Source organism: Triticum dicoccoides, chromosome 5A, assembly GCF_002162155.2.
Source record: "Triticum dicoccoides isolate Atlit2015 ecotype Zavitan chromosome 5A, WEW_v2.0, whole genome shotgun sequence".
In the NCBI taxonomy this organism is placed as follows: domain Eukaryota; kingdom Viridiplantae; phylum Streptophyta; class Magnoliopsida; order Poales; family Poaceae; genus Triticum; species Triticum dicoccoides.
Window position 1 is genome coordinate 536339117 of NC_041388.1, and position 72089 is coordinate 536411205.

General features: G+C 45.4%; 1 pseudogene; it reads left to right on the top strand.

Moving 5' to 3' along the window:
* Window positions 1-46634: 46634 nt before the first annotated feature.
* LOC119299905 lies at window positions 46635-58332 on the top strand (annotated as a pseudogene).
* Window positions 58333-72089: the final 13757 nt, after the last annotated feature.

Below are 72089 nucleotides of genomic sequence, written 5' to 3' on the forward strand. Positions count from 1 at the left end.
TCAAAAGGAGTGAAAATCTTGATGATGCTGTTTACAGACCTGAAATTATGCTATACTTAAATATTGCTATGAGAATTATGAATATAATGCTGATATTGATGATTTTATGGAGAAAGTCTCCGCTGTCCAAGAAGAGACTAATATTTTGCAGGAATCTATGGAAGAAGAAATAGATGACACTGTGAGCTCATTAGATGAAAAAGATGATGAGGAGAGCGAAGAACAAAAGGAGGAAGAGTGGATTAGCTACCCATGCCCAACTTCTAATGAGAGTAACACTTCAACTCATACATGTCTCCCTTCATGCTTACTGAAGGATGAAAGCTATGATAATTGCTATGCTCCCTTCGATTCGTTGGAAATATCCCTTTTTGATGAACTTGATGCTTGCTATGCTTGTGGCCAAGATGCCAATATGAATTATGCTTATGGAGATGAACTTGTTATAGTTCCTTATGTTATGAAAGAAATTGTTGCTATTGCACCCATACATGATAGTCCTATTATCTTTTTCAGTTCTCCCAACTACACTATATTGGAGAAGTTTGCGCTTATTAAGGATTCTATTGATGGGTTGCGTTTTACTACTACACATGATGATTTTGGTAGATACAATATGCATGTGCTTGCTGCTCCTACTTGCAATTATTATGAGAGAGGAACTACATCTCCGCCTCTCTATGTTTTCAATACGATAAAATTGCAAGAAACTGCTTATGCTATGTATTGGCCTTTACTTGGTGTGCATGAGTAGTTCTTTTATGACATGCCGATGCATAGGAAGAGAGTTAGACTTCGTCATTGCATGGTATATGTTACTTGTGCTCACTACTAAATTACAAATCATTGCTAGTGAAAATTGGCTTTGATATGCCTTGGGATCTGGGTGGATCCATTACTTGAGCACGTTATGCCTAGCTTAATGGCTTTAAAGAAAGCGCTGCCAGAGAGACAACCCGGAAGTTTTAGAGAGTCATTTTATTCTGTTGTATGCTTTAAAAAATTTAAAAACAAAAAAATATAGAGGGGAACTTAATTTTTTTTCAAAAATAAAAGCGAAAGTGAGAAAGACGAGCATTGTTAAAGTCGGAGCTAGCCTTGAACTTTGTTCATGCCCATGGAAACTTTGTGAACCTTGATTACATAAACTTTCAACAAACATAATTATCCCCTTGTACAAATCCTTTGTATTATAAAATTAATGTGCCAAGGTTTTCCTTTAGGATGATTAGATTGCTTGTTTGATATGTATAGTGGAAAACAGAAACTTTGGTTGTAGCGCGTGAATTTACATTTTTTACTAGAATGTCAAAAGTTTCTAAAATTTTTACACAGTACTGCTATACAAATTCTTTATTTTTTCCTATTTTTTCAGAATTTGTCGAGTTACATAATTACGGTAGATGTTCAGATTGGTACAGACTGTCCTGTTTAAGACAGGTTCTGATTTTTATGCATTGTTTTGTTTGTTTTGATGAAACTACTGATTGTATCGGTGGTATAAGCTATAGAGAAGTTATAATACAGTAGCTACAATGCAAAAATAAAATATGAATGGGTTTGCAACAGTACTTGAAGTGGTGATTTGCTTTATTATACTAATGGATCTCACGAGGGTTTTGTTAAGTTTTGTGTGATTGAAGTTTTCAAGTTTTGGGTGAGATCGCGATGGATGAAGGAATAAGGAGTGACAAGAGCCTAAGCTTGGGGATGCCTGAGGCACCCCAAGGTAATATTCAAGGACTCCCAAGCAACTAAGCTTGGGGATGCCCCGGAAGGCATCCCCTCTTTCTTCTAACGATCATCGGTAATTTTACTTGGAGCTATATTTTTATTCGTCACATGATATGCGTAAATCTTGGAGCATCATGTGCTTTTTTATTTTTATTTTCATAATCCACCATGCTCGTATGAGAATCTCCTTGGTTGATTTATATAATGCTCTTTGCAGTTCACTTATATCTTTTGAGTATGGCTTTATAGAATGCTTCATGTGCTTCACTTATATCATTTGAAGGTTGGATTGTATGTTTCTCTACACATAAAAAACCGGCATTTGTAGAATGCTCTTTTGCTTCACTTATATTTGTTAGAGCGTGGGCATATCTTTTGTAGAAATAATTAAACTATCATGCTTCACTTTTATCTATTTAGAGAGTTGACAGGAATTGTCCATTCACATAGTTAGTCACTAAATCCTATATAAAACTTGTAGATCACTAAATATGATATGTTTGATTCCTTGCAATAGTTTTTGCAATATGAAGATGGTGATATTAGAGTCATGCTAGTGAGTAATTGTGGATTGGTAGAAATACCTGTGTTAAGGTTTGTGATTCCCGAAGCATGCACGTATGCTGAACCGTTATGTGATGAAGTAGGAGCATGATTTATTTTTTGATTGTCTTCCTTATGAGTGGCGGTCGTCTTTTCCTACCAATCTATCCCCCCAGGGGCATGCGTATTAGTACTTTGCTTCGATGGCTAATAAATTTTGGCAATAAGTATGTGAGTTCTTTATGACTAATGTTGAGTCCATGGATTATACGCACTCTCACCCTTCCACCATTGCTAGCCTCTCTAGCACCGCGCAACTTTCGCCGGTGCGTTAAACCCACCATATTCCCTTCCTCAAAACAGCCACCATACCTACCTATTATGGCATTTCCATGGCCATTCCGAGATATATTGCCATGCAACTTCCACCATTCCGTTTATTATGACACGCATCATCATTGTCATATTGCTTTGCATGATCGTAAGATAGCTAGCATGATGTTTTCAAGGCTTGTCCGTTTTTTGATGTCATTGTTATGCTAGATCATTGCACATCCCAGTACATCGCCGGAGGAATTCATATAGAGTCATATATTTGTTCTAGTATTGACTTGTAATTCTTGAGTTGTAAGTAAATAAAAGTGTGATGATCATCATTATTAGAACATTGTCCCATGTGAGGAAAGGATGATGGAAGCTATGATTCCCTCACAAGTTGGGATGTGTCTTCGGACTTTAAAAAATAAAAGAGGCCAAAGAAGCCCAGATAAAAAAAGAGGCCAAAGAGCCCAAAGAGCCCAAAACAAAACAAAAAATAAAAAAGATGAGAGAAAAAGAGAGAAGGGGCAATGCTACTATCCTTTACCACACTTGTGCTCTAGAGTAGCACCATGTTTTTTGAAAGTGCGTTATATCGACTAGAGGTGGGGTGAATAGGCGATTTTTATGAATTCTTCACTGAGGAATTTGCTAGTGAGGAAATTCCTTAGCGAAGAACTACGTGCAGCGGAATAAGTACTCAGAAGTAAACATAACAGAAGACAAGCATAGTCATCATGATGAAATGAAGACAAGCACAGAGTACAGAAAGCGTAATCACAGGATAACACAAGATGAAGACAAACAGACTGAAGAAATTGAACTGAGGAAATTGAGAAAGTCTTTAGTCAAAGTCTTCGAACATAGATATGACAAGAAAACAACACAATACTGAGGAAATGGAAAAGTTGAGGAAATAGAACCAATTGGCTTGGTGAAGACAATGATTTGGTAGACCAGTTCCAACTGCTGTCTCAGTTGTACATCTGGTTGGAGCGGCTAGGTATTTAAACCTGAGGACACACAGTCCTCACCGTATTCTCCTTGAACTAAGGTTACACAGACCTCGTCCAATCACTCGTGGTAAGTCTTCAGGTGACTTTTGAACCTTCACCAACTTGGTCACTCGGCGATCCACAATTCCTCTTGGATGCTCTAGACCATGACGCCTAACTGTCTAGAAGAAGCACAGTCTTCAAAGGTAACAAGAATCAGATCCATGCAGGATCAATTTCTTCAGTGATGCTCAATCACTTTGGATTTGTAGGTGTTTGGGTTTGGGTTTTGGATTTTCCCCACTTGATGATTTTCGCTCAAAGTCCTCGGAGGATGGGATGCTCTCAAATGACAAGTGTCAGTTTCTCGCGGAGCAGCCAACCAGCTGGTAGTTGTAGGGGGCGGCTATTTATAGCCTAGGGAGCAGCCCGACATGATAAGACATAAATTCCCTTCAATGATATGACCGTTAAGTGGATAAGATATTTTGGGACAGCTGGCGCATAGCACACCAACGGTCAGAAATTTGAGGTTCAAATTCCTCAGGGCTATCATGTTCCTCACTGTGTAGGCAATCCGCACTGGCGAATTCCTAACTCCTTAGTCAGAACAAATTCCTCAGCGACCAGAAGAACTTCGTCTCTGTCACTGAAGAAATTGACTGAACTGTATGAGATTTCCAATGGCTTCACTCGAAGGGATTGGTATGTGTAGGATTTTGAGTTGAGCATCACATGGAAATTTTTCCTTAGTATTTCCTTGACCCCCTTTAACAGTACGGTGTTTCCTATGACTCAAGAAAGAGAAAATGAAACTACGAAAACAAAAGTCTTCACGCTTCATGTTCCTCGAATGGAAACCAAGTCTTCAAGGTCACACCAATTTCTTCACTTTCAAAGTCTTCAGTTGAAGAACTTCATTTTTAGGGGTCGACTTTCTCTATAAATATCAAACTCCTCATAGACTTATAGACCTGTGTACACTCATAAACGCATTAGATCCTTAACCTATAAGACTTCAATACACCAAAATCACTAAGGGGCACTAGATGCACTTACAATCTCCCCCTTTTTGGTGATTGATGACAATATAGGTTAAGTTTTCAACGGGGATAAACATATGAAGTGTAAATACTGATATTGAGGAATTGGATTGCAAGATATAGAAGAACTCCCCCTGAAGATGTGCATAGTGAGGAATTTGCTTTTGAAGCAATGCACACTTGAAGAGTTGAATCATGGAGATCTCCCCCTATATCTTGTAATTCATACACGCATTTGACATATAATATGAAGAATTTAAAATGCATGATGAAATATGGTGACTGATGTAATTCAGCATGCATGCAATAATATTAACGAGAAATAAGCATGCAGAATAACGTAGCAGAAGTATCAGACCACCATCGGGTTTAAGTTTACAACTCGATCCAATAAAAGTTTCAGAATAACGAGAGTTGTAACTTAGCAAAAAACTCCCATATAGTAAACCCACTTGAAGACTAACTCAAATTTATCCCCCTTTGTCATCGAATGACCAAAAGGATCGAAACTGAGGACTAATGGCCGTGAAGATAATCAAGTTGATGAAGGAGCGCCAGCGTTGTCGGGGTCGGTTGTTGTAGTAGGGCCTGCCGCTGTGTCGTCCAAGTCTTCATGTTCATCAGTGTCACGCGATGAAGAATAGGAGCTGGCCACTAAAGAAGGAACCTTGACCTTCTTGTATTTCTTCGGAGGAGGTGCAGACCAGTCAAATTCTTCCTTGAGACCCATTTTCTTCAGATCTTCAGCGCTGTAGACATGAGACAGAACAGCCCTGGTACGGTTGAGGGTTTCATGGAGGTAGTAGTGGTTTTTCTTCACTGCATTGTGTGTTGAGGTCATGTTGTGAAGAATTGAACCAAACTGACGCTTGACCCATCTATGATTGCGATCAACCTTCTGATGAAGACTGAGGAGTAACTCACGATCAGTCATCACCCTGGGTGATGTGGCTTGAGGATTTTGCTTGGCAGAGTTGTTGGCAGCAGAGTCATCTGTGGCAGTGTCATCATTGGTGGAATATGATGCAGCCTTGCAAAATTGACCATCCAATGGAAGAATGCCTTCATCTATCATAGCAGCTGCCTTGCCTTTGTCATCAGCTAAGGAAAATGTTCGTTTGAGGACTTCAATCAGAGGCAAGTAGCTGCAGTGGTTCAAAGTGTCAGCTTTGTAGTTGAGTGAAGACCTTGTCCTGATGAATCTCATAATCCACGGCGCATAAGGCTTCAGCTCAAATGGTGACATAGCAATATTGGCCAGAGTCCTCATGAAGAAATCATGAAAGTTGACGGGAACGCCATGAATGATGTTGAAAAGCAGATTCTTCATGATGCCAACGACTTCTTCATCATTTGAGTCGTGGCCTTTGATAGGACTCATTGTCTTCGACAGAATGCGATAGACAGTCCGAGGCACATGCAGTAATTCCTTGACAAGGAAATTGGTTCGAGGGGCCTGCCCTGGCTTCAAAGGCTTCATCAAAACTTGCATGTAGTGATTTGTAAGCTCAGGTTCACTATAGAAACAACGTGCACCTTCAAGGGGAGGACTGAGTGGTAGGGCACGAAGCAATTCAGAAGCTGGTGCCTTGTAATGAGTATTTTCTGTCATCCAGTCCAGCACCCAAGAGTTCACATCTTCAGAATCTCCTGTGATGTGCAATGTTGCATAGAACTGAAGAATGAGTTCTTCATTCCAATCGCAGATGTCAGTGCAGAAGTTTAGCAGCCCAGCATCGTGAAGAACACTAAGGACTGGCTCGAAGCACGACAGAGACTCCATGTCCACGTGAGGAATATGTGCATGATCGAAGACTTTGTCTTTGTTGAACAGCACTGAGGAATAGAAATTGGCTTGACTAGCATTCCAGAAACTCCTCTTCCTTATGCAAGCAGAGTCATATGGGTTGTAATCAGTGAAGAATACATGCTCGCCAAAGAATTCTTCAGCCTTGAACTTTTGCTTCCTTGAGAACGGATCCTTTGGCTTTGGCAGAGGAGTGTTAGTGAGTTGCATCACGACCTCAGGAATCGTAATCTCAGGTTCATCAGTCTGAGGAATTTCTGGTTCCTCTTCAGTTGCAGTCTGCGTTGTCATATGATCAGCAGCAGCAGTTTCTTCCGCACTAGTGGCTGGAATATCTTCACGCACAGACGAGGTGGGATGAGTTTCTTCAGAGCCCATTTGAACTGTTGGTGCAGGGGACTGAGGAATTTGTTGTAGCGGGGTGAAGAGTGAGAATTGGGATGCTGACTTTCCCAAAAGTCATCATTCATTACTAGCGTTGTACTTCCAATATCCATGTCTTCATCTTCCAATTCTTCAACACCAGCCTCTTCAGCTGTGAACTGAGGCATCCACTTCAATTTCTTCATCAATCTGCTCTGACGAAGCAGCAGATTGAGTTTCTTCATCAGATCCTTTTGGGATCTCATAGTCTTCACCAAAAGGAACAAGGTCCTTTGATGGCATGGTTGAAATTGGAACAGCATCAATCGGATTTTCAAACGAGCTGGTCATAGGCTTCATCTTCTTTGGAGCTGAAGATTCTGAAGCACCTGATGCTTTCCTTTTCTTCACTGCAACTCTCTCTGCAGCCTTGGTCTTCTTCACATCTGATGCAGATGGGAGGATAGGAGTTGGTGTAGGCGCGGGAGGAGCTGAGGAATCTGTTTGAATTTCTTCGGGCGCAACTGATGCAGTTGCCCTGATATCTTTAGTTTCTTCAGGCGCGCCACTAGTGGGTGCCCTAGCAATTTCTTCAGCGGCTGAAATGGAGTCATCAGCCCTGGAACTAGCATTTTCTTCAGCAGCCTGAAAGTCATCAACGGTGCTGGCATGTTCTTTAGTGGGCTGAGCAGAAGCTTCATCTTGAGGAACTTCTTGTTGCGATGGGGCTGCAACATTGGTGAACTTCTTAGTCAGTTTCACAAACCTGACTTTGGCTCCTTGCCAATCAGCATAGTAGGCGTTGAAGTTGTCGCTGAGGGTTTTGATTTCAGACTGAATCTTGATGAGTTCATCAGTTGTCATTTTGACAACGTTGGTCTTCAGATACTTTTCCTTCTTGTACTGGGCCTTCTTGATCTGCCTGGCCTGCTCATATTTCCATTTCTCCTCTGGGATGAAATGAGTCAGCATGTGACTTTGGCCAGGAGTCAACTTGAAATCTGGCATAGGAGTATTTGGGTCCTTGTGCCAGAGATCAATGTAATCGAGGATCGCCTTTGGATCCAAAAGCAGTGGCACAGGTGTGCCTTTGGCTATAGCGGCCCTTTCTTGTCTGTCTCTGATGATACCAGCAAGTTCTTCATCATCAGCTTCGTCTTCTTCAGATGGCACATGGAAGGCGACTTGCTTCTTCTTAGGACTTGGCCGAGGACCTCGTCCAGCAGTTGCCTTGGTCTTCAGTAGAGTGGGGCCCGATGAAGAATTTGGTGCAGCTGAGGACTTTGGCATGAGGCCAGATCCGCAGGTGCTGAGGACTTTGTCAGAACAGCTGAGGACTTTGGAGGAGCTGAGGATTTTGGAGGAGCAGCAGCAGCATGAGGAATTGGTCTTGAGGACTTTGAAGATTCTGGCTGTGAGGGCGCAGCTGAGGAACTTGGCCGTGAGGGCACTATTGGTGAAGCACTTGGCTTGCGCGCAGGCTTCTTTGCCATAGATTTCCTAGGCTTGACAGAGGCCTCAGTGGCAGCGGCAGCAGCAGAGTCTTCATTGAATTTCCTCACTGATTCTTTGGCTTGCTTGGCCAACTTGGCTTGGCGCTTGGCCCATTCTTCAGGAAAGTCCTCACCGCGTTTGATGCTAGTGGGATCTGCCTCTTGCTAGGTGCCAATGGGGCTCTTGGGCATGGAGGATTTAGTGCGAATTTCTTCATATACTTTGGGGTTACATATCTGTATTCAAGGTTGTCAGAATCGTGATTTTGAATCGGATCAGAGCTTCGATGGTAGGATCGCAAATCGTAGAATCTTCACTATCAGGATCGTAGAAACGTAGATTCTAAGAACTAAAGTCGTAGAATCATAGGGGTTAGTTTGGATCGTAAAGTCGTAGAATCGTCTAATAGAATCGCGATTCTAACAACCTTGTCTGTATTCCCTCCATTCGCGTGCCCATCTCCGTTCAATCCTCTGTATCCGCACCTTGCGCTGATTTTTGTTTTCTTTGCCAAACTTGGCCTCATTAGGTGTGCAGTATTCTTTGTAAATGTCCTCAGGGATTTCAAAAGCAGTCATGACCTCAAGCCTCTTTGCTCCTTTCTGCGGCTTCTTTCCGTCTGCCATATTCTTTAGATGAGGAATTTGAACTATCGAATTCTCTGAAGAAGTATGCAATTTTTCTTCGAGGAACACTGCAAATGAGTTAAGTTGATGAGAACCTAGTGATTCAGCAGCGGACATGTGTACCTGTGAACAGAGTATAGTTGCGAGGAATTTCAAGAGGTCATATGCGTTCTCAGAAGGTTTTTCAAAAAGAACAAGTTTGAGAATTTGACCAGATGAGTCTTGAAGATATTCACTAAGCGTGCTTTGTCTTAGGTTCCAGAGTTGTATAGATCGAAGATCCACACAATTGAGGAATCTTGAAGAAAATGATGCTTAGAGAAATGAATCAAGAACAGATGACTTGTGAGGTGTTTTGTGTGTGAGGATTTGAGGAATAAAAACACCTTTGAAGATTTTGTAGAAACTTTTCAAATCAAAGAGGGCAGTAAAAGTAACTTTTAATTACCCTGAATGAAGAACACAACGAACACAGAGGTGGAGAAGTGAGGTTCGTCGGTGTAGATCTTCCACGCCCTAACTCGGCGGAGGAAGACGGCTACGGTGGCGGCGGAGGTGAAGATTTCCGCCGCCGGCGCGAGAATGACGACGACGAGGTTGAGGCAGTGAAGCTCTTCCTCACCGTCGATGATGGAGTAGCGGCGGCGCTAGGGTTTGGGAAGCTCGAGCTGGAGAGAGAGTTCGAGCAGAGTAAAAGAAGTGAGGAAGGGGCGGGGGTATTTATAGCCATGGTGAAAAATTGTTCGCCCAAAGATTTTGGGACGAACGTGCCCCTGACCCTTCTCCTTCGCATGACATGTGTCACCCACGTATAGAGAGGTGGAGATCGTGTAAGATCGTGGGTGAATAGAAAAATGCATCGTGGGATGCGGAATGGTTTGATCGGCAAAACCGAAAATTTGGATAAGATTAGTTTTAACGTTCCGTTCGCAAATTCTTCAGCTGACAAGGACACAGTGAAGATTTCGAACGAGTTTCAAATAGAACACACATAAAGAATTTGTGAATAGATTGGGTTGAGTATAGCATAGAGGGGGAAGGGTCCGATCACATTCACTTAGCAGAAAAACCAATCTTGAAGAAATAGCCATAAGTGAATGCTGTAGAGGACAAAAACTCATATATAGACAATGAAGAAAAATGACGGAACAAGTGAAGATTTTGAAAAGTTGAAGAATTTGAACAACTGAGGAATTTCAAAAATTGAGGAAAAACCCAAATTGAAGATTTTCAACTTTTGTGGTGGCGTGACCCACCGTATAAGAATGATGATTTCAGGCACCGCGTACAATTGTCATAGGGTTCTAAGAATCAAATTCTTCATTAATTTCTTCACACTTAGAGTGTTATTCTTCATTGATTGAAGAAAAACGTTTCTTCATGTATTGCACATCTAAGTCATCAATTTTGCATAAGTGTTAGGATGAGTGCCTTTTCAAAGTACATTCGAAGACTCTAAGATATTTAGCTCACACCGCAACTTGCTAAATCTCTTCTCATCCAAGGGCTTTGTGAAGATATCAGCTAGCTGTTCTTCAGTCTTCACATGCTTAATAGAAATGTCGACCTTCAACACATGATCACGAAGAAAATGATGACGAATCTGAATGTGCTTTGTCTTCGAGTGCTGAACTGGGTTGTGAGCAATCTTGATGGCACTCTCATTGTCACAGAGGAGAGGTACATTCTTCATGTTGACGCCATAGTCCTTGAGAGTTTGCTTCATCCATAGCAGTTGAGCACACCAAGAACCAGCAGCAATGTACTCAGCTTCAGCAGTAGATAGTGATACGCAGTTCTGTTTCTTCGAGGACCAACAGACCAAAGATCGTCCGAGGAAATGACATGTACCAGATGTTGACTTGCGGTCCACACGAGCACCAGCATAGTCAGAGTCAGAATATCCAATGAGATCAAAATCCGAGCCCTTGGGATACCATAATCCTAGTGTTGGTGTGTGAGCTAGATATCGAAGAATATGCTTCACAGCCTTATGGTGTCATTCCTTCGGTGCAGCTTGAAATCGGGCACACATGCAAACACTAAGCATTATATCTGGCCTAGATGCACATAAGTACAATAAAGAACCAATCATGGAGCGGTATACCTTATGATCGAAGTCAATACCATTTTCATCAGTGCACAGATGACCATTTGTGGGCATAGGAATTTTGATGCCTTTGCAATCTTGCATGCCGAATTTCCTCAGTACATCCTTGAGGTATTTCTCCTGAGATATGAATATGCCATTGTGTTGTTGACGAATTTGAAGACCTAAGAAGAATTTCAACTCTCCCATCATAGACATTTGATATTCTTCACTCATCATATAAGCAAATTCATCACTATAACGTCGGTCAGTACAGCCAAAGATAATATCATCAACATATATTTGGCACACAAACAGTTCATCATCATAAGATTTAGTAAAGAGAGTAGGATTGAGTGAACCGGGTGTGAAGCCATTCTTCATGAGGAATTCCTTCAAAGTATCATACCACGCCCGAGGGGCCTGCTTGAGGCCATAGAGGGCCTTATTGAGTCTGAAGACTTTGTCAGGATTCTTTGGATCTTCAAAACCTGGGGGTTGAGCAACATATACTTCTTCCGCAAGCTTACCATTGAGGAATGCACTTTTCACATCCATTTGATATAATATGATATCATGATGGTTAGCATAAGCAAGTAATATGCGAATAGCCTCAAGTCTCGCAACAGGTGCAAAAGTTTCATCGAAATCAATTCCTTCAACCTGTGTGTAGCCTTGAGCTACTAGTCATGCCTTATTCCTCACCACAAGGCCTTTTTCATCTTGCTTGTTGCGGTAGATCCACTTTGTGCCAATGATATTATGCTTGCGAGGATCTGGATGTTTGACTAGTTTCCAGACATTGTTGAGCTTGAATTGATGTAGTTCTTCTTGCATGGCCTAAATCCACTCAGGCTCCAAAAATGCTTCATCTACCTTGGCGGGCTCTGTGATAGAGGCAAAATCATAGTGCCCACAAAAGTTAGATAGATGTGAAGCTTTTGAGCGGGTGGGAGGACCTGGTGCTCTAATGTCATCAATGATCTTCTCCACTTGCACTTATTTTGCAACGCGAGGGTGAGCTGGTTGTCGTTGAGGAATTTGATCAACATTTTCTTCAGCATCAATTTATTCAACATTTTCCTCAGGTGCATCAGCTCGACGTTCTTCATGTTCTGGAATGAATTCTTCAGCAGATTCTTCAATAGGAATGACATCCTCAGTAGCCTTGAACTTGATAGAATCCTCAGGTGCTGGTTCATCTATCACAGAAGGTAGGTGCTCTCTTTGCAAGCCATTAGTTTTATCGAACTGCACATCTACAGTTTCAACAACCTTGTGAAGAATGTTGTTGAAGACTCTGTAGGTGTGCGAGTCCTATCCGTAACCAAGCATAAAACCTTCATGTGCTTTCGGTGCAAATTTTGAGTTATGGTGAGGATTTCTAATCCAGCATTTAGCACCAAAGACTTTGAAAGAACTCACATTGGGTTTCTTGTCAGTGATGAGTTCATAGGCAGTCTTCTTGAAGAATTTGTGAAGATATACTCTGTTGATGATGTGGCACGCAGTATCAATTGCATCAACCGAGAAACAACGAGGCATTTTGTACTCATCGAGCATAGTGCGAGCCATCTCAGCAAGAGTCCTGTTCTTGCGCTCCATGACGCCATTCTGTTGAGGAGTATAAGGAGCAGATAACTGATGAGTAATACCAAGTTCATCAAGATAGTCATCGAGACCAGAATTCTTGAACTTGGTGCCATTGTCACTTCTGATGTGCTTGATCTTCACACCAAAGTTGGTTGAAGCCCTCGAGGAAAATCATTTGAAGACTTCCTGCACTTCATGTTTGTAAGTAACAAGGTGTGCCCATGTGTAACAAGAGTAATCATCAACAATAACAAATCCATATTGAGATGCTTCATTTGAAATGGCAGAATAATGATTAGGACTGAAGAGATCCATGTGAAGCAATTCAAATGGACGAGTAGTGGTCATGATGGTCTTAGCTGGATGCTTAGCCTTGGTCATCTTTCCAGCTTCATAGGCACCGCATAAGTGATCCTTGAGGAATTTGACATTCTCAATGCCAATGACATGCTTCTTCTTTGCAAGCGTGTGCAAATGACTCATGCCTGCATGACCAAGTCATCGATGCCATAGCCATCCTTCTGAAGCTTTTGCAAGTAGGCACACGGCTGGTTGTGAACTTGCAGAGAAATCAACAATATACAAGTCTCCTCTCCTAAAGCCTTCGAAGACTGACTTTTTCTTTTGTCAGCGAAGATGATATGCTTTGTTTGGGAATGTAGCAGAAATTCAAAATTTTCCTACGTGTCACCAAGGAAGGGTGCGGCTAGGGAGGAGTCCCTCCTCCCCAAGGCCCCTCAGAGGTGCCTTCCCCTTTTAGGACTCTTCCTTTCCTTATCCCTTTAGCGAATGGGCCTCTTGGGGCTGGTGCCCTTGGCCCATATAGGCCAAGGCGCACCCCCTACAGCCCATGTGGCCCCCCGGGGCAGGTGGCCCCACCCGGTGGACCCCCGGGACCCTTCCGGTGGTCCCGGTACAATACCGGTGACCCCGAAACTTGTCCGGTGACCAAAACAGGACTTCCCATATATAAATCTTTACCTTCGGACCATTCTGGAACTCCCTGTGACATCCGGGATCTCATCCGGGACTCCGAAAAACATTCGGTAACCACATACAAACTTCCTTTATAACCCTAGTGTCATCGAACCTTAAGTGTGTAGACCCTACGGGTTCGGGAACCATGCAGACATGACCGAGACGTTCTCCGGTCAATAACCAACAGCGGGATCTGGATACCCATGTTGGCTCCCACATGTTCCATGATGATCTCATCGGATGAACCACGATGTCAAGGACTTAATCAATCCCGTATACAATTCCCTTTGTCTATCGGTACGATACTTGCCCGAGATTCGATCGTCGGTATCCTGATACCTTGTTCAATCTCGTTACCGGCAAGTCTCTTTACTCGTTCCGTAACACATCATCCCGTGATCAACTCCTTGATCACATTGTGCACATTATGATGATGTCCTATCGAGTGGGCCCAGAGATACCTCTCCGTCACACGGAGTGACAAATCCCAGTCTCGATTCGTGCCAACCCAACAGACACTTTCGGAGATACCCGTAGTGTACCTTTATAGCCACCCAGTTACGTTGTGACGTTTGGCACACCCAAAGCACTCCTACGGTATTCGAGAGTTGCACAATCTCATGGTCTAAGGAAATGATACTTGACATTAGAAAAGCTTTAGCATACGAACTACATGATCTAGTGCTATGCTTAGGATTGGGTCTTGTCCATCACATCATTCTCCTAATGATGTGATCCCGTTATCAACGACATCCAATGTCCATGGTCAGGAAACCGTAACCATCTATTGATCAACGAGCTAGTCAACTAGAGGCTTACTAGGGACATGGTGTTGTCTATGTATCCACACATGTATCTGAGTTTCCTATCAATACAATTCTAGCATGGATAATAAACGATTATCATGAATAAGGAAATATAATAATAATCAATTTATTATTGCCTCTAGGGCATATTTCCAATAGTCTCCCACTTGCACTAGAGTCAATAATCTAGTTCACATCGCCATGTGATTAACACTCATAGGTCACATCGCCATGTGACCAACATCCAAAGAGTTTACTAGAGTCAATAATCTAGTTCACATCACTATGTGATTAACACTCAATGAGTTCTGGGTTTGATCATGTTGCTTGTGAGAGAGGTTTTAGTCAACGGGTCTGAACCTTTCAGATCCGTGTGTGCTTTACAAATCTCTATGTCATCTCCTAGATGTAGCTACCACGTTCTATTTGGAGCTATTCCAAATAACTGTTCTACTTGGAGCTATTCTAAATTGTTGCTCCATTATATGTATCCGGTATCTCTACTCAGAGCTATCCGGATAGGTGTCAAGCTTGCATCGACGTAACCCTTTACGACGAACTCTTTTACCACCTCCATAATCGAGAAAATTCCTTAGTCCACTAGTTACTAAGGATAACTTTGACCGCTGTCCTGTGATCCATTCTTGGATCACTCTTGTACCCCTTGACTGACTCATGGCAAGGCACATTTCAGGTGCGGTACACAGCATAGCATACTGTAGAGCCTATGTCTTAAGCATAGGGGACGACCTTCGTCCTTTCTCTCTATTCTGCCATGGTCGAGCTTTAAGTCTTAACTTCATACCTTACAACTCAGGCAAGAACTCCTTCTTTGACTGACCCAACTTGAACACCTTCAAGATCATGTCAAGGTATGTGCTCATTTGAAAGTACCATTAAGCGTTTTGATCTATCCTTATAGATCTTGATGCTCAATGTTCAAGTAGCTTAATCTAGGCTTTCCATTGAAAAATCACTTTCCAAATAACCCTATATGCTTTCCAGAAATTCTACGTCATTTCTGATCCATAATATGTCAACAACATATACTCATCAGAAATTCTATAGTGCTCCCACTCACTTCTTTGGAAATACAAGTTTCTCATAAACTTTGTATAAACCCAAAATCTTTGATCATCTCATCAAATCATACATTCCAACTCCGAGATGCTTACTCCAGTCCTTAGAAGGATTGCTGGAGCTTTGCATACTTATTAGCATCTTTCAGGATTGACAAAACCTTCCGGTTGTATCACATACAACCTTTCCTCAAGAAAATCGTCGAGGAAACAATGTTTTGACATCCTATCTGCAAGATTTCATAAATAATGCAGTAACTGCTAACATAATTCCAACGGACTTTTAGCATCGCTACGTGTGAGAAAGTCTCATCGTAGTCAACTCCTTGAACTTGTCAGGAAACATCTTAACGACAAGTCGAGCTTTCTTAATGGTGGCATTTACCATCATCGTCCGTCTTCCTTTTAAAATCCATATGTACCTAACGGCCTTACGACCATCAAGTAGTTCTTCCAAAGTCTACACTTCGTTTTCATACATGGATCCTCTCTCGGATTTTATGGCCTTGAGCCATTTATCGGAATCCGGGCCCACCATCGCTTCTTCATAGCTCGTAGGTTCATTGTTGTCTAGCAACATGACTTCCAAGATAGGATTACGTACCACTCTGAAGTAGTACGCATCCTTGTCATCCCACGAGGTTTGGTAGTGACTTGATCTGAAGTTTCATGATCACTATCACAAGCTTCCACTTCAATTGGTGTAGGTGCCACAGGAACAACTCCCTGTGCCCTGTCACACACTAGTTGAAGAGACGGTTCAATAACCTCATCAAGTTTCCACCATCCTCCCACTCCATTCTTTCGAGAGAAACTTTTCCTCGAGAAAGGACCCGATTCTAGAAACAATCCCTTATTGCTTTCGAATCTGAGACAGGAGGTATACCCAACTGTTTTGGGTGTCCTATGAAGATGTATTTGGGTTCGAGCTTATCGGCCTGAAACTTTTTCACATAAATGTCGCAGCCCCAAACTTTTAAGAAATGATAGCTTAGGTTTCTCTAAACCATAGTTCATACAGTGTCATCTCATCGGAATTACATGGTGCCCCTTTTAAAGAGAATGTGGTTGTCTCTAATGCCTACCCCATAAACTATCGCGGTAATTCGATAAGAAACATCATGGTATGCATCATATCCAGTAGGATGCATTTATGATGTTCGGACACACCATCACACTATGGTGTTCCAGGCTGTATTAGTTGTGAAACAATTTCCACAATGTCTTAATTATGTGCCAAACTCGTAATTTAGATATTCATCTCTATGATCATATCATAGATATTTTATCCTCTTGTCACGACGATCTTTCAACTTCACCCTGAAATTACTTGAACCTTTCAATAATTCAGACTCGTGATTCATCAAGTAAATATACTCAACATCTACTCAAATCATCTGTGAAGTAGGAACATAACGATATCAACAACAGGCCTCAACACTCATTGGACTGCACACATCAAAATGTATTACTTCCAGCAAGTTGCTTTCTGGTTCCATTTTACTGAAACCGAGGCTTTCAGTCATCTTGCCCATGTGGTATGATTTGCAAGTCTCAAGTGATTCAAAATCAAGTGAGTCCAAACGGTCCATTTGCATGGAGTTTCTTCATGCATATACACCAATAGACATGGTTCACATGTCTCAAACTTTTCAAAAATGAGTGAGTCCAAAGATCCATCAACATGGAGCTTCTTCATGCGTTTTGTACCGATATGACTTACGTGGCAGTGCCACAATTAGGTGGTACTATCTTATATCTTTTGGCATGAACATGTGTATCACTACGATCGAGATTCAATAAACCATTCATTTTAGGTGTAAGACCATTGAAGGTATTATTCAAATAAACAGAATAACCATTATTCTCCTTAAATGAATAACCGTATTGCGATAGACATAATCCAATCATGTCTATGCTCAACGCAAACACCAAATAACAATTATTTAGGTTTAACACCAATCTTGATGGTAGAGGGAGCGTACGATATTTGATCAACCTTGGAAATACTTCCAACACATATCGTCATCTCACCTTTTAGCTAGTCTCCTTTTACTCCGTAGCTTTTATTTCGAGTTACTAACACTTAGCAACCGAACCGGTATCTAATACCCTGGTGCTACTAGGAGTACTAGTAAAGTACACATTAACATAATGTATATCCAATATACTTCTATCGACCTTGCCAGCCTTCGTATCTACCAAGTATCTAGGGTAATTCTGCTCCAGTGGTTGTTCCCCTTATTATAGAAGCACTTAGTCTCGGGTTTGGGTTCAACCTTGGGTCTCTTCACTAGAGCAGCAGCTGAATTGCCGTTTCATGAAGTATCCCTTCTTGCCCTTGCCCTTCTTGAAATTAGTGGTTTTACTAACCATCAACGATTGATGCTCCCTTTTGATTTCTACTTTCACGGAGTCAAGCATTGCGAATATCTCAAGGATCATCATATATGTCCCCGATACATTATAGTTCATCACGAAGCTCTAGCAGCTTGGTGGCAATGACTTTGGAGAAACATCACTATCTCATCTGGAAGATCAACTCCCACTTGATTCAAGTGATTGTTGTACTCAGACAATCTGAGCACAAGCTCAACAATTCAGCTTTTCTCCCTTAGTTTGCAGGCTAAGAAAATCGTCGGAGGTCTTATACCTCTTGACGTGGGCACGGGCCTGAAATCCCAATTTCAGCCCTCGAAACATCTCATATGTTTCGCGACGTTTCAAAACGTCTTCGGTGCCTCAACTCTAAACCGTTTTAACTGAACTATCACGTAGTTATCAAAATGTGTATGTCAGATGTTCGCAACATCCACAGACAACGTTCGAGGTTCAGCACACTGAGCGGTGCATTAAGGACATAAGCCTTCTATGAAGCAATGAGGACAATCCTCAGTTTACGGACCTGGTTCGCATAATTGCTACTATCAACTTTCAACTAAATTTTCTCTAGGAACATATCTAAACAGTAGAACTAAAGCGCGAGCTACGACATAATTTGCGAAGACCTTTTGACTATGTTCAGGATAATTTAGTTCATCTTATGAACTCCCACTTAGATAGACATCCCTCTAGTCATCTAAGTGATTACATGATCCGAGTCAACTAGGCCGTGTCCGATCATCACGTGAGACGGACTAGTCAACATCGGTGAACATCTTCATGCTGATCGTATCTACCATACGACTCATGACCGACCTTTCGGTCTTCTGTGTTCCGAGGCCATGTTTGTACACATGCTAGGCTCGTCAACTCAACCTAAGTGTTTTGCGTGTGTAAATCTGTCTTACACCCGTTGTATGTGAACGTAAGAATCTATCACACCCGATCATCACGTGGTGCTTCGAAACTACGAACTTTCAGCAACGGTGCACAGTTAGGGGGAACACTTTCTTGAAATTTTAATGAGGGATCATCTTATTTACTACCATCGTTCTAAGCAAATAAGATGTATAAACATGATAAATATCACATGCAATCAAATAATAGTGACATGATATGGCCAATATCATATAGCTCCTTTGATCTCCATCTTGGGGCTCCATGATCATCTTGTCACCGGCATGACACCATGATCTCCATCATCATGATCTCCATCATCGTGTCTCCATGAAGTTGCTCGCCAACTATTACTTCTGCTACTATGGCTACCGGTTAGCAATAAAGTAAAGTAATTACATGGCGTTGTTCAATGACACGCAGGTCATACAATTAATAAAGACAACTCCTATGGCTCCTGCCAGTTGTCATACTCATCGACATGCAAGTCGTGATTCCTATTACAAGAACATGATCAATCTCATACATCACATATATCATTCATCACATCCTTTGGTCATATCACATCACATAGCATACCCTCCAAAAACAAGTTCGACGTCCTCTAATTGTTGTTTGCATGTTTTACGTGGCTGCTATGGGTTTCTAGCAAGAACGTTTCTTACCTACGCAAAGACCACAACATGATATGCCAATTGCTATTTACCCTTCATAAGGACCCTGTTCATCGAATCCGATCCGACTAAAGTGGGAGAGACAGGCACCCGCTAGCCACCTTATGCAACTAGTGCATGTCAGTTGGTGCAACCAGTCTCACCTAAGAGTACGTGTAAGGTCGATCCGGGCCGCTTCTTCCCACGATGCCGCCGAATCAAGATTGGACTAGTAACGGTAAGCATATTGAACAAAATCAACGCTCACAACTACTTTGTGTTCTACTCGTGCATAGAATCTACGCAATAGACCTAGCTCATGATGCCACTGTTGGGGAACGTAGCAGAAATTCAAAATTTTCCTACGTGTCACCAAGATCTATCTATGGAGAGACCAGCAACGAGGGGAAGGAGAGTGCATCTACATGCCCTTGTAGATCGCTAAGCGGAAGCGTTCAAGTGAACGGGGTTGATGGAGTCGTACTCGTCGTGATTCAAATCACCGATGATCCTAGTGCCGAACGGACGGCACCTCCGCGTTCAACACACTTACAGCCCGGTGACGTCTCCCATGCCTTGATCCAGCAAGGAGAGAGGGAGAGGTTGAGGAAGACTCCATCCAGCAGCAGCACAACGGCGTGGTGGTGGTGGAGGAGCGTGGCAATCCTGCAGGGCTTCGCCAAGCACCACGGGAGAGGAGAAGGACTTGGGAGAGGGGGAGGGCTGCACCAAAGGCAAAGGTAAGAAGTCCTCCATCTCCCCCACTATATATAGGAGCAAGGGAGAGGGGGGGAGGCACGGCCTTGGCCCTTCCTACAAGGAAGGGTGCGGCTAAGGAGGAGTCCCTCCTCCCCAAGGCACCTCGGAGGTGCCTTCCCCTTTTAGGACTCTTCCTTTCCTTATCCCTTTGGCGCATGGGCCTCTTGGGGTTGGCGCCCTTGGCTAATATAGGCCAAGGTGCACCCCCTACAGCCCATGTGCCCCCCCGGGGCAGGTGGCCCCACCCGGTGGACCCCCAGGACCCTTCCGGTGGTCCCGATACAATACCGGTGACCCCGAAACTTGTCCGGTGACCAAAACAGGACTTCCCATATATAAATCTTTACCTCTGGACCATTCCGGAACTCCTCGTGACGTCCGGGATCTCATCCGGGACTCCGAACAACATTCGGTAACCACATACAAACTTCCTTTATAACCCTAGCATCATCGAACCTTAAGTGTGTAGACCCTACGGGTTCAGGAACCATGCAGACATGACCGAGACATTCTCCGGTCAATAACCAACAGCGGGATCTGGATACCCATGTTGGCTCCCACATGTTCCGCAATGATCTCATCGGATGAACCACGATGTCAAGGACTTAATCAATCCTGTATACAATTCCCTTTGTCTATCGGTACTATACTTGCCCGAGATTCGATCGTCGGTATCCCGATACCTTGTTCAATCTCGTTACCGGCAAGTCTCTTTACTCGTTCCGTAACACATCATCCCATGATAAACTCCTTGATCACATTGTGCACATTATGATGATGTCCTACCGAGTGGGCCCAGAGATACCTCTCCGTCACATGGAGTGACAAATCCCAGTCTCGATTCGTGCCAACCCAACAGACACTTTCGGAGATACCCGTAGTGTACCTTTATAGCCACCCAGTTACGTTGTGACGTTTGGCACACCCAAAGCACTCCTACGGTATCCGGGAGTTGCACAATCTCATGGTCTAAGGAAATGATACTTGACATTAGAAAAGCTTTAGCATACGAACTACACGATCTAGTGCTATGCTTAGGATTGGGTCTTGTCCATCACATCATTCTCCTAATGATGTGATCCCGTTATCAACGACATCCAATGTCCATGGTCAGGAAACCGTAACCATCTGTTGATCAACGAGCTAGTCAACTAGAGGCTTACTAGGGACATGGTGTTGTCTATGTATCCACACATGTATCTGAGTTTCCTATCAATACAATTCTAGCATGGATAATAAACGATTATCATGAACAAGGAAATATAATAATAATCAATTTATTATTGCCTCTAGGGCATATTTCCAACATGCTTCAGATGCGATGATGATAAGGGAGCATCCATCAATAGATTCTTGTCACCAGTCATGTGATTTGTGCATCCACTATCGAGGACCCACTCAGTGGCTTTGGGTTGATCATCCTGCATATGAATTAGTGCAGCTTACGAACTTCATATACTTCATCAGTGAAGAATATGATATCACAATTCATCATATCAATTTCATCAAGCAGTAAGACAAATAAAGCAGTAGGAGGAAGAGTGAACTGAAAGTTCATTTATTCATGATTAGCCTGCGTCCTTTCAGGCATTTTGTTAGGTCCCCAGCAAATTCTTCAGACGTTTGAGCACATCTGGAGACCTGACCCTGCAGAAGAGTTTAGTTCTTTTTCTTCACCACCCACATCTGAAGGGGTGGCAAAGAGTCTATCACTCTGCGAGCTCCATATGAGAATGGTGGCATAGAGGCCAAACCATTTCGTTTCACATAAGAGGGGTTAGGGTAAGCATATGAATAAGCAGAGAAATTCTTCGAGGACTTATGAACATAATGATTAGAAGAATAATGCTCATATTCATAGCCCTTGGCTCTTCCCTGCGAAACAGAGTTGTTAGCACGATGATGTTCATATGAGGACTTTGATCCTTTTGAGGAATTTGATCCACGTGAGGAATTTGGTCCGTATGAGGACTTGGATCCATATGAAGAATTTGATCTGGGGTTCCTATTCTTCACAGGTGGTGTCATGAGGACATTCACCTGAAGACTTTCAAGGAACCTTTTGGGAACCCAGATTTTCTTCATAGGGGATCCGTTCCTGCAGTTAGTGCCAACATATCTAGCAAATACTCACCATTCTGATTTTTGAACAATTTATAGTTGGAGTCAAATGACTCATCAGAAGAATGAGAAGATTCACATGTATAACCAGATAAATTAGATGGATCAACTGGAGGTCCCTTTGCAGCAACCCATGAGGTTTTGGGGTACTGCTCAGGCTTCCAATATGTACCATCAGCATTGAGTTTCCTCTCAAAGGCAATACCCTCTTTCCTAGGGTTCCTGTTGAGGATCTGCTTTTTAAGCACATCGTAAAGAGTCTGATGCCCTTTGAGGCTTTTGTACATGCCTGTCATGTACAATTCCTTCAGCCCTGCATCATCAGTGATACTAGCAATGTCCTCAGATGAGGAATTAGTGATAGCAGAGGCAGGTGAAGAATTTGTAACATTAGAAGCATTTGAACATTCAGGTGAAGAATTAGCATATTCACGTTCAATGCATTTCAAACATGGAGGAACAAATTCTTCCTGAGCAGCGCTGATTTGTTGAGCAAGTAATGAATCGCGCTCCTTCTGAAGATCTTCATAACTCACTCTTAGCTTCTCAAGATCTTGCTTTGTTTGAAGAAATTCATAAGAAAGCTTCTCATGATCGGATAAGAGAGTGTTATGTTGATCTTCAAGGGAGTCATACTTAGAGTGAAGTCTCTGAAGACTTTCAGCCAAAGCTTTTGACTGATCCATTTCTTCACCCAACATATCATCGCTCTTACTAAGCATGTTGTGAACCTTTTCCAAAGCTCTTTGTTGTTTAGCAGGAAGAGAAGCAAGTTTGACATAACTGGGCCCAAATTCATCACCAGGTTCATCATCACTGGATTCGGACAGATAGCATTCAGTTACCTTTTCACCATCTGCCATAAGACATGGTGAGGAGGATGATGATTCTGGTTCAAATGGCATTGACTTGAGAGATTCCTTGAAGTCCTCAAACCAGGGATCATGACAGGTTCGATGACCTTCATAGACATCAGAGAGACGGTCCCAGATGAGCTTCGCATGATCAAGATGCATGACGTTCCTGAACTGATTTCGAGACAGACAGGAGCAGATGACGTCCTTCGCCGTGAGGTTGAGAAGGGTGTACTTGCGAATGTCATCAACTTCCGCCATCTTGCACAGATCGGTCAGACCAATCTCAGTGACGGTCCACAGCTCGCTGTTCATCGCCATGAGGTGCTTCTTCATCATGGCCTTCCACTTGGGATACTCATGACCATCAAAGATAGGGCATGTCACTTTCTTCATACCTGCGGTCGACATAACTAAAACTCCAGGCGGTTAAACCAAAATCACACAGAACAAGGGAGTACCTTGCTCTGATACCAATTAAAAGTGCGTTATATCAACTAGAGGGGGTAAATAGGCGATTTTTATGAATTCTTCACTGAGGAATTTGCTAGTGAGGAAATTCCTTAGCGAAGAACTACTTGCGGTGAAATAAGTACTCAGAAGTAAACATAACAGAAGACAAGCATAGTCATCATGATGAAATGAAGACAACACAGAGTATAGAAAGCGTAATCACAGGATAGTACAAGATGAAGATAAACAGACTGAAGAAATTGAACTAAGGAAATTGAGAAAGTCTTCATTCAAAGTCTTCGAACACAGATATGACAAGCAAACACCACAATACTGAGGAAGTGGAAGAGTTGAGGAAATAGAACCAGTTGGCTTGGTAAAGACAATGATTTGGTAGACCAGTTCCAACTGTTGTCTCAGTTGTACATCTGATTGGAGCGGCTAGGTATTTAAACCTGAGGACACACAGTCCTCACCGTATTCTACTTGACCTAAGGTCACACAGACCTCGTCCAATCACTCGTGGTAAGTCTTCAGATGACTTCCGAACCTTCGCAAAGTCGGTCACTCGGCGATCCACAATTCCTCTTGGATGCTCTAGACCATGACGCCTAACCGTCTGGAAGAAGCACAGTCTTCAAAGGTAACAAGCGTCGGATCCACACAGGATCAATCTCTTCAGTGATGCTCAATCACTTTGCGTTTGTAGGTGTTTGGGTTTTGGTTTTGGATTTTCCTCACTTGATGATTTTTCCTCAAAGTCCTCGGAGGATGGGATGCTCTCAAATGACAAGTGTCAGTTTCTCGCGGAGCAGCCAACCAGCTAGTGGTTGTAGGGGGAGGCTATTTATAGCCTAGGGAGAAGCCCGACATGATAAGACATAAATGCCCTTCAATGATATGACCGTTAGGTGGATAAGATATTTTGGGACAGCTGGCGCATAGCACAGCAACGGTCAGAAATTTGAGGTTCAAATTCCTCAGGGCTATCATGTTCCTCACTGTGTAGGCAATCTGCACTAGCGAATTCCTAACTCCTTAGTCAGAACAAATTCCTCAGCGACCAGAAGAACTTTGTCTCTGTCACTGAAGAAATTGACTAAACTGTATGAGATTTCTAATGGCTTCACTCGAAGGGATTGGTATGTGTAGGATTTTGAGTTGAGCATCACATGGAAATTTTTCCTTTGTATTTCCTCGACCCCCTTTAACAGTACAGTGTTTCCTATGACTCAAGAAAGAGAAAATGAAACTACAAAAACAAAAGTCTTCACGCTTCATGTTCCTCGAATGGAAACCAAGTCTTCAAGGTCACACCAATTTCTTCACTTTCAAAGTCTTCAGAAAGTCTTCAGAGTATCGAAGTCTTCAGTCGAAGAACTTCATTTTTAGGGGTCAACTTTCTCTGTAAATATCAAACTCCTCATAGACTTATAGACCTGTGTACACTCATAAACGCATTAGATCCTTAACCTATAAGACTTCAATACACCAAAATCACTAAGGGGCACTAGATGCACTTACAATTTTCATACAGATAGCCTCCTATGTTGTCACTTTCATATACTAGTGGGAATTTTTCATTATAGAACTTGACTTGTATATTCCAATGATGGGCTTCCTCAAATTGCCCTAGGTCTTCGTGAGCAAGCAAGTTGGATGCACACCCACTTAGTTTTATTTTGAGTTTTCATACACTTATAGCTCTAGTGCATCCGTTGCATGGCAATCCCCACTCACTTGCATCGATATCGATCGATGAGCATCTCCATAGCCCATTAATTTTACTAGTTGATATGAGACTTTCTCCCTTTAGTATTCTCCTCACAACCACCATATTCTATTCCACCTATAGTGCTATATCCATGGCTCATGCTCATGTATTGCGTGAAAGTTGAAAAGGATTGAGAACATTAAAAGTATGAAATAATTGCTTGGCTTGTCATCAGGGATGTGCACGATGAAATACTTTGTGTGATGAAGATGGAGCATAGCCAAACTATATGATTTTGTAGGGATAACTTTGTTTAGCCATGATATTTTGAGAAGACATGATTGCTTTATTAGTATGCTTGAAGTATTATTGTCTTTGTGCCAAATGATAGACTATTGCTTTGAATCACTCGTGTCTTAATATTTATGCCATGATTAGATTATATGATCAAGATTATGCTAGGTAGCATTCCACATCAAAAATTATTTTTTTTTATCATTTACCTACTCGAGGACGAGTAGCAATTAAGCTTGGGGATGCTGATATGTCTCTGTCGTATCTATAATTTTTATTGTTCCATGCCAATATTCTACAGCTTTTACATACTTTTGGCAACAATTTATACGACTTTTTTGGCCAAACATCAACGACGATGACTTAAGGAGTAAAGAACATTTGACGCAGTTCCTCCTAACAAAGTTGCACAAGAGATTCAAGTTCCCCGACCGGGATGATAACATAGAACAACCGTGGGATGATCCGAAGATGAAAAAGATTAACAATCACGCCATGGGCATGTTTAGCAATGATTTGGCCTCCTGGAAAGGGAGGGTGAAACGGTCTATTGAGGCTGAGGAACCCCTGTCCAAGATTCTGGAGGAAAATCCGACACTTACGGAAGAGGAGTTCGAAAAAGTTCAAGGACACTTGCACTACCGAGGCAGCCAAGGCTAAGGCTGCGAAATTCAAGAGCCTTCAGCAAAGGAACACGGGGAAGGATCGCCTCGGAAGCCGTGGCTACCTCGGTAAAAGGCCCATATGGGATAAGGAGGACGCGGAACGTGAAGCCGCGGGTCTCCCAGACCCCTTCGCGAAGTTCACCAACCCCTTGGAGCATGACTTCATCAGGGCCCGCTAGAAGTGGGACAAGGAGAAAAAGGTTTTTTACATGGACCAGATCACAAGGAAATTGATTAGACTACTGGAGAAGCAACACCAGCTTGCAGCCGAAAGCCCTACTTCTCCGATGAGGCCCAAGTGGGACACCCCTCTCAACCGGGCCTTGAACGAACTTAAGGGACTCCCTTTGGGCCAGCGGCCGCAATATGGTCGTGTGCACGGCGCTGGAGACGGCGCCACGTGGAAGGTGTTTTACAACAAGGGCCTGGAGGCCAAGAAGCAGAAAAAGAAGTTTAGTCAGGAGGACATCTACGTGAAGGTGAAGCTTGTGGTCGAGAAAAAAGCAGCTGAGGACGCGAAAAAAGCAGCCGAGGACAAATATGAGTTGCTACAGCAGGCAGTCAATGCAGCTGTAACTGCCTACAGAAATGATTTTGCTACTAACTTGGTTCCAGTTATCATCAACTGGACGAAGGAAAATCTAGACAAGACGGTACATGATTTCCCGTTGCCCAGTTTCATCGGGAGCAACTCCATTAACAACAACACCATCGCACCATCACTTGCTCACGCAACCGAGCCTCCTCTCGCAGCCGCTCCCGCTCATAGTAGCCCGTCCTCAGTCTTTGGCGTGCTAGGTGGGCCTTCGTCTTTGGCTGACCTCGACGCCGTCACGGAAATTACATGTCGCACCAATATATATATATATATATATATATATATATATATATATATATATATATATATATATATATATATATATATATATATATAATATTCCATTTTGTTGCCTTTCGGATGTTTTACGCCACAGACATATGTGTTTGCAGGCGAAAGAAACCCCGTGCACCATACTCTACTTGATCAAAGGCCAGAAGGTGGACGTGGGAAAGGGGATGATAATGGACCCCTTGCAACCCACGTTCCACAACCAGCCGATCCCCGCTGGGCACTTCAGGGTTAGCTTGTCTAGTGTGAAATCGGGGGATGAGGATTTGCCTCCTCCAGTACAACATGTGGGAGCGGACGATGAGACCCCACCGCGGATTGGAAGCTACAAGGGTTGGGTGCTGCTATGGCCGAAGAATCTTATTCGTTTGGAGCCGGCCGAGAGCACACCAATAACCACACATCAACAAGCATGTGCGGAGACCACCACCTCGCCTACGCAATTACCAGCTCCTGTAGTGCCGGGTGAGAGCGGCGGACGACATGATGAAGGGGGTGCAATAGTACTGGCTGATGTAATTTGTCCTATAGAACAGAGAATGGATGATGAGACGGAGGTCGACCCTATGGATTTCCTCAATACAAACGCGTATGACTGTGACATAGATATGATGAGTCAACCATATGATGAATCGGGCTATCAGCTTGCTATTGAGGATATGGATGATATGCCCGGGCAGGAAGGTCGTAGCAGGGATTGCAAAAAGCTCTTCATGAAATCCTCATAGGACATGCCTGAAGATGCCGCCTCAACACAGGCTCAACTAGCCGGGCGCGAGGGTCGTACAGTACTTAGCCCGGGAACACTGGGTAGGGGTTAAGGAAGGGTCTGGAAGGCGTGCCCAAGAAAAAGGAGAGGAAGAGATCGGGGAAGATAGCTACCTCCAAACAAGCCAGAGCACATAGCAGCCAGACGATGCATTCTGAAGAGCGTGTAGCCGTGAAAGGTGCGGCCATGTTCCATCTCACGGGCGAGCCGATTCTACCGCCAAAACCGCTGGAGGCACTATTAGGGGATCTCAGGGGACTGCACGACCATGTGATGTCGACTAAGAAAAGCCTACTGGCCTCAAAGGATCCAGGATATCCGACATATGCAGCTCGTGTGCCTGAGGGGAAGTGCTACGTCGAGACATGGCCCGTGGAGGTGTTCTTCTTGCGGTTTGACCATATCTTTGAGATGTTTCTAACAAGGCGGCTCGATTTTACAATCGTCCGCCTTTTTGCGCTACATATGAGCTCCGTCATGAAGAGTGAAGAAGTCTCGCAAATCTGTGTGGCAGATCCGTACTACATGCACGAGTCTTTCTTGAGTCTTGGCGACTTTGAGCGTGAAACTGCTGGGGAGTACCTCCAAAACTTCATGGTACAGAATAAGGACCGGGAAATTGTCCTCGTGCCTTATCATCCAAAGTAAGTCAGTTCCGGACAACCCTTTCGTACATTTCAATCATTCCTTCTCTCTCTATGGGGAATAATTTGAGGTGTCTTTTCCCCGCAGCAACGGGCGCGCCGTCCTTATCGTTCTTTACCCGCAAGTCTCCCACGACGTGTATTTTGACCCTTCCAGAGACTACGGGAAAAAAGACTACACCCACATAATGAATATTCTAGATGATGCTCTCCAAGGCTTCAGCATTAGAGGTGGCCACATGCAGATCAGGAAACAAAGGAACAAGAAGATGGGTTTCGTGCATAAAACTAACTTCTCCTGCATCCATGTCCCAAAACCAAGCAAGAAGGATGGATTCTACATCGTCCATCTCATGATTCAGTTCAACATGGATCACCAAAAGCTTCGCATGAGAAGCAGAAATGATGATCATATCCACAAGTGGCTAGAATCTCATGGAGAAGCGAATTATAAACTTAGAGATGATTTATTTCGCATCCAAAGGGACATCGCGACGATCATCATGAAAGAAGTCATCGATGAGAAGGGGATGTTCCACCACGGCCCTATATCGCGAGCTGACGTCCGAACTCGCATAGGCATGCAACGTCTAGACCTTCACGCCGTTCAAGAAGCTAGGGTCCATCCTCGATGATATGGAAGGATGGAACTTCTAGTGATTTATGATGCCTATGATGATGATATGTGTCGGTTGAACTTGTATACTTTTTTTAGCGATGAAACTTTGTGGTGTCCACGGTCCCTACCGAACTTGCATAACGCTACTTTGTTAGTTTGTGTACGATGACCTGCGTACCTCTAGTTAATTAGTTTGCGTATTGTATGTTGCATCTAGTTGCTAATCCTTTCTTTTTCGATGTTGCTCTAGTATATTTTTTTGCATATATATGATTGTACATCCTCTTCATGAACATGCATCTCTAACAGGTACCTAGTTTCTTGATGGCGAGATGGAAGTGCTATGTCGTGTACAAAGGGAAGGTTCCGGGGGTGTACAACGAGTGGCATGAGTGTCAGGTGCAAGTGAATGGGTTCTTGGGCGCCAGCCATAAAGGCTTCAAAAGAAGACAAGAAGGAGAAGCTAGTTACTTGAGGTTCACGCTAGCGCGAGAGAGGACTCGTAACCGCCACCTCATGTACTGCATAGTTCCGCTCTCACTCATAGTGATAGCTCTTCTCGCGTATACCTTTGTTTAGATGGATGACGTTGTAGTTGCAAGTATTCGAGACTTGCATGTATCGCTATTTTCGAGATGATGACAAGATACCACTTTGTGTTGGATGATGATTATGATGAGACTATTTGTATGTATATGCTATGATTACATTTGTGTTCTCGCAGGCATTTGTATGTGTATCATGATGACATTTGTATGTACTAAAGATTCTTCTATAAAGCCTGTTCAAATACAAAACAAATATGCCAAAAAAACAAAAAACTACTAAAATTAACAGTAGCGAGTGGATAAAAGTTAGCAGCAGCGCCAAGATAGCAGTAGCGCGTCCAGGCAAAGCGCGCTAGAGCTACTAGCAGTAGCGAGCTTCCACTAAGCGCGATGCTGCTACACTTGTGTAGCAGTAGCGCTGGTGAGCACGCGCTACTGCTACGTGTTAGCTGTAGCGCCTTATTAGTAGCGCCAGTCCCCGCGCTACTGATACACCTAAAACCCGCGCTGCTGCTAGCCTTTCCACTAGTAGTGTCCATGTATGAGAACGAAGTGTGGACTTTGGTTGACTTGCCCGATGACCGGCAGGCCATCGAGAATAAATGGATCTTCAAAAAGACTGACGCTAACGGTAATGTTACTGTCTACAAAGCTAGACTTGTCGAAAAAGGTTTTGACAAAGTTCAAGGTGTTGACTACGATGAGATTTTTTCACTCGTAACGATGCTTAAGTCTGTCCGAATCATGTTAGCAATTGTCGCATTTTATGAAATCTAGCAAATGGATAAACAAAACTGCATTCCTTAATGGATTTATTAAAGAAGAGTTGTATATGATGCAACCAGAAGGTTTTGTCAATCCTAAAGGTGCTAATAAAATACGAAAGCTCCAGCGATCCATCTATGGGCTGGTGCAAGCATCTCGGAGTTGGAATATAAGCTTTGATGAGTTGATCAAAGCTTATACTTTTATACAGACTTGCGGTGAAGCCTATATTTACAAGAATGTGAGTGGGAGCACTACAACATTTCTGATAAATATATGTGAATGACATATTGTTGATCAAAAATAATGTAGAATTTTCTGGAAAGCATAAAAAAGTATTTGAAAGGAGTTTTTTTCAAAGAAAGACCTCGGTGAAGCTGCTTACATATTGAGCATCAAGATCTATAGAGATAGATCAAGACGCTTGATAAGTTTTTCCAATGAGTACATACCTTGACAAGATTTTGAAGTAGTTCAAAATGGAACAGTCAAAGAAAGAGTTCTTGCCTGTGTTACAAGGTGTGAAATTGAGCAAGACTCAAAGCCTGACCACGGCAGAAAATAGAAAGAGAATGAAAGTCATTCCCTATGCCTCAATCATAGGTTCTATAAAGTATGCCATACTGTGTACCAGATCTATTGTATACCCTACACTGAGTTTGGCAAGGGAGTACAATAGTGATCTAGGAGTAGATCACTGAACAGCGGTCAAAGTTATCCTTAATGGAATAAGAATATGTTTCTCGATTATGGAGGTGACAAAAGGTTCGTCGTAAAGGGTTACATCGATGCAAGTTTTGACACTGATCCAGATGACTCTAAATCTCAATCTGGATACATATTGAAAGTGGGGGCAATTAGCTAAAGTAGCTCCGTCCAGAGCATTGTAGACATAGAAATTTACAAAATACATACGGATCTGAATGTTGCAGACCCATAGACTAAAATTTCTCTCACAGGCAAAACATGATCACATGGCGATGTGAACTATGGGTGTTAATCACATGGTGATGTGGACTATTGGTGTTAAATCACGTGGCAATGTGAACTAGATTATTGACTCTAGTGCAAGTGGGAGACTGAAGGAAATATGCCCTAGAGGCAATAAAAAAGTTATTATTTATTTCCTTATTTCGTGATAAATGTTTATTATTCATGCTAGAATTGTATTAACCAGAAACTTAGTACATGTGTGAATACATAGACAAACAGAGTGTCACTAGTATGTCTCTACTTGACTAGCTCGTTGAATCAAAGATGGTTAAGTTTCCTAGCCATAGACATGAGCTGTCATTTGATTAACGGGATCACATCATTAGAGAATGATGTGATTGACTTGACCCATTCCGTTAGCTTAGCACTTGATCGTTTAGTATGTTGCTATTGCTTTCTTCATGACTTATACATGTTCCTATGACTATGAGATTATGCAACTCCCGTACACCGGAGGAACACCTTGTGTGCTATCAAACGTCACAACGTAACTGGGTGATTATAAAGATGCTCTACAGGTGTCTCCGAAGGTGTTTGTTGGGTTGGCATAGATTGAGATTAGGATTTGTCACTCCGATTGTCGGAGAGGTATCTCTGGGCCCTCTCGGTAATGCACATCACTATAAGCCCTGCACGCAATGTAACTAATGAGTTAGTTGCGGGATGATGCATTACGGGACGAGTAAAGAGACTTCCCAGTAACGAGATTAAACTAGGTATTGAGATACCAACGATCGAATCTCGAGAAAGTAACATACCGATGATAAAGGGAACAACGTATGTTGTTATGCGGTTTGACCGATAAAGATCTTCGTAGAATATGTATGAGCCAATATGAGCATCCATGTTCCGCTATTGGTTATTGACCGGAGACGTGTCTCGGTCATGTCTACATAGTTCTCGAACCCGTAGGGTCCGCACGCTTAACGTTTGGTGACGATCAGTATTATGAGTTTATGTGATTTGATGTACCGAATGTTGTTCAGAGTCCCGGATGAGATCGAGGACATGACGAGGAGTCTCGAAATGGTCGAGACGTAAAGATCGATATATTGAACGACTATATTCAGACATCGGAAAGGTTCCGAGTGATTCAGGTATTTTTCGGAGTACCGGAGAGTTACGGGAATTCGTATTGGGCCTTAATGGGCCATACGGGAAAGGAGAAAAGGCCTCAAGGGTGGCCGCGCCCCTTCCCCATGGACTGGTCCGAATTGGACTAGGGAAAGGGGCGCCCCCTTCCTTCCTTCTTCTTCTCCCTTCCCCTTTTCCAATTCCATGTGGGGGTGGAATCCTACTAGGACTAGGGGGTCCTAGTAGGACCCAACACTTTTGGCGTGCCCTATGAGGGCAGGCCTCCTCCTCCCTCCATCCTTTATATATGTGGCCAGGGGGCACCCCATATACACACAAGTTGATCATTGATCTTTCAGCCATGTGCACTGCCCCCATCCACCATAATCCACCTCGGGCATATCGTAGCGGTGCTTAGGCGAAGCCCTGCGTCGGTAGCATCATCATCACCGTCATCACGCCGTCGTGCTGACAGAACTCCCCCGTGAAGCTCTGCGGGGTCGTGAGTTCGTGGGACGTCACCGAGCTGAGCGTGTGCTGAACTCGGAGGTGCCGTGCGTTTTGTACTTGGATCGATCGGATCGTGAAGACGTACGACTACATCAACCGCGTTCTCATAACACTTCTGCTTACGGTCTACGAGGGTACGTGGACGACACTCTCCCCTCTCGTTGCTATGCATCACCATGATCTTGTGTGTGCGTAGGAATTTTTTTTAAATTACTACGTTCCCCAACAGCCAGATCCATCGTTGTCTGCCCCTGGGAGTTCGAGATCTGTTGGAGGAGGTGCTGGAGACAGATGGGAGGCGGCGGCACGGGCGATGGGAGGAGGATCCAAGGAGTGGGAAACCAAGAAGACGGCGGCGTCCAAGGAAGTGGTGCCGCCTCCTGCTGCTGATCCGATTACGACTCCGGCCACCAAGAGCTCTGAAGATCGGTGCCTCAACTGAAACAATCCAGGTCATTTTGCTCCTCGCTGTCCTACCATTCGTTGCGAGAAATGCAACAAACTTGGTCGTATGGCTCAGTTGTGTCAATCATTGAGGCCATGAGAGTGTGTTCCTTTGCTGTGTGGATTTCAGTCCCCTGGATAGCGTTTCTTTTACATCCCTGATCTATATGTTGCTAAACAAAACTCTGAAAAAACTAACAAGGTGGTAATCACCATCATTGAAGGGGCTACTACTGTGAAAGAGATTGAACATGAATTCAATGTTTTTTTACTCATAAGCCTTGTAAAAAAAGTGGCGATGTACTACTCGCTCCATTAGCCCTACTCAATTTGTTATGAGGTTTCCTAATGCTAGTGAGATAGAAAGAGCCTGCTGTTACAGCAAGCGTCTCCCCCTGAAAGATGGCTCAGTTATTGCTTGCATAACTCCATGGTCTGCTTCTGTGGGGCTAAAGAAAATATGGAAAAAAGCATGGGTTAGAGTTAGAAATGTTCCCTTGGAAAAGAGGTGTACTGAACATGTTACATATGTTGGGGGACTTGTGGGCATAACTTTGGAAGTTGATGAAGCCACTCTACATAAGCCTGTATACCAGAATTTTACTTGGGTGCAGAGAGGTAATATAAATTCCTCCGTCTGCTGAAGGGATGCTGGGTGAACAATTCTATGATTTATTTTATGAGGTTGAGAAATCGTGTCTGTTGGGGGGGATAAAAACCAATCCTCGGTCGTTGTGGGCAGCAGTGCATCCCCCTCGTTCCCTAAGAAATCTAGGGTGGACTCATACCCTTCTTCTTCTACTGAACAAGGGGATACTAATGCATCTATGGTGGGGAATCATTCGTCTCAGAGCTATGATAAAAGCTCGCAACATTTAGCCGCTGTTGTTGAAATTGATGAAGAGGAGGACAGTGATGAGGGGAACCATACTGAGCTACTGATTGAATCCATGGCTAGAGAGCATGATAATGAAAAAATACCCCATTATGATTCTCCTGTGAACAACAACTCCTTTGAACACAATGATGATGAGGTGAAGAGTGATAGTGGGGGTATGTCTCCTATCCCTACTATCAACTATAAAAAAGGTGCTTGGGAAATTATACAGATCCCCATCCCTCTTTCTCCTATATTTCTTCAACACTGCGATAATCCTCATGGAGTTGTATTTCCTCCTTTGTCAGATTATGTGATATGGCCCTCTTTGCCTCATATTGTCCCTCTTGAAGAAGGTTCAGCGGAAGGGGGAGAAATGCAGTACATACATAGTTGAGTCACCTTCTGGATTGCCCATGCACGATTCTGTGGTGCCTGGGGACATGGCGGCACGCAGACAATTCCAGAAGCTGGAGAGGGTGGAAGATAGGGTTGCCAACAGACTGAAAAAATGTGATGCTGAAGGTAAAAAAAATTCCCAACACTAATAATCTGTTTTCGGTCCTATCTAATATTGATATTGTGTTGTGTGCATCCCTTATGGGAGTACAAATACATGATGATAACTTTGCCACTATTGATGTCATTCGTGAACTAGAAACATCTAGAAATTTACTTCGTGACAAGAAAAATGAGAAAGAATCCCACAACATAACTATTAATGATGGTTTGGGTAATAACATTCCATTATCTTTGACCTGGGATGAGGATTATAAAGAAGAAGAGGAACCTTTTACTCTTGTTCAGTCAAGACAAAAAAAAGAGGAAAAAATCAGCTAAGAAGAACAGTGGTCATTTCGTCTCCTAATGACTCTGTTAGGCCTATGACTAGAAGTCAAAGAAAAGGGAGGATGGTAGGGATGCTATGAATCCTGGCAGACCTACCAGGGTGAGAGATAAACTGGAGCGATATAAATGATAGGTATATTTTGGAATTGTAGGGGGGCAGGTAAGAAAGGCATGTCTAGCTGTCTCACTGACATGATTAGTGCCAATGGGGTAGATTTCCTTGGGTTGCAAGAAACTATGAAAAGCAACTACACTCCTTCCTTTTTTAGGAAGCTAGATCCATATCAAAAGTTTCATTGGGAATGGAACCCTTCTAGGGGAAAATCTGGAGGCATCCTTTGTGGTGTGAATAAAAATAAGTTTGATACCCTAGGAGTGAAACATGGGAAATTTATTTTACAAATTGACCTTTTTGACGAAAGCAAAAAGAGTAAGTGGGCCTTGATGGTTGCATATGGTGTTGCTCATGATGAGTAGAAACTTGAGTTTATGGCAAAAATGTCCTCTATGTGCCATAATACTCGCATCCCTTATTTGATGGGAGGGGATTTCAATATTTTGCGTCATAGCGGGGAGAAAAACAAAAAAACATGTCCCATTTTTATGATGTGTTCAATTCTGTCATTCACCTGTTAGGGCTAAGAGAGATCAGTATGTCAGGAGGCTGTTACACTTGGTCTAACAAACAAGAGAATCCTACCCTGCAAAAATTGGATAGGGTGATGATGTCATCTGACTGGGAGGATTTATATCCTCTCGTTTCTGTTCATAAAATGGTCAATGACAATTCTGATCATAACCCACTTCTCTTGGATGGGGGGTGGCACCATCTAGGGCACCAGGGAATAGGTGCTTTAAGTTTGATAATGCCTGGTTGAATAACCCAGACTTTCTCCCTATTGTGGCCGAGATCTGGTCCAGGCCAGTTTATACTAATGATCCTATTGATATTTTAAATATCAAATTGAAGAGGTTTAAGAAATTTTTCAAAGGTTGGGGCTCGAATATTTTTGGGCATAATAAAATCAGGAAGAACCTTATTAAACTCGAGTTGCAAGAATTAGAAACACTTGAGGAGACTGTTGGTCTCTGTGGGGAGGCTTATACCAGAAAGTTGGGCATCCTAGTTGAGCTTAATAATATATATGTAGAAGAACAACTTCATTGGCATCAATTCTCTAACGAGAGGTGGCTCCTAAAAGGGGATAACAATACTGATTTTTTTTCCATAAAGTGGTCAATGGGCGACGTAGAAAAAACTCTATGATCTCGCTCGAGTATGGTTCAGTGATTGTAGAAGGGACCAAAAACTTATTGTCCCATGGTACTGCATATTATAGAGATTTGTTTGCACCAGCCCCTGACAATATTTGTCACATAGATGCTTCCCTCTAGTCCCAGGATGAAAAAATTTCACCTGAGGATAATGAGGACTTGACACGACCTTTTTCCCTTGAAGAAATCAAAAAGGCTTTATTTGAGATGATATCTAATCGAGCCCCTGGTCCGGACAATATCCCTGTTGAATTTTACCAGATATGGTGAGTGGGGACCTTTTCAGCTTGTTTGAGTGGTTCTATGAAGGCAAGATGGATGTACAACGTTTAAACTATGGTATCATCACGTTGCTTCCTAAAAGTACAGATGCCAAAAAGATCCAGCAGTATAGGCCCATATGTCTGTTACATTGCCCCTATAAATTGATCACTAAAGTCATGGATCTTAGGTCCGACAAGGTTGCTAACAAAATGTTTAGCATTCAACAAAATGCATTCATCAAGGGGAGGCATATTGTGGATGGTATCTTATCTTTACATGAAGTGCTACACTATACCCATGTTAAAAAGCAAGTGGGAGAAGTCCTTAAGATCGATTTCGAGAAGGCCTATGACAAAGTGAACTGGGAGTTCCTACTTGATTGTCATGTTAAACGTGGATTTAATGCCAAGTGGTGCAGGTGGGTTTCGCAAATCCTTAAAAATGGGACAGTAAGTGTGAAGATCAATGATGAGGTGGGACCGTATATTCAAAGTGCCAAGGGGGTACTCCAAGGCGACCCACATTCTCCTTTCTTGTTTAACCTTACAGCTGAGTGCTTGACTAAGATGGTATTTGCTGCTCAAAAAAATGATCTCATCAAAGGGTTAGCCTCTGACCTGATTGAGGGAGGGGTGGGTATCCTCCAATACGCTGATGATACAGTCCTATGTTTCGAGCATGACATAGACAAGGCTGTCAATGTCAAATTGTTGTTGTATCTGTTCGAGCTTATGTCAGGGTTAAAAATTAACTTTGAAAAAAGTGAAGTATTCGTTATTGGTGGGGATAATGATACTGACCTGGCGTATGCAGAGATGTTTGGTTGTCGGGTGGGCACTTTACCTATGAGATACCTAGGGGTCCCATTCACCTATTCCACTCTTAAGAACATTGAGTTGGACTTCCTGGATATTAAGATGATCAAAATACTGGATGCGTGGGTGGCCTATGCAGCGTCCTCTGGGGATAGGCTAACACTATTGGACTCTAGTCTTGATGGAATCCCATCATATTTGATGTCCATGTTTCTCTTTAACAAAACCTTTATTGAAAAAATGAATAAACATCATAGGCGTTTCTTTTGGAGGAGGAAGAATAAGAAACGTGCCTATCATATGGTCAAATGGACCAGGATTTGCCGATCTAAAAATATTGGAGGCTTGGGTATAAAGGACCTCCATAAACAAAACATTAGCCTCCTGGTGAAATGGTGGTGGAAGCTTGAAACTAGTGATGAATTGTGGCAACGTATTATCCGTGCTAGATATTTTAGAAACAAAACTGTTGCAAACATCCGCAGCCGTTTCTCCGATTCTCCTTGTTGGAAATCCATCATGAAAGTCAAGGAAACATATATAGCTGGGAGGAAAATCAATATTAATTGTGGGGATCTGGCCAGGGTTTGGCACGACCCATGGCTAGGTGATGGTATTCTTCGAGAGTGCTTCCTTGTTCTATTTGACATTTCTCAGAACCAAGATTGCACTATTGCTTCTTTTGTAGCAAACAACTATGATCTTACCTTTCGGCGTAGGCTCTTTGGTGAGCTGGAGGATCAATGGAAGTGGATGGTAGATGAGGCAAGGAAAAAAAACCTGAATGACGAACCAGACTCAGTTTTCTGGTCTTTGAATAGTAAAGGGAAATTTACCACAAAATCTGTAAATGAATGATTGGAGAGAGATCTATCTGGTCCCAATTACAAATGGGTGTGGAAAGCCACTATCCCCTTAAAAATTAAGATTTTTTTGTGGCAGATACCTTTGAAAAATATGATGCTCGCACTCCTTTGAAGGCTGTTTTCACCGCTTGTTCGTTTATGCTATATTGGGCAGGGCTACTTAAGGAGGAGGACAAGACGAAGTTCCAGGCTGGTGTGAAGAGGCTGGCTCATGCGGCGGCTGCTCTGGCGGACAGATCATACTCGAGAGGCGGGCTTCTTCTGGGAGATGGTGATGGCATCCAGACCGACTAGCTTTTCATCTTATTCTAGCTTAGCCTTCATCCACAGGGGTTTGATGCCCGCTGGATTATTGTTGTTGTCTTTTGGCCCCTCATCTGCGGAGTCTTGTCTCTTAGACGGTCGTTTATCTGGACGCTGGTTTGTTGGTCATCATGCGGTGGGTTTCCTGGCAATGCACCAACTCGCTCCTCCCCTTTCTGTCCCCTTTTGCTGGTAGTGGCTCTATTTGGTTCAATGCCTAGTTAGTGCGTGGTGTTGAACTGATGATATAAATAGACTGATGTATTTCCGTTGATTGCAAAATTAATGAAAATGGGTGTGATCCCGGTTGGGATGTGCAACAACATGGCCACGCCTTGCACATCACAAAATCATTGCGAATAGATCATCCCTTGATAAACGTACTCTGCACCAGAAGCAAGGATGATCTTCATGACAAGATTAGCAGAGAAAGATATTAAGCTGATGGGGCGATAGTATTTTGCTTCTTCCGCATTTGGACTCTTGGAAATAAGTATCATTGTAGCCTCGTTCAGCACTGCCAAATGCCTAGCATCTAGCCCTTCAATAGCCCCTTGATAGCATTCATGACATCAGACTTAATAGTGTCCCAGCAAGATTGAAAAAATAGCCCGGTGTAGTCCTCCGGCCCGGGTGCCTTCCTTGGCTTCATATCCATTAGCATAACCTTAACCTCGCCAACGAGAACTGCGCATCAAGATCAACAAGCTTCCTCTGGACGATGGCAAGCTCCGAGCGAGAAGTTCAGCCTGCAGGTTCTCTACTGCCGCATACCAATACTTACATTGAACTACTACCACAGCGCCTCAATTTTCTCATCTTGCCCTGAAATGTACTGCACATTGTGCTTTAGCGAAAGAACCATTGTATATTCTTCTATGGGCAGTGGTTTTGGAGTGAAAAAAGTTGTATTGGCATCGCCGTCTCTAAGCCAATCAATCCTCGATTGCTGCCTCCAGTGTGATCGTTACAGTGAAGCAACACCTAACAAGTTCATATTTAACATACCCCTCAAGTTGCGCTCCCTTGATTTTTGCCCGGTTATCCGAAATTAACTGGCCAACTCTCTTCTTTTTAATTAATCGATGAGGCAAAACTTTTGCTTTCGTTTTTTTTAAAGTTGTTCTCTCTGGCCGTCAGGTCACGCTCATCCATGGCCGAGGCCAGCCTACCAAATCAGTTCACTCGAAATGGCCGCACGCAACTTCAAGAAATCTGAATTTTGTCTGAATTCAAGAAATCTGAATTTTGTCTCCATCAGCTTGCGGTCCATACACCGAAATCAATCTGAAGCTTAACAAAGTTGGAGTATGCAGCACCGCAACCCTGAGCCACCACTTGAACATCAAGAATTTCCGAACTTTTATTCTTGCAAACATGCATAAAATTGCAGGCCTATGAGATCCAACGACACTTGTGACCACACCAGGTTCCACATCAATCAATACGCAAAAGAATGACTTGCCATGAAAACAAAATCGACAGGCAGGCAGGCATACAAAAACCAACATGCACGATCAGAGTCAGACGCACGCGGCGGCCCTTGCGCCCTCCCATGACACTTGCAGCCTTCGCCAGAGCTTGATTCTGCAGCTCGGTGAGTGGCTTCAGCCCATAGCGCTCCAGAGGCTCATCTCTCCACCCCTGGCTCCGCGATGGAGGAATTTTTGACAAAAAGGACCCCTTGACCAGTGAAAATGTCAAAAAAGACCACCCATGGACAAAAATGTCAAAAAAGACCACCTACACCGTGGCGGCAGGTGCGCCAGCCGACACGTGGCACCTGCCGCCACGGGATCCGGCGGCAGCACCTGCCGCCACCGGCTTAGGCGGCAGCCTCAGCTGCACAGAATTTTGACCGACGACGCATGCGAAAACGGAACGGGCTGGCGACATGGCACCTGCCGCCCCGCTCTCTGGCAGCAGCCTGTGCTGCTTTTCTGTTGGGCCATAGGTGGCAGACGCTTTGCTAGTCGAGATGCACTGGCCAGATGCCTTTTCTGTTGATTGAGTTAGACTAAACACCTCAGTCGGTCAGTCCTGTATTTAGGATTAATCCAGATGACTCCACATAGCACAGGGCAACGAGAGAGAGATGGGTGCACAGAAAACAAAACGGCATAGGCACCACGGCCAGCAATGCGTCTGCCACACTAAGAACCAACGGACGTGCCGTTTGGCGTGAAAAGCAGCACAGGCTGCCGCCAGGGAGCGTGGCGGCAGGTGCCACATCGCCAGCCCGTTCCGTTCTTGTGTGTGCCATCGACCGAAATTCTGTGCAGCTGAGGCTGCCGGTCGAGCCAGTTGCGGCAGGTGCTGCCGCCAGATCCCGTGGCGGCAGGTGCCACGTGTCGGCTGGCGCACCTGCCGCCACGGTGCAGGTGGTCCTTTTTGACATTTTCGCTCGTTGGTGGTCTTTTTTGACAATTTCATTGGGCAGGTGGTTCTTTTTGACGAAAAATCGCGATGGAGAGGCCCGTCTTGCTCATGACGCGAGTCAGCCTTCACAGTGGTGGGTCCTAGGGGTGGCAGCGTCGGGATCCGGTCGGTCCATGGATGGGGTTCACTGTGCAGCATGTGATTGGGCTGCTGTGTTGGCCAGATGATCTCAAAAAGAAAAAGAAAAATAAGCTGTGTTGGTCAGAGCGATGAGATGAGGGCAACTCCAACGCATGACCCGAACGGACATTCGTTTGGTCCCGATTCGGTTCGTTTGGGGCGGCAAAATGGATGCCCATGTTCGATTTGGATCGTGTTCGTGGCTCGGTGCACCCAACGCGCGAACATTGTCCGTGTTAGACTTAAAAAAACACCCAAAAAGGCATTAGAAAATATTTTAAAATATAAATATATAACAAACTTAATTAAACAGTCCACCATAGTCACGTCCCACACACAGTACTTAAGATGAAATTTTAAAAAAACATGAAAAAGGTAGTTCAGCCGCCCCGCGTGCCATTGATGCCGTCGTCGTCTTCACGTGCCACCATCCTCGTGTCGCTGGTCAGGTCAATGTAGGTGGGGGCGTCCAGAGGTGCGGCGGACGAGTGTTGTGCAGGCTGCGATGGTGGTGGTGGTGGTGGTGGTGAAAACGACGTCCATGCACGCTCCTCTGTGGCCTCCTCCTTCACCTCCTGCTTCACGTCCAGCTCTGGCAAGTAGACGTCTCTGGAGGTCAACGGCTCCAACATCTCCTGCAGCCCCTCCCATTCCTCCTCCTGGGGACGCATGTACTCCCGCTCGGAGTCCTCCATGACAGCCTGCACGAGCCGCTCTTCCTCCTCGTCTGTCATGGCGGGATATTGCAGGGGCGGCGGTGACGGGGAGGGAGAGGGTGTCGGCGTTGGGCCACGCACCCGCGTGCGGCCGCACGCTCTAGGCGGGCTTAGTGCGCGCACACGAGGCACACGAGGCGGGCTACGAGCACGACCGGCAAAAAAAGTTTGCCGACGCATGTCGTGCTCGTCCTGGAACCACGTGTCCCAGAGGCGCGAGTCGACGTCGTACCTGCGGTCGGCAAGGTACTAGCGTGGAATCCGGGCGCGACGGCGGGCGATCTCCTGGTGGCGGGCACGGCCCCTCGCCGGGACGGGGAGAATGGGCACCCGATGCAGGCTCAGATGCCACCCATTTGGGGAGGTGGGCATCTGACAACGGCGGCGTGGTGCCGGCCTCCGAGTTCCGGCGGCAGATGGCGATCTTGACGTAGGCCCGGAAGCGTGGAGTGGCCGCCAGAGGGGATATGGAGAAGGATGCCAGCGAGGTGGAGTGCCTGGCCGCGCTTCTAGACGAGGCGTTCGAAGACCCGCCTCGTGGTCGTGCTTGCTCTTCTTGCCGGGATGCCACTTTCAGAACCCCATGGCCGGTGGGGAGCGAGGTGGGCAGCGGCGCTAGGCTAGGGTTTGCTGTCTGGGAGGGAGGGAGCAATGGAGATGGTGGGGAAGTGGAAGTCCACGGCTTCGCCATAAAAAAGGACGCGGCAGGGGGCGCTGGGTGGCTGACCGGCGGGCCCGTCCACCCATATGCATTGACTGGGTAGGTGGGAGGTAGTTGGACAGCAGACACGCGGGCCCGAGGCGGATGACGAGAGGCCGCGTGCCCGTCTGTCGTGTGTCCGTTTGACCGCAAAACCAAATCTAGTTTACGTCCAGGATGGTCAAAACCAAATCTAGTTTACATCCAGGATGGGACAAGCTGGACCAGAAGTGGATGTTTCTTTGTGGATGGGGTCACGCATCCGGCCGGCTCGTCTGTCCATTTGGATGCAAACGGACATTCTGTTAGAGCTAAACATGCCGTGCATGTACTGTGTCCGAGTAGTACTTGTATATGGGTCCGAGTAGTACTCCGATACAACAGTAAATTGAGTAGGAGTAGTAGTACATGTACCGACTAGGTTTGATGGCGCTGGCTAGCTCCTATATATGTTCACGCATACCCCCTGTAACCGATCACCGAGTAAAAGCAATAGAGAGGCATGGCCAATGGGTGGCCTCAACCTGCTGCCCCGCAGGTCCATGTAGGATCGGAGTTAGGTTCGAACTAAAAGGTATAGCCTCGCATTAGCGGATCCGGCTTGCCTGCTCCCTCGTCATGCTCCCATCCGTGCTCCCACTTCATCCTACGGCTGTCCTTTTCTTCTTTTCTTTCTAATCTAATCATCTCCCCCCTGATTTTAAGAGGGTGGGGCCGAGCCTTATTTTGTTTCAATTAAATCATGCCACGTATGCGGGAGCATGGATGAGAGCACGTTGGGGGAGCAGGCAAGTCTCGTCCCGCACTAGTAGGTGTAGCCTGCAGAAGAGCCGGCCTCTTCGGTGTGTAAAGCGAGAGAAAGAAAGAAAAGGGCAGCTCTGCTGATGCATGCAAGGAGAGAGATAGAGAGAGGAAGAACAAATACTACGCATGTGAAGGGCGATGGGTCCCGCTGCAGCAGTGTGGCTACGGTTGGCCAGAATATTTTCAAAACGGTAGCTTCCTTACTTTTTGATTAGTTTAAGAGTTGAGGCAGTACCAGGGTGATGCCCCCATTGTACATGCCCTAAGAGGCTTTGGCTATCAATCCATCGATCAGTTTTTCCGTGTTGCCAAGTTCATGCGAGTTCCGTCGAAACGATCGATTGAATCGATTCAAGTCTAGCTAGCTAGGCTGGACGTGTGTGTGCAGTGGCGGACCCACCATTGGGGCGAGCTGGGGCGGCCGCCCCGGGTCGCCGGCGGCGGAGAATCGTCCCCCACCTACACATCTGCCGATCTGCGGGCTGCGGCAGCGCTATTTTCTGTTTCAGACTTCAGAAAGCAGTGGGGCTCTTCTCTGTTTCTTTTTTAGCGATCGAAGGGGTACGTCCGTAGGTGATGGAGAAAGAGACTTGGGCTGGTCCGGTAGACTGGACTGGGCTACTACAGCCTACAGGCCCAAACAGACGACATCGAGCCCAATCGATCTCTCCTTTCCTTTCCTCGTCAAACAGAAAAAAGATCCCCAATCGACCCACAAACCGCATTGAGAGTTCCCCTCACGATCTATGACCATATATACAACTCTCATCACATTCATAATTTTGTAGGTCTCATTTAAAAATTAGAGTTATGGGATCATATTGTGGCTTAAGGGCATCTTCAAGGGAGACATGCAAAACTCAGGTATATGTCTGATCGGACACTTTTGTTTACTTTTACAATCTAACGCGGTCTTGCATCGGTCCGTGAAGTGATTCGGACGTCCATTTTTTGGTAAAGTGGAGACAAACATGGAGAACTATACCTCTGGACATCTTTTGATCAACCAAAAGCCTTCGCGTGGTCCTACTCTCTTCTTTCTATCCGCACATGCATGGTCACCTCTTCTCTGTCTCCTCTCAACCGGACACACCACAATATCCCACCCGGAATGGCTTCACACATGATGTTTTATGGACGTCACGTGGACGATGCTATGATCTCACGTTCCTTATTTATGGATGGATTTCATCTAACGGTGATTAGTTACTGTCGTGCACACATCGGGCGGAAAAACGTCGGCTGCGTAGCACTGCTCTATCTCACTACATGCATGGTCCCCATCTACTTTTTCTCCTCCCAGCCGGATACTTTGTAATTAGTGTTGGATGGCTCCCTTCCATATCATATCCGCGGACAACGTCCGAACACAAAAACGGACATGTACCCGAGGAATTTGCGGGTTAGTGCTAGAGATGCCCTAAGTGAGCATTTCAAGCGATAATAGTCTATGTTAGCAGTTTACTACTCCCTCCGTCCCATAATATAAGAACGTTTTTGACACTAGTGTCGTGGAATTGTCACGGCAGATGTCCTCTTGCAAGGACTTAGCCATGGAGCCATCGCAACTAGGAAGCTTAAAGGGGTTAATCGGGACAAAGCACACGAGAGGTTTATACTAGTTCTGCCCCTTACGGTGAAGGAAGGCCTACGTCTAGTTGGGTTGGTATTGCTTGAGGTTTCGATGACCAGGGAGCGAGATACGCTATGCCTGGCTCTCGATGAGTTGTTTCTTGCCCTAAGCCGCTGGCGGGTCGTCCCCTTATATACATGGGTTGACGCCCTGCGGCCTACAGAGTCCCGGCCGGCTCATAAACAGTGTCCGGCTCGGCGACTAGTTACTTCTACCTTACAGTACAAGTTATACCATCATGGCGGTTTATCTATACATGCCTCAGAGTATCCTGTGGGCCTTTATGCCTTTAGTGAACCGTCATCTTCATGCCTTGGTCTTGGGCTGCTGATAAGCCTCTCTTTGTGTAACCCGGCCCCTCCTGGACAGCTTACACAAATAGTTATATCCCCAACATTAGGCCCCAGATTGATTTGAACCGGTTCATGTCGATCTCTAAAAACCTTATGAACTGGCCTTCAGTCTTCTGTCTTGTGTGAAAATTGTAACCCGCCGTGATGTCATCATCTGGATCCAGATTAAATCATCATGACGTCATCTTTGATAAAACTTATATTTTAATCCATCATATCTTCAACGGATCTCTGCCTTTACTGACCTTCCCGAAAATCGAGGCGTCGGGGCCGCTGGATAATGATGTCTTGGTCTCCTCGTTCTCGCGCCGTCTCAGTCGGCCCCTCCTTATAAATAAACACGACCTAGGTCTTTTTCATTTCCTCCAGTCGTCTTCTTCCTCGCACTCCCTTCTCTACCGCTCGAGCTCCGCCGCCGCCACCGTCGGAACCCTCGTCTTCATCGACTCAGGCCGCTGCATCACCCTGATTCGGACCAGAAAGCGACAGCGACCCTTCGCAGCTCTTCCGCATCCGTGAGTTCTTCTGTTCCCCTTTCTCAGATCTGCATTGGAGCCATCTTTGAGTTCGTCGGCGTTCATTGCCGCCCGACGCAAGCTTTCATTAGTTCTCACCTCCAATGCCTCGTTTAGATTATGAAAACAACATAGAACTGCTGCGGAACATGTTTCATGCTTATTCTGCACGAAAACAGATCTTATTTCCTTGATTTAGAAGCCCTTCTTGAGTATATGAGCTTCCCTGTACTGTTTTAGGTCTAGAAATTTTTCCTTTCCAGAGCGTCGTTTGATCCAAAATAATATTTGCAACTTGTGAAACCTGTTTGCTCCACACTTAGCCAAAAACTGCGTCTGTTGACTCTGTTTCAGCCATAGTAACCGGTTTAAGATAACACCGGCTGTCAGCATCACTTGCTTTTGGCGACTTAAGAAAACTTTAATCATCTTTAACACCTGCAGCTGTTTAAACATTATCACATAGTTACCTGTATGTCATTAGGCCCCTTCTTAAGCCGCCATCTTAGATAACCCAACAATGCTTATTCTCCGGGTTATAATAAACCGGAAAATTTCCTTTATCTTGTTTGTAGGCTTCAATTTACATAATGGCACCCAAAGCTGTCAAACCCCCGGTGACCTGCAACTGGGTCCCATCCATTGTCACAGAGAGCAAATTGTCCGAATTTGTGAAGTCTGGCTATCTGCCCAAGAAGGAGGTCACGTCTTATCGTGCTCCTGGCCCGTCCGAGGAGAAACCTCATCCCAAAGAAGGGGAGGTAGTAGTCTTTACAGATCATATGAGCCGGGGCTTCGCTCCACCCGGTTCAAAATTCTTCAGAGACGTTTTGCACTTCTTTGACTTAAGACCTCAAGACATCGGGCCTAATTCCGTGTCAAACATCTGCAACTTCCAAGTTTTCTGTGAGGCTTACCTTGGAGAAGAACCCAGCCTACTTTTGTTCAGGGAATTGTTCTATCTGAACCGGCAGAATGAGCGCGCCAACGAGCCCAGTTTGGAACATGGTGGCATATCAATTCAAAGGCGGAGAGACTGCCTATTCCCTTACGCTGAATTGTCGAGTATCCGAAGGACTGGAACCAAACATGGTTCTACTGCCATGATTCTTCTCCGGCTGGTGAAAACCCGCTTCCCGGCTTCCGTGCATTATGCCTTGAATCTAGTCACCTGCTGCCGGATAAGTTGTCTGCCATTGAACGTCTGCCACTCACCCCCAAGATCAAGAAGATTAAAGCTCTCTTGGGGAACGGCTTGGATGGCATTGACCTGGTCCGAGTCTGGGTTGCTTGGAGGATAATTTCATTAAGCCGCCGCCCCGGCTTAATGTGTAACTACTCAGGCGAGAAAGGTGACCCTCAGCGTCATAGTCCTGACGACTTATCAGATGACGTAGTGGAAGCTACAACTCAGTCTTTGTTGAAGGAAGGTACAGTGACTAGTAATGCCTTCGGCTTACTGCCCTTCTGCCAGAAGAACCCGGCCCCTGCAGTAAGTTTTCAGTTTCAATGACTGCTTTCATTTTGTTACACTGTATTCTTACTCATAACCCTTTATAACCTTTTACAGGATAATGACAACTTCTGGAAAATCCAGTATGATCATGAGGCGGCCAAGCAAGCCAGGGCGGCCAAGAGAGCCGAAAGAAAAACCGCCAAGCCCACCACTTCAAGGAAGAGGAAGCCAAGTGCTTCTGAGATGTTTCAGCTTGATGATTCTGATGATAATGAGGAAGAGGTAACTTGTCAATTTCCCTGACTATTGTATCATCATTTTACTGACATGATTTCTCTTTCAGGAAGACACGGGAAACAGCCAACCCGTCGAAGAAGAGGTAACTATAATCTCCTCCGACTCCGAGCCTCTGCCGCGTCAGAAAATTTGAAGAGTAACCCGGAAAGTTAGATTTTCACATCCTTTGGCTTACCAAGACCCTGACTTTCTTTTGAAGCAACAGCAACTTGAAAGCCGGAGGCAGACCCGGACCAGCAAGGATGCAGAACTCTCCTCCGGCTTGCCTGACACAACCCGGAAGCGTCGGACTGAGGTTATCTCTGACTTATCCCCTTTTTTACCTTTGGCGGGTCTAATCCGTCAACCTCTCAATTCATCTGACTCCAATTATCAGGATACATCTCCTTCATCCGGCGAGTCTATGCAGTCAAACATGCCGGCTTTTAAGACGGCCCCTGGGTAATATCAATTTGTTTACCTTATGCTCTTCCTTATGTCTCTGTACTCATTTTTCCGTTTTGTCCATAGCGTGCAAGTGAAGGCCAGGAAGAAAGCAAAGAAAGATAAGCCGGCCCAGGACCCTGTTGTAACTGAGCCGGCGCTTGGAACGGCCACACCTGATACTTCTGTTCATGAGCCGCCACCTCCATTATCTCATGATGCTCCGGTAACCTCTTCTGACCCGCCTGCTGAACAAGTCATCAATGATTTTGTTAACCCGGAGGCACCTAGCCCCGCCAAGGCAGATGACCCGGAAGTTGAGTTTCTGAAGACTCAATTTGTTGAGCCAGCACAGCCCACTGTCCTTGCCAAGTGTTCGGCTAAAGCGGAGTTGCTAGAACGCCGTAAGGCCAAGATGGATATCACCGACTATACTCATTTGAGTATTGGAGAGATCGTCTCGGGCTACATCAACCAGGTGCAAAGCAGTCGTGACCTGGAAATTGACATGGTGAAGCAAATACAGCAAAAATCTAAGGTATGACTTACGCTTCCTTACTTTCAATCATACTTACTGTACCAGCCCCCAAGTCTATTTCTTATGAATAAATATGCTGTAGACTTAGAAACATTGTTAGAGTTGTTTGTCCAGCTTAAAAGAAAAAGTATTTAAAACGGCTGTAACACAATACCTTTAACTTGCGATACACATTAGCCCCCAAGTGCCGAGCATCTTTGCTTGCAAAGTGTTTGGGACTTTAATATCCAAGACCGGCTTAATAAGTTAGAAAGCTTCAGTATACATTAGCCCCCAAGTGTCAAGTATGTTTGCTTGCAAAGTGCTTGGGACTTAAGATTATTTATCATGACTCTGACTGTAACCCGGGATAATGCAAGCCACCATAAGTCAATTTGAATCGGAGATTGCTGACCTTAACAGCCGCCTGTCAGCCTAGGAACTGGAAATTCAAAATGCCAATTCCAAGTTTGAATTCAGCATCTCTGAGCAAGAGAAGCTGAAGAAGAATTTTGAAGCGGATAAGAAAATCTGGGCTGACGAACAAGCCTTATTGGTGACCCGGGCCGAGACAGCAGAAGCATCACTTGCAGCAGTAAACACTGAACTGTCCGGCTTAAAAGATCAGATATCTCAAATGGTCTCAGCAATCTTTGGTAAGTATTAATATATGAAAATTTAAATACTGCAAACCTTTCGTTGGTAAATACCTTAATTCTTATCTCCGGTTTACCTTATGCTTTTCAACAATATAGGCCCCAGGAGTACCAACCTTAAGCAAAATATGCTGATCAAGCTGAAGGCAGTATATACACTGGTGGAACAACTGTACACCGGGTCACAACGTGCTCTGGCCGTTGTGGCTTTATCCAATGAAGTTCCTTATCTCCTTCAAGATGTGCTGAAACGGCTTGATGTACTCCCTCAGCGGGTTCAAGAGCTAAGGCGGGCGTCCGCAAGAGCCGGGGCTATAGCAGCGTTGAGCCGGGCTAAAGCATTTTATCCTGAACTAGACCCGGCCGACATCGCTCTTGGATACCCGAGTCTAAAGGAGGACGGCACCTTATTTAACGAGGCAGACTTTACCGCCTGTGTGAAAGACATGCACCCGGTGGCTACTCTTATTGGGAATGACACCGATCTGACCAAATATCAACCGGGTTACGATAGGGAGAACCGGAGGATTCCAACACCTCATTACCATGAAGTCAGCCTAGTTCCTCCAACTCGTAAGCACACTTTTGCCGCTGAAGTCGACCCAACCGGCTTAATAGATGATGAAGCTGAGTTTGAAGCCTTGAGTGGCATTGACTGGGCCTCGTCATCCTTCCAGGACAGGGCAACCGGCGGAGAGGTGGAGAGGGATAACCAGGAAGCTTCAGGTCAACCCCAAGAGTAAATCGCCAGGCGTCATATGCTTGTGTCTTTGTATTAAAAACAATGCCTCATCATTCAGACTCGGGGAGTCTTGTAATAGAGTAGAAAATACTTTGAATTTTGTCATGCCTTCACGCATGCTGATGGCACTTTAATACTTGCATAAGCCGTCGTCACTATGCACTTGCAGTTGATATGAATCTGTTATATCCTTGCAGAAATGTCTTGTATTGTCCTGCACATAAGATAAACAGAAATCCCTTGGCGACTTATCGCATTGAGGGTAACATAAGCCTTGATAACCCGGAATACACACCGAATATTTACAGGAAAACCAACTTATGATTTAAACTTAGTAGACATAATCATAATGATATACCTGTGATGCTTACGGTTATCTTTCCGGCTCATATAACCCAACCCCTGAGGTTGAGTTTAACTCCTGAAAATTGACACATAAAGTTCACCTGGCACTTATCAACCTCATATAACCAATGTTAAGCCGGAGGATTGCAGTACACTCCATTGTATTTTCAAGAGATTCTCAAGATAATCAAGTATAATGAATAAAACTTAAAAGGCCTCTGATTCGAATATGATCAGTGAACCGTTCCAAAGGGGTTAAGCTAAGATTCGGATACGATCATATAGCCCCCAGTGGTTGTGGCAATGCCGATCAAGTGGGTATCGACAGCTATGTTCTCTTTGGTTCGAATACGACCTATGTTTGAACAGGAAGCCCTCAGGTGACCATAAGAGTTGTTTAATGACGCTGATTCGAATACGATCCACGTCAGACCCAAAGGGGTTAAGCTATGATTCAAATATGATCAAGAAGCCCCCAAGTGGGTTTGGCAGTATGCCGATCAAGTGGGTATCGACAGCTATGTTCTCTTTGGTTCGAATACGACCTATGTTTGAACAGGAAGCGCTCAAGTGACCATGGCTAGATTCAGATATGATCATAAGCCGGACCAAAGGAAAAGTCGGATTCAGATATGACCCGCTTCCTCTTGGTTATCTCCACCACCTGACAAAGAAGACACATAAACCTTATTTGGGAGTGGAAAAAAGGACAGAGGTCCTGCTTTATTGCTTTATGTAATATATACATAGTATAAATATATACACATTAGAGCCGGTGGCTCAAGTATAGTAAGGCCGAAGATGAGCTATATTCCACGGCCGGCGGGTCTCCTCCTCCGATTTACGTGAGTCTATTTAGGATCCAAGTTGGCACTGATGCTGAACTACTTAGACGAATCGCCTGGAGTAAAATCAACAAGCTTAGTCTCTGCAACCGACTTAAACTTCATGGTCGGGTCATGTTCCGTAGTCGGCTTCTTGAGAGAGGTCATATCTGTCGGGTCAACGTTGTTTTGATAAAACTTGAGCTCCTCTGCTGCACAGACAGACTCGGCATAAGCCGCGTCGCCTTCTTCACACTCCAGGGCCACTTTACGACTTCCATGCACAATAATGGTGCCCTTATAACCCGGCATCTTGAGCTGCAAGTAAACATAACACGGTCGTGCCATGAACTTGGCATAAGCCGGCTGCCCGAACAAAGCGTGATATGGACTTTGATTTTGACCACCTCAAAGGTTAACTTCTCAGCCCTAGAATCATGCTCGTCTCCAAAAGCCACCTCCAGCTCAATCTTACCCACAGGATACGCCGACTTACCAGGCACCACTCCATGGAAGACGGTGTTGGAAGTCTTTAAGTTCTTGTCAGTTAAGCCCATGCGCCGAAAGGTCTCGTAATAGAGGATGTTGATGCTACTACCTCCATCCATGAGCACCTTAGTAAATTTGTAGCCACCAACCTGCGGTGCCACTACCAGGGCCAGTTGACTCAGATTATCAAACCGGGGAGGGTGATCCTCCCTGCTCCAGACAATGGGCTGTTCTGACCACCGTAAGTAACGAGGGACTGCCGGCTCAACAGAATTCACAGCCCTCTTATGAACCTTCTGATCACGTTTACACAAACTTGTGGTGAACATGTGATATTGTCCATTGTTTAACTGCTTTGGATGGCTCTGATAACCCGACTGCTGTTGCTGCTGACCTCCTTGACCAGACTGCTATTGATGATAACCACCCTGGTTTCCCTGAAAACCGGACCCTGAGCCGCCGCCCGGGCCATGAAATCCGCCACCTCCTGAGCCGCCGCCTGGGCCTTGATTGCCATCAAACATATTGGAGTTCTTGAAAGCTTTCATGATTGCACAATCCTTCCATAAATGAGTCGCTGGATGTTCCCGGGTGCCATGTCTCGGACAAGGCTCATTGAGTAGCTGTTCAAGAGACAGACCTGACCCGCCGGATCGAGGGGGCGGTTTCCCCTTGCGCTTCTGATTGTTACCCTGTGCATTAGCCACAAATTCCGGGTTACCATCCGCCTTACGCTTATTGCCTCCTTGATTTGTCGGGTTATGCTGCTGACCCTTTCCATTACCGTTCTTCTTTCCCTTCCCTGTCTTTTCCTCATCAGACGCGGGATCCTTGGTACTATCAGAATCGGCATACTTGACTAAAGCCGCCATCAGCGTCCCCATATCATTGCAGTCACGCTTAAGGCGCCCCAGTTTCTGTCTCAGAGGCTCAAAGCAGCAATTTTTCTCCAGCATGAGCACTGCTGAGCCGGCATCCATCTTGTCATACGAATGTATTATCTCTTTGACCCGGCGCACCCAATGAGTCGTGGATTCACCTTCCTCCTGCTTACAACTTGTCAAGTCCACAATCGACATAGACTGCTTGCAAGTGTCCTTAAAGTTCTGGATGAAACGAGCCTTTAGCTCTGCCCATGAACTAATAGAATTGGGTGGTAAGCCCTTTAACCAAGAACGGGCCGTTCTGTCCAACATCATGGTGAAGTATTTAGCCATCGCTGTGTCACTGACCTCCAGCAGCTCCATGGCCATCTCATAATTCTCGATCCACGTCCCTAGCTGTAAGTCGGCCGTATAGTTTGGCACCTTTCGAGGTCCCTCAAAATCTTTGGGCAGACGTACATTACGAAGAGCCGGTACCAGACAAGGAACCCCTCCGGTTCTAGTAGCAACACCCGCCTCCACGGAAGTCGTCGGATAAGCCGGTAAGTCCTGTTGGGCTGCTATCTGAGCCGCTAGCTGAGCCGCCCGCTCGTCCTCCTGACGTATCCGATCCTGTACCGGGTTATACCCACCAGGCTAGTTCTGGCGTTGGGTATTACTTGACAAGGCTTCTGACTCCATGTGTCTGCTGTAACTCGGGCTCTGGTTTGGACGTGGCGGAGCTAACCAGGGCGGAGGAGTTGAGTGAATCCTGTCCCGGCTGTAGGAGTAGGTCTCTTGCTGAGCCAGAGATGTTTGAACAAGTTCCCCGATCCTCCGGGTTTCCACCGCTGTCGGGTCATCACCGTCCACTGGGAGAGTCGCCAAACGCGCTGATGCTGCGATTAAGTTCTCCATGGGGTTGGAGAAGTGACCCGGTGGTATCGGCATGTAACGGGGCGGTGCCATATTGCCATGAAGAGGCGCCGTCACCTGAGGCTGAACCGGACCCCCCGCTTCGGATGTCATAAACTGATTTGCACCTGGCGGGTTACTTGGGCAGGCTCCGGGTGCAGCAAAGAGATTCCGAGGATCATAAACCTGAGGTAAATGGGACTGAGTTTTCTGATGTCTCCTCCTCATTACCTCATTAGATGCATTTAGGCTCATATTGAGCTGAAAAGCCTCTGTCTGAAGCTGCTGCGCCCGTGCGTCCAAAGCCGCCCGCTCTGTGGCCAATCTAGTATCTTCAGCTGCTAAGGTTTCCTTGGCCCGGGCAATTTCCTCACGAACCTGTGCCACCTCTGCCTCATGCTCAGACTGGTTCGCAAGGATGACTGTGGCAGTTAACAGGGCCGTAAGTTTATCCATGAGATCCATCAGCACCTGAGCCGGTGAGCGCACAGGGCCTCCTGCCCCGGCTGCTCCTAACCCGGACGTTATTGCCGTTGAAGCCATAGAATTTTGGCCGGGTTGAGTGCCAGCCATGAAGACTCCTGCCCAGTTTGGCGACTCTGAGGGGTCCGGAATAGTGCTGCCATTGGAACAGCCCCCAAGCACGCCATCTTGAACTTGATACAGCGAGTCTGTTGAGCCGGCGGACGATTCACCGCCAGAGAGGACGGCCGGCTCACCATCACCTTCAGATCCTTCAGAAAGTTCACCTCCATGGATGAAACCCACAAAGGCACGCTTCACGACGGGTTGAGCTCGGGCGGGTTTCGCACGCTGAGCCGTCTCGACGAGGTCGGTGCAGTTGTCCGGCTCAGGGCCCAGCTCACCGATCCGGCCGATGAAGACGTGAATTCCGCCAAAGGGGACCCGGTACCCATACTCAATTGAGCCGGCGTCGGGGCCCCAGCCTTCGTCGTCGATGTAGATCTTGCCGCGACGACTCTTATTCATCCGGCCAACCGCGTATCCCTTGAGCCCTTCGAAGCTGCCCTTCAAGAACTCAAATCCACCGTGCGCTGGCCCCACGGTGGGCGCCAACTGTCGTGGAATTGTCACGGCAGATGTCCTCTTGCAAGGACTTAGTAATGGAGCCATCGCAACTAGAAAGCTTAAAGGGGTTAATCGGGACAAAGGACACGAGAGGTTTATACTAGTTCAGCCCCTTACGGTGAAGGAAGGCCTACGTCTAGTTGGTTTGGTATTGCTTGAGGTTTCGATGACCAGGGAGCGAGATACGCTATGCCTGGCTCTCGATGAGTTGTTTCTTGCCCTAAGCCGCTGGCGGGTCGTCCCCTTATATACATGGGTTGACGCCCTGCGGCCTATAGAGTCCCGGCCGGCTCATAAACAGTGTCCGGCTCGGCGACTAGTTACTTCTACCTTACAGTACAAGTTATACCATCATGGCGGTTTATCTATACGGGCCTTAGAGTATCCTGTGGGCCTTTAGGCCTTTAGTGAACCGTCATCTTCATGCCTTGGTCTTGGGCTGCTGATAAGCCTCTCTTTACGTAACCCGGCCCCTCCTGGACGGCTTACACAAATAGTTATATCCCCAACAACTAGTGTAGTGTTAAAAACGTTTTTATATTTTGGGACAGAGGGAGTAGTTTTGAAGAGATTTTTGTATTTTTTTTGTTGTTGAATGCGATGAGTTTTGGTTGAATAAAGTGGCATTTGTACCAAAAAAATAAATTAAACGTTAAATGTTCGCCCCAGCTAACTTCAATTCCTGCGTCCGCCACTGTGTGTGTGCACTGTTTATCAATCAAGCTGCTAGCTTGCACGTACGTCTGCGGTTGCTCCGGTATTTTGGTCTAACAACGATCAAAAGCCAACACATTCTCGAACGATTTGGGTTCGTTCGCTGGAGTTGGCATGAGGGCCCCTCGAGTAATAGAGAGACTGGGTTGCATGGTGGTTCGCGGCGTCCGGTGCGATGCTGCCGGAGGGCGCGGGCGCCGGTGCTGATCTCGTGGTGCCAGGCAGAAAGATGGTCTGGCCTCGCAGACGAACCGGGTCAGGCAGGCTGTTTGGAGGATGGAGGTGTTGGACCAGAGCAAGTTGCAGACAGGGTGATCTTCCCTGTTCGTGAAAGTCAGACGGATAGAGGAGCAGAGAAAGGAACAGCTGCCGCCAGTGCCAGAGGTGGGCGCTCTTGTCTGACGGTCCGTCCGGTGGGCGCCGCGGATGCACTTAACAGACCAGCATGCAACAGGTAGTGGGTCTTTGACTTTGGTGGATCGCAACCATGTTGAACCGGATACACATTCCTTGTTGCATGCCAACGCAGCAGTGTATGAATGCCAACACAACATTTGTTTCAAAAAAAAAAAAAATGCCAACACAACACAACACACCTTGTTGCTTGCACAGAACCGTTGTGGGCTTCTTTACTCACGGGACAGGCTGATAAGAATGGTGGGAAAGATACACATTCCTTGAGATGCATTTTAAGTTTTCACTGTGCAAGTGGTCCAGGTCCTCTGATTGATTCATGCGGTGCTTCATCTGAAGAGATATGGATGGGGTTCACTCACTGTGCAGCATGTGATCGGGCACCCAGCTATGTTGGCCAGAGGTGAATCTCGAGCGTCATCCCACAAACAAAAAAAGAGGTAATAGCACCAGGAGTCCCACAACTTGTCTTAAATGTGACGATCTGGTCCAAAACTTGCAAAAGCCAACTATTGAGTTCCCACAACTTGCATCCAATGTGCAAATTTAGTCCTAGCCAATCAGACGACGACAACTGGAGCCTAGTCAGCGGAGCCGGTCAGCGCAGCACATTTTTTAATTACCCCCTGGCCTTAGCACAAATAAACCCGCACTACACCACCTGAGTTTAACTGCGTCGCCGCCATTGCCGCCGCGGAGTCCCGGTGGGTCATCGCCTCCTCCTCTCCCTGCAGCCTCTGCTCGGCGCGTCGTACCTGCGGGCGAGGAAGAACTACATCCTGCACCTCGCCCCGAGGGGCGGCCCCGTCGACTCCGTCGAGGAGTGGCACCGCTCCTTCCTCCCGCGGACGGCCGCGCTCGAATCGGAGCCCGAGGCGGGCGGCGGCGCCGAGGACCACGGCCCGCGCATCATTTACTCCTACAACCACGTGTTCACCGGCTTCGCCGCGCGGCTCACGGAGGAGGAGGCCGAGGCGCTGCGGACCACAGAGGGCTGCCTCAGGCTGTACGACCCCATCGCCATCGCGGCGTTCCAGGCCATGGAGCGCGGCATCTTCGTCAGCTGCGCGGCGGGGAACGCGGGTCCGGACCCGGGCTCCGTCGGCAACGGGGCGCCTTGGATGCTCACCGTCGCGGCCGGCACCATGGACCACGCCATACGCACCACCGTGAGGCTCGGAAACGGCGAGGAGTTCGACGGCGAGTCCCTGTTCCAGCCAGGCAACAACTCCGCCGCAAAGCCGCTTCCGCTTATGTACCCCGCCGCCGACGGCTCCGACACAAGCCGCGATTGCAGCGTGCTGCGCGGAGCCGAGGTGAGCGACAAGGTGGTGCTCTGCGAGAGCAGAGGCCTGAACGGCCGCATCGAGGCTGGCCAGACCGTGTCCGCGTACGGCGGCGTGGGCATGATCGTGATGAACAGAGCAGCCGAGGGGGTACACCACCTTCGCTGACCCGCATGTCCTCCCTGCCTCGCACCTGAGCTGCGATGCCGGGACCAAGATCGCGGCCTACATCAACTCCACGGCCAACCCGACGGCGAGCATCGCGTTCAAGGGCACAGTCATGGGCGCGCTGCCGGCGCCGGCCGTTACTTTCTTCTCGTCCCGAGGTCCGAGCAAGGCCAGCCCGGGCATCCTGAAGCCGGACATCACGGGGCCCGGCATGAACATACTCGCGGCGTGGGCGCCGAGCGAGTCGCACACGGAGTTCTCCGACGGGGGCGTCGGCCTCTCTTTCTTCGTGGAGTCTGGCACGTCCATGTCGACGCCGCACCTGAACGGCATCGCCGCACTCATCAAGAGCCTGCACCCGGACTGGTCACCGGCGGCGATCAAATCCTCCATCATGACGACGTCGGACGCAGTGGACCGCACCGGCGTGCCCCTCAAGGACGAGCAGTACCGCCTCGCCACCTTCTACGCCATGGGCGCGGGCTACGTCAACCCCGCGCTCGCCTTTGACCCGGCCTAGTCTACGACCTCCACGCCGACGACTACCTCCCCTACCTCTGCGGCCTCGGCATCGGCGACGAGGGCGTCACCGAGATCGCCCACCGCCCGGTCACCTGCGCCAGCCTCAAGGCCACCACCGAGGCAGAGCTGAACTACCCGTCCCTCATCGTCAACCTGTTGGCCCAGCCGATCACAGTCAACCGCACGGTGACCAACGTCGGGAAGCCGAACTCGGTGTACACCGCCGTGGTGGACATGCCCAAAGACGTGTCGGTGACTGTGCAGCCGCGGATGCTGCGGTTCGCGGAGGCCAAGGAGAAGCAGAGCTTCACGGTGACGGTGCGGTGGGCGGGACTGCCGAGCGTCGCCGGCGCCGAGGGCAACCTGAAGTGGGTCTTCGACGACCACATCGTGCGGAGCCCCATCGTGGTTCCGCCCAAGGCCGCGTAGTAATTCTGCGGCCGGCAGCATGTATAGCTAGCTAGCATCGGTAGGCTGCTGCGCTTCGGTGGTTTTGCGCAGGCTGCATGCAAACTGGAGCGATTTTGTTCTGTAAATAGCGCGAATCAATAAAAATGTGTCTCCAGAACATCTTGTCCTCCGAAAATAGAGGGAATCCATGTATGTGTTTACTTTTTTTATCTGAGGGTCGAGATTTGCAATGAACTGCATGACTAGTTGGCTACGCTCACTGCATGCATGATGGTGGATCATGCAAATATCGGAAACGCCAAGGACAAATTATTTCCTCCTTAGCACAAAGGTGAGTGAGTGGAGCAGGATATTCCAGGAATATACCACGCAGTTAAACTCAGGTGGTGTTGTGCGGGTTTATTTGTGCTAAGTCCAGGGGGGTAATTGCAAAAAGTACGGTGCTGACCGGGTGGAGTGGGCTGTGCTGACTTGGCTCCACTTGTCGTCGTCTGATTGGGTAGGACCAAAATTGCACATTGGCTGCAAGTTGTGTGACTCAATAGTTGTCTTTTGCAAGTTTGGGACCAAATCACCACATTCAGGACAAGTTCTAGGACTCCTGGTGCTATTACCTCGAAAAAGAGGGACCAAGAATGGCTCCATCTTCCGAAGTGGCAAGGGACAGACTTGCCATCAAAAGAACCAGGAGCATCTCTGATGCTGGCAATCACCAGTTTGGTAAGTGCGGTGCGGGTCCTTGCGATGGGGTGGGGTACTGGGGTGTCTCGTCCGTAGTTGTGTACTACTCTTGTACTCGCCACGGACGGCTGGCGCAGCCTGCGCCAAGCACAGCAACCAACATGCCAACAATGCCCTGCTCCGGCCCAGGCAGGCATAGCCACTCGCTGTTGTTTCTGGGGTAGTAGGAGCAAACTCAAGCTCAAGTCTATTCTTTTCAGTAGCAACGGATAGTTCATTAATCATGTCCCGAATGTGTACTTGTCACCAGCGTTTTCACTCCAAGGTAGAACTTGAACGGAAGCCTGATCCTGATTGATTCGGGTTTTTTTTCCTTGAAAAATAATGCATCTTGTTGAGTTTGTGTTTTGCACGAAGTTCGCATGCTCTCCTTCCCTTTATTGTAGAATCTTCTTATCAACAAAATTCTGCCAAACTATATTTCTGCCATTTGTACTTTAGACAGACTATATATATATTTCGACAAACTGATGTCACTTGTACTTCAGGCAAACGAATATCTGAAGCCTTATTAATCATGTCACTACTTTAGACAAACTATATTTGTGCCTTTTATAAAATTTTAATTTATGCCATTAGTAGCAAGGGGAGGCTGCGGTACCACACAAACCATTTAGAGAAACTGTTATGCATATTTTTTTAGAGCAGCTTTGACGAGTAGGGCATTTTGGAGACAGAGCTCCATCGAGGCCTTAATATTGAAATTTTCTAAATTCAAAATTTTCAGCCACCCCTTGTCAAAGCTGCTCTAAAAAATACACATGTATACAAGGATGAAATGGGTATGCATATACAATTTCAGGGTGAAACCTTGAATTGCAAGCTCCACAAAAAAACAAAAACATGGACTTTAAAGATGAACAGTAGATATACTTAAAAACCCTAGATTTAGTTTGCACTATTTTGATCTGAAAATTTACATACCTGTACATTATGTCTCTAGGTATATGTGTATATTTTTCAGATTTTTTTGAAGCTGAAATGTTTGAATTTTTAAATTTTAAATTAAGGTCTCCATGGAGCTCTCTATTCGTTTGGCATTTTCAAGCTTTGACGCAATATTATGCTTGCTTTAGCTTCCATGTCACTGACATTCCGAGCACTATCAGTTGAAGCAATTGAGTAAGAGCATCTACAACCGGACACCGCAAACCGCCCCTATACACCCAGGCGGACAGCACAGTTACTGACGAGTAAAAAAGCCAACTCAAACAGGCTCTTTATACTACCCCAAACGCTCGGGCTGTCCGGCACCCCTTATATCCAACCCAAATCTAGGGCGGACATGGGAAGGCCCGGGCGCGCCCGCACCGACCCCACTTCCTCCCCACTAAAATCATCACCCGGAGCAAAACCCTAGCTCAACTTCACTCTCGATCCACACTCCGTCTCTTCCCCTTCACTCCCTGTGTGTTTCCCTTCCCCTCTCTATCCCAGTGTCCAACATCGGTAGCGGTGGAGGTGACGCATCCGGCCAAGAGGATTATTGGGACGCCTTCGCCTATGAGGCGGAGGGCGACGAGGAGGGGCTGGCCCTCCGCATCGTGTTGCAATGGCCATGGGTCGACATGGGCGGCGGCTCCGGCTCTGCTCTGTCACCTGTTGCCCGCCGCCGCAGTGTGGGTACTGGTGCGGGCCTGTCCCTCATAGCGCACATCTCCGTCCACTCGTTCTACTCTGCGTCGCTCGCACGCCGTCGTGCTAAACCTCCTGTCGCAGCTCGTCAAGGGCATCGGTTGGTGCTCGTGCCTGCCCCCTGTTGGCGATGCAGACGTGGCTGACTGAATCGGAGGCCCATGTGGCCCGTCGCGAGAGGCAGCTGCCTAGGGAGAGGGCAGCAGCATCGGAGGCGGTCGCACAATCCTGCCATCCTCGTGGATTGCCGGCGGTGCCCGATGAGGAGGAGCATCTCCTCATGGCTTTCTACCGCCACTCACTGATGATGGCGGAGACGGAAGCCCGCTGGCTCCATCGGAAGAATGCCAAAGCGCTCCGGCTCAGTCTTGAGCAGTCGTTGTATGAGGCAGTGAAGAGGGCGGTGGCAGTTGCGAGAGTGACGAACCTCACGAGATAACACAACCGTGCCATCCACAGGATGGCCGGCTACATCAACGAATCCTCCTCCTCCAATGGCTTCGATGACCCCCCTGTTGGGGAACGTAGTAATTTCAAAAAAATTCCAACGCACACGCAAAATCATGGTGATGCATAGCAACGAGAGGGGAGAGTGTTGTCCACGTACCCTCGTAGACCGAAAGCGGAAGCGTTATGACAACGCGGTTGATGTAGTCGTACGTTTTCACGACCCGACCGATCAAGCACCGAAACTACGGCACCTCCGAGTTCTAGCACACGTTCAGCTCGATGACGATCCCCGGACTCCGATCCAGCAAAGTGTCGGGGAAGAGTTCCGTCAGCACGACGGCGTGGTGACGATCTTGATGTTCTACCGTCGCAGGGCTTCACCTAAGCACCGCTACAATATTATCGAGGATTATGGTGGAGGGGGGCACCGCACACGGCTAACAGAACGATCACGAAGATCAACTTGTGTGTCTAGAGGTGCCCCCTGCCCCCGTATATAAAGGAGCAAGGGGGGAGGTCGGCCGGCCCTTGTGGGCGCGCCAAGGAGGAGGAGTCCTCCTCCTAGTAGGAGTAGGACTCCCCTCTTTCCTACTCCTACTAGGAGGGGGAAAGGAAGGGGGAGAGGGAGAAGGAAAGGGGGGCGCCGCCCCCCCTCTCCTAGTCCAATTCGGACCAGAGGGGGAGGGGGCGTGCGGCCCACCCTGGCCGCCCCTCTCTCTCTCCACTAAGGCCCATAAGGCCCATTACTTCTCCCGAGGGGGTTCCGGCAACCCTCCGGCACTCCAGTTTTCTCCGAAATCACCTGAAACACTTCCGGTGTCCGAATATAGCCGTCCAATATATCAATCTTTATGTCTCGACCATTTCGAGACTCCTTGTCATGTCCGTGATCACATCCGGGACTCCGAACAACCTTAGGTACATCAAAACTTATAAACTCATAATATAAATGTCATCGAAACCTTAAGCGTGCGGACCCTACGGGTTCGAGAACAATGTAGACATGACCGAGACACGTCTCCGGTCAATAACCAATAGCGGAACCTGGATGCTCATATTGGCTCCTACATATTCTACGAAGATCTTTATCGGTTAGACCGCATAACAACATACGTTGTTCCCTTTGTCATCGGTATGTTACTTGCCTGAGATTCGATCGTCGGTATCTCAATACCTAGTTCAATATCGTTACTAGCAAGTCTCTTTACTCGTTCCGTAATACATCATCTCGCAAATAACTCATTATTTGCAATGCTTGCAAGGCTTATGTGATGTGCATTACCGAGAGGGCCCAGAGATACCTCTCCGACAATCGGAGTGACAAATCCTAATCTCGAAATACGCCAACCCAACATGTACCTTTGGAGACACCTGTAGAGCTCCTTTATAATCACCCAGTTACGTTGTGATGTTTGGTAGCACACAAAGTGTTCCTCCGATAAACGGCAGTTGCATAATCTCATAGTCATAGGAACATGTATAAGTCATGAAGAAAGCAATAGCAACATACTAAATGATCGAGTGCTAAGCTAAAGGAATGGGTCAAGTCAATCACATCATTCTCCTAATGATGTGATCCCGTTAATCAAATAACAACTCTTTGTCTATGGTTAGGAAACATAACCATCTTTGATTAATGAGCTAGTCAAGTAGAGGCATACTAGTGACACTCTGTTTGTCTATGTATTCACACATGTATTATGTTTCCGGTTAATACAATTCTAGCATGAATAATAAACATTTATCATGAAATAAGGAAATAAATAATAACTTTATTATTGCCTCTAGGGCATATTTCCTTCAGTCTCCCACTTGCACTAGAGTCAATAATCTAGATCACATCGCCATGTGATTTAACATCAATAGTTCACATCACCATGTGAATAACACCCATAGTTCACATCGATATGTGATCAACACCCAAAGGGTTTACTAGAGTCAGTAATATAGTTCACATCGCTATGTGATTAAAACCCAAAGAGTACCAAGGTGTGATCATGTTTTGCTTATGAGAGAAGTTTAGTCAACGGGTCTGCCATATTCAGATCCGTATGTATTTTGCAAATTTCTATGTCAACAATGCTCTGCATGGAGCTACTATAGCTAATTGCTCCCACTTTCAATATGTATCCAGATTGAGACTTGGAGTCATCTAGATCAGTGTCAAAATTTGCATCGACGTAACCCTTTACGACGAACCTTTTTGTCACTTCCATAATCGAGAAACATATCCTTATTCCACTAAGGATAATTTTGACCGCTGTCAAGTGATCTACTCCTAGATCAATATCATACTCCCTTGTCAAACTCAGTGTAGGGTATACAATAGATCTGGTACACAGCATGGCATCCTTTATAGAACCTATGGCTGAGGCATAGGGAATGACTTCCATTCTCTTTCTATCTTCTGCCGTGGTCGGGTTTTGAGTCTTACTCAATTTCACACCTTGTAACACAGGCAAGAACTCTTTCTTTGACTGTTCCATTTTGAACTTACTTCAAAATCTTGTCAAGGTATGTACTCATTGGAAAAACTTATCAATTTCCTGATCTATCTCTATAGATCTTGATGCTCAATATGTAAGTAGCTTCACCAAGGTCTTTCTTTGAAAAACTCCTTTCAAACACTCCTTTATGCTTTGCAGAATAATTCTACATTATTTCTGATCAACAATATGTCATTCACATATACTTATCAGAAATGCTGCAGTGCTCCCACTCACTTTCTTGTAAATACAGGCTTTACCGCAAGTATGTATAAAACTATATGTTTTGATCAATTTATCAAAGTGTATATTCCAACTCCGAGATGCTTGCACCAGTCCATAAATGGATCGCTGGAGCTTGCATATTTTGTTAGCACCTTTAGGATTGACAAAACCTTTCTGGTTGCATCATATACAACTCTTCTTTAAGAAATCCATTAAGGATTGCAGTTTTGTTATCCATTTGCCAGATTTCATAAAATGCGGCAATTGTTAACATGATTCGGACAGACTTTAAGCATCGATACGAGTGAGAAAATCTCATCGTAGTCAACACCTTGAACTTTGGCAAAAACCTTTTGCGACAAGTCTAGCTTTGTAGATAGTAACACTACTATCAGCGTCTCTCTTCCTCTTGAAGATCCATTTATTCTCAATTGCTTGCCGATCATCGGGCAAGTCAACCAAAGTCCACACTTTGTTCTCATACATGGATCCCATATCAGATTTCATGGCTTCAAGCCATTTTGCGGAATCTGGGCTCACCATCGCTTCTTCATAGTTCGTAGGTTCATCATGATCTAGTAGCATGACTTTCAGAACAGGATTACCGTACCAGTCTGGTGCGGATCTTACTTTGTTTGATCTACGATGTTCGGTAGTAACTTGATCTGAAGTTTCACGATCATCATCATTAGCTTCCTCACTAATTGGTGTAGTAGTCACAAGAACAGATTTCTGTGATGAACTACTTTCCAATAAGGGAGAAGATACAATTACCTTATCAAGTTCTACTTTCCTCCCACTCACTTCTTTCAAGAGAAACTCCTTCTCTAAAAAGCATCCATTCTTAGCAACAAATGTCTTGCCTTCGGATCTGTGATAGAAGGTGTACCCAACAGTTTCCTTTGGGTATCCTATGAAGACACATTTCTCCGATTTGGGTTCGAGCTTATCGGGTTGAAGCTTTTTCACATAAGCATCGCAGCCCCAAACTTTTAGAAACAACAACTTTGGTTTCTTGCCAAACCACAGTTCATAAGGTGTCATCTCAACGGATTTAGATGGTGCCCTTTTAACGTGAATGCAGCTGTCTCTAATGCATAACCCCAAAACAATAGTGGTAGATTGGTAAGAAACATCATAGATCGCACCATATCTAATAAAGTATGGTTATGACGTCCGGACACACCATTATGCTGTGGTGTTCCAGGTGGCACGAATTTGTGAAACTATTCCACGTTGTTTTAATTGAAGACCAAACTCGTAACTCAAATATTTGTCTCCGCGATCAGATCGTAGAAACTTTATTTTCTTGTCACGATGATTTTCCACTTCACTCTGAAATTCTTTGAACTTTTCAAATATTTCAGACTTATGTTTCATCAAGTAGATATACCCATATCTGCTCAAATCGTCTGTGAAGGTCAGAAAATAATGATACTTCTCGCGAGCCTTAATATTCATCGGACCACATACATCAGTATGTATGATTTCCAATAAATCTGTTGCTTGCTCTATTGTTCCGGAGAACGGTGCCTTAGTCATCTTGCCCATGAGGCATGGTTCGCAAGCATCAAGTGATTCATAATCAAGTGCTTCCAAAAGTCCATTAGCATGGAGTTTCTTCATGCGCTTTACACCAATATGACCTAAACGGCAGTGCCAAAAATAAGTTGCACTATCATTATTAACTTTGCATCTTTTTGGCTTCAATATTATGAATATGTGTATCACTACGATCGAGATCCAACAAACCATTTTCATTGGTGTGTTTGACCATAGAAGGTTTCATTCATGTAAACAGAACAACAATTGTTCTCCAACTTAAATGAATAACCGTATTGCAATAAACATGATCAAATCATATTCATGCTCAACGCAAACACCAAATAACACTTATTTAGGTTCAACACTAATCCCGAAAGTATAGGGAGTGTGCAATGATGATCATATCAATCTTGGAACTACTTCCAACACACATCATCACCTCACCCTTAACTCTACTCTGTTCATTCTGCAACTCCCGATTCAAGTTACTAATCTTAGCAACTGAACTAGTACCAAATACTGAGGGGTTGCTATGAACACTAGTAAAGTACATATCAATAACATGTATATCAAATATACCTTTGTTTACTTTGCCATCCTATCTTATCCGCCAAATACTTGGGGCAGTTCCGCTTCCAGTGACCAGTCCTTTGCAGTAGAAGCACTTAGTCTCAGGCTTAGGACCAGACTTGGGCTTCTTCACTTGAGCAGCAACTTGCTTGCCGTTCTTATTGAAGTTCCCCTTCTTCCCTTTGCCCTTTTCTTGAAACTAGTGGTCTTGTCAACCATCAACACTTGATGTTTTTCTTGATTTCTACCTTCGTCGATTTCAGCATCACGAAGAGCTTGGGAATTGTTTCCGTTATCCCTTGCATATTATAGTTCGTCATGAAGTTCTACTAACTTGATGACGGTGACTAGAGAATACTGTCAATCACTATCTTATCTGGAAGATTAACTCCCACTTGATTCAAGCGATTGTAGTACCCAGACAATCTGAGCACATGCTCACTGCTTGAGCGATTCTCCTCCATCTTTTAGCTATAGAACTTGTTGGAGACATCATATCTCTCAACTCGGGTATTTGCTAGAAATATTAACTTCAACTCTTGGAACATCTCATATGGTCCATGATGTTCAAAACGTCTTTGAAGTCCCGATTCTAAGCCGTTAAGCATGGTGCACTAGACTATCAAGTAGTCATCATATTGAGCTAGCCAAACGTTCAAAACATCTGCATTTGCTCGTGCAATAGGTCTGTCACCTAGCGGTGCATCAAGGACATAATTCTTCTGTGCAGCAATGAGGATAAACCTCAGATCACGGATCCAATCCGCATCATTGCTACTAACATCTTTCAACTTATTTTTCTCTAGGAACATATCAAAAATAAAACAGGGGAGCTAAACACGAGCTATTGATCTACAACATAGATATGCTAATACTACCAGGACTAAGTTCATGATAAATTAAAGTTCAATTAATCATATTACTTAAGAACTCCCACTTAGATAGACATCCCTCTAATCCTCTAAGTGATCACGTGATCCATATCAACTAAACCACAACCGATCATCACGTGAAATGGATGTTGGTGAACGTAGTAATTTCAAAAATTTCCTACGCACACGCAAGATCATGGTGATGCATAGCAATGAGAGGGGAGAGTGTTGTCTACATACCAACGCAGACCGACTGCGGAAGCAATCACACAACATAGAGGAAGTAGTCGTACGTTTTCCCGATCCGACCGATCCAAGCACCGTTACTCCGGCACCTCCGAGTTCTTAGCACACGTATAGCTCGATGACGATCCCCGGGCTCCGATCCAGCAAAGCGTCGGGGAAGAGTTCCGTCAGCACGACGGTGTGGTGACGATCTTGATGTTCTACCGTCGCAGGGCTTCGCCTAAGCACCGCTACAATATGATCGGGGTGGAATATGGTGGCAGGGAGCACCGCACACAGCTATGGAACGATCACGGGGATCAATTGTGTGTCTAGAGGTGCCCCCTGCCCCTGTATATAAAGGAGCAAAGGGGGAGAGGTGCGGCCAGCCTTGGGGCGCGCCAGGAGGAGTCCTACTCCTACCGGGAGTAGGACTCCCCCCAAATCCTAGTTGGAATAGGAATCCTCAAGTGGGGAGAGAGAGAAGGGGGGGCCGGCCACCTCTCCTAGTCCTAATAGGACTAGGGGAAGGGGGGAGGCGTGCAGCCACATTGGGCTGCCCCTTTCACCTTTCCACTAAGGCCCACTAAGGCCCATATGGTTCTCGGGGGGTTCCGGTAACCTCCCGGTACTCCGGTAAAATCCCGATTTCACCCGGAACACTTCCGATATCCAAATATAGGCTTCCAATATATCAATATTTATGTCTCGACCATTTTGAGACTCCTCGTCATGTCCGTGATCACATTCGGGACTCCGAACAACCTTCGGTACATCAAAATGCATAAACTCATAATTACTGTCATCGTAACGTTAAGCGTGCGGACCCTACGGTTCGAGAACAATGTAGACATGACCGAGACACGTCTCCGGTCAATAACCAATAGCGGGACCTGGATGCCCATATTGGCTCCTACATATTCTACGAAGATCTTTATCGGTCAGACCGCATAACAACATATGTTGTTCCCTTTGTCATCGGTATGTTACTTGCCCGAGATTCGATCGTCGGTATCCAATACCTAGTTCAATCTCGTTACCGGCAAGTCTCTTTACTCATTCCGTAATACATCATCTCACAACTAACATCTTAGTTACAATGCTTGCAAGGCTTATGTGATGTGCATTACCGAGAGGGCCCAGAGATACCTCTCCGACAATCGGAGTGACAAATCCTAATCTCGAAATACGCCAACCCAACATGTACCTTTGGAGACACCTGTAATGCTCCTTTATAATCACCCAGTTACGTTGTGACGTTTGGTAGCACCCAAAGTGTTCCTCCGGCAAACGGGAGTTGCATAATCTCATAGTCATAGGAACATGTATAAGTCATGAAGAAAAGCAATAGCAACATACTAAACGATCAGGTGCTAAGCTAATGGAATGGGTCATGTCAATCAGATCATTCAACTAATGATGTGACCTCGTTAATCAAACAACAACTCTTTGTTCATGGTTAGGAAACATAACCATCTTTGATTAACGAGCTAGTCAAGTAGAGGCATACTAGTGACACTCTGTTTGTCTATGTATTCACACATGTAATATGTTTCCGGTTAATACAGTTCTAGCATGAATAATAAACATTTATCATGATATAAGGAAATAAATAATAACTTTATTATTGCCTCTAGGGCATATTTCCTTCAGTCTCCCATTTGCACTAGAGTCAATAATCTAGATTACACAGTAATGATTCTAACACCCATGGAGCCTTGGTGCTAATCATGTTTTGCTCGTGGAAGAGGCTTAGTCAATGGGTCTGCAACATTCAGATCCGTATGTATCTTGCAAATCTCTATGTCTCCCACCTGGACTAGATCCTGGATGGAATTGAAGCGTCTATTGATGTGTTTGGTCCTCTTGTGAAATCTGGATTCCTTTGCCAAGGCAATTGCACCAGTATTGTCACAAAAGATTTTCATTGGACCCGATGCACTAGGTATGACACCTAGATCGGATATGAACTCCTTCATCCAGACTCCTTTGTTCGCTGCTTCCGAAGCAGCTATGTACTCTACTTCACATGTAGATCCCGCTACGACGCTTTGTTTAGAACTGCACCAACTGACAGCTCCACCGTTTAAAGTAAACACGTATCCGGTTTGCGATTTAGAATCGTCCGGATCAGTGTCAAAGCTTGCATTAATGTAACCTCTTACGGTGAGCTCTTTGTCACCTCCATATACGAGAAACATATCCTTAGTCCTTTTCAGGTATTTCAGGATGTTCTTGACCGCTGTCCAGTGATCCACTCCTGGATTACTTTGGTACCTCCCTACTAAACTTATAGCAAGGCACACATCAGGTCTGGTACACAGCATTGCATACATGATAGAGCCTATGGCTGAAGCATAGGGAACATCTTTCATTTTCTCTCTATCTTCTGCAGTGGTCGGGCATTGAGTCTGACTCAACTTCACACCTTGTAACACAGGCAAGAACCCTTTCTTTGCTTGATCCATTTTGAACTTCTTCAAAATCTTGTCAAGGTATGTGCTTTGTGAAAGTCCAATTAAGCGTCTTGATCTAACTCGATAGATTTTTATGCCTAATATTTATGCAGCTTCACCGAGGTCTTTCATTGAAAAACTCTTATTCAAGTATCCCTTTATGCTATCCAGAAATTCTATATCATTTCCAATCAGTAATATGTCATCCACATATAATATCAGAAATGCTACAGAGCTCCCACTCACTTTCTTGTAAATACAGGCTTCTCCGAAAGTCTGCATAAAACCAAATGCTTTGGTCACACTATCAAAGCATTTATTCCAACTCCGAGAGGCTTGCACCAGTCCATAAATGGATCGCTGGAGCTTGCACACTTTGTTAGCTCCCTTTGGATCGACAAAACCTTCCGGTTGCATCATATACAACTCTTCTTCCAGAAATCCATTCAGGAATGCAGTTTTGACATCCATCTGCCAAATTTCATAATCATAAAATGCGGCAATTGCTAACATGATTCAGACAGACTTAAGCATCGCTACGGGTGAGAAGGTCTCATCGTAGTCAACCCCTTGAACTTGTCAAAAACATTTTTGCGACAAGTCGAGCTTTGTAGATAGTAACATTACCATCAGCGTCAGTCTTCTTCTTAAAGATCCATTTATTCTCAATTGCTTGCCGATCATCAGGCAAGTCAACCAAAGTCCATACTTTGTTCTCATACATGGATCCCATCTCAGATTTCATGGCTTCAAGCCACTTTGCGGAATCTGGGCTCACCATCGCTTCTTCATAGTTCGTAGGTCCATCATGATCTCGTAGCATGATTTCCAGAACTGGATTACCGTACCACTCTGGTGCGGATCTCACTCTGGTTGATCTACGAGGTTCAGTAGCATCTTGTTCTGAAGTTTCATGATCATGATCATTAACTTCCTCACTTATTGGTGTAGGTGTTGCAGAAACAGTTTTCTGTGATGTACTACTTTCCAACAAGGGAGCAGGTACAGTTACCTCGTCAAGTTCTACTTTCCTCCCACTCACTTCTTTCGAGAGAAACTCCTTCTCTAGAAAGGATCCATTCTTAGCAACGAATGTCTTGCCTTCGGATCTGTGATAGAAGGTGTACCCAACAGTCTCCTTTGGGTATCCTATGAAGACACATTTCTCCGATTTGGGTTCGAGCTTATCAGGTTGAAGCTTTTTCACATAAGCATCGCAGCCCCAAACTTTAAGAAACGACAACTTTGGTTTCTTGCTAAACCATAGTTCATAAGGCGTCGTCTCAATGGATTTTGATGGTGCCCTATTTAACGTGAATACGGCCGTCTCTAGAGCGTATCCCCAAAATGATAGCGGTAAATCAGTAAGAGACATCATAGATCGCACCATATCTAGTAAAGTACGATTACGACGTTCGGACACACCATTACGCTGTGGTGTTCCGGGTGGCGTGAGTTGCGAAACTATTCCACAATTTTTCAATGTACACCAAACTCGTAACTCAAATATTCTCCTCCACGATCAGATCGTAAAAACTTTATTTTCTTGTTACGATGATTTTCAACTTCACTCTGAAATTCTTTGAACTTTTCAAATGTTTCAGACTTGTGTTTCATTAAGTAGATATACCCATATCTGCTTAAGTCATCTGTGAAGGTGAGAAAATAACGATATCCGCCACGAGCCTCAATATTCGTCGGACCACATACATCGGTATGTATGATTTCCAACAAATCTGTTGCTCTCTCCATAGTACCGGAGAACGGTGTTTTAGTCATCTTGCCCATGAGGCACGGTTCGCAAGTACCAAGTGATTCATAATCAAGTGGTTCCAAAAGTCCATCAGTATGGAGTTTCTTCATGCGCTTTACACCGATATGACCTAAACGACAGTGCCACAAGTAAGTTGCACTTTCATTATCAACTCTGCATCTTTTGGCTTCAACATTATGAATATGTGTATCACTACTGTCGAGATTCATCAAAAATAGACCACTATTCAAAGGTGCATGACCATAAAAGATATTACTCATATAAATAGAACAACCATTATTCTCCGATTTAAATGAATAACCGTCTTGCATCAAACAAGATCCAGATATAATGTTCATGCTCAACGCTGGCACCAAATAACAATTATTTAGGTCTAATATTAATCCCGAAGGTAGATGTAGAGGTAGCGTGCCGACCGCGATCACATCGACTTTGGAACCGTTTCCCACGCGCATTGTCACCTCGTCCTTTTCTAGTGTTCTCTTAATCCGTAGTCCCTGTTTCGAGTTGCAAATATTAGCAACAGAACCAGTATCAAATACCCAGGTGCTACTGCGAGCTCTAGTAAGGTACACATCAATAACATGTATATCACATATACCTTTGTTCACCTTGCCATCCTTCTTATCCGCCAAATACTTGGGGCAGTTCTGCTTCCAGTGACCAGTCTGCTTGCAGTAGAAGCACTCAGTTTCAGGCTTAGGTCCAGACTTGGGTTTCTTCTCCTGAGCAGCAACTTGCTTGCTGTTCTTCTTGAAGTTCCCCTTCTTCTTCCCTTTGCCATTTTTCTTGAAACCAGTGGTCTTGTTAACCATCAACACTTGATGCTCCTTCTTGATTTCTACCTCCGCAGCTTTCAGCATTGCGAAGAGCTCGGGAATAGTCTTGTTCATCCCTTGCATATTATAGTTCATCACGAAGCTCTTGTAGCTTGG